Here is a 72,089-nt window from a genome sequence, read left to right as displayed (position 1 = left end):
TAATAAAATAACTTATTCAACTGAAATACCAACATCATAGGACACTTGTAGTCCAGAAGAAGGAAAAATAATACAGCAATTATTAAATAAACAAAAACACAACATAGTTCATAGCCATTGTCTAAATTTGCATAGTGCTAAATCACTGCCTTCTTTCTTACTTTTAATTAAGACACTTCCTGCCACTCAGCTTCCTCTGCTCTCTCTCTCTGATTAACACCAAACATTAGGCACATCATCCATGACAAAAGTAAAGAAATATGAGGTAAAATGTGTAATTATTGGTCTATCCAGTCTGGTCCATTCAGAAGCATTTTCTGAACATAACATCTTGTCCAATCATAAACATTCTCTTCTTGCTTATGGACAGGCCCTGCCACTTTCTCTGTGTAATAACAAGTGCCCTTCAGGCTATAGTAAGAGCAAGTTAGAAGGGAAGCCATTTTGCTGCTATGATTATCTTCAATGTCCGGAAGGGAAGGTTGCCAACCAGGAAGGTAAGAGTTGTTAAATACAATGCTAATATATTGACTGATACTTAGAGATAGTCCTTCACTTAGAAAAGAAATTATCACATTTGTTTATGGTGGTTATTCATACAATTGAACAGCAGGTATCACCATTGCTATTATTTAACTTTAGAGAAAATGTTGTTTCAGATGAATCTTGAATTCCCTTTTCTGCCTGTCTTGAACTGCATCTGTTTGCATACAGATATTGCCTTCCCAACTGTTTTTAAGAAATAAATATAACTTCTGAAAATAGAATTATTGGGATTATACGATCGATTTGAGTTTTCTGAACTCATAAATGGAATAATGACTCCAATGATGTAACTCTTAAATTTGGAGTTAAGAGTTGTCACTCAGTTCCAGACTTGTTCCAGATAAGTCTTGGAGTCTCCTTATTCTCCGGTTGACTTCCATATGGTAGCATTATAAATAAAAGTTGGCATGCAAATGGCCTGAAGGTGCAATGAAGAACTTGGAAAAGTTGAAAGTTGTCATAAAAATGGAATACTTTCTAGAAATTAAAATAAATAATCCTCTGAAATATTTCACTTATTTTTTATAATAATTCTGTGCTCTTTCTCCAGCAGCATCAGCCACCAGAATCACAATGAAATGAAATTAGGAATATCAATGAATAATAGTAACAGAACACAAATTCATTAACACACCCATGCCCATATCACCCAGGATGATTAAAACCAATGTTTATCTGCAATCTCTTCTAGTTTTCATGTATTAAATCACAAGTCATTCTTTTTCTTTTTGTTTTAATGAATGAACTTAAAGCCTCACTCATATATCCTCCAAAAATTCCTGAATGACAAAACTCCTCTTAGTCATTTCTGACCACAGAATCTCCAGAATAGAACTTTAGGGAAATGACAGAAGTTTGTCTTTCAGACTTTAAGTTAGCTGCCCTAATTTCAGGCATTTTGTTGTCTTTTGTTCATTTTAATGCAACTTCAAGACTATCATATTTCTAATCTGATTTTTTTTTTATATAGACATGAATGATTGCTTTCAATGTCAACAAGATCAGTATCCAAACCAGAATCAGGATTTATGTCTCTCCAAAGTTGTAACGTTCTTGACATATGAAGAAACTTTGGGAACTGTTCTGACCAGTTTTGCTCTTTTCTTTTCTTTGGTCACAGTTGGAGTCCTTTGGATCTTTATTAAGCATCAGGACACTCCTATAGTCAAAGCCAACAACCAAAATCTCACCTATGTTCTCCTTGTTGCTCTCATGTTGTCTTTCCTTTGTTCTTTGCTATTCATTGGACAACCTTCCAAAGTGATGTGTGTCTTTCGTCAAACTGCTTTTGCCATTATTTTCTCCGTGGCTGTTTCTTGTGTTTTGGCCAAAACCATCATTGTGGTTCTAGCTTTCATGACCACCAAGCCAGGCTCCAAGATGACCAAATGGGTGGGGAAAAGACTAAGTATGTTCATAGTATCTTGCTGCCCCTTTATTGAAAGTATTATATGTGCTACATGGCTGTCAATCTCTCCCCCATTCCTAGATGCTGACATGAGTTCAATGGCAGAAGAAATAGTTCTGGAATGTAATGAAGGATCAGTCTTCATGTTTTACTGTGTCTTGGGCTATATGGGCTTCCTTGCCATTGTCAGCTTCAAATTGGCTTTCCTAGCAAGGAAATTGCCTGATGCTTTCAATGAAGCCAAGTTTATCACCTTCAGCATGTTGGTCTTTTGTAGTGTGTGGTTGTCCTTTATTCCAACATACTTGAGCACAAAGGGAAAATATATGGTTGCTGTAGAGGTCTTCTCCATTATAGCTTCCAGTGCTGGGTTACTGATTTGTATCTTTTTCCCTAAGTGCTACATCCTTGTGTTGAGGCCTGATCTGAACAAGAAAGAGCAACTAAGAATAAAAAAATAATGCAAGAATATAAAACTGGATAGTCTTTTATTTTTTAAAAAAAAACATTACAGTCCTAAATCCATGTATTGTTGTAAGCCCCGTTGGACTTTTTGGAGCATATTCCTCAGTATACATGAATAAGAATGTATTCCAAATCATATACATTCAAATTTTTCATTGACATTGCTTGCTATTAAATTAGAGTGGGATCTGTGTCAAACTCAACTCCTTTTTTTGTATCAATGGGGAATTATCCATACCAATATTAACTTATCTGGCGACATGAGCTTAAAATATTCATTTTGCTTAAGAATTTCCTCTGCTGTTAATGGAACAATGAACTATTAATTAAGCAGAAGATCAGATGACAGCACAGAAATTATTAATATGTTGCCATATAGAGAATATAGGCAGCTCAAGGTTGCATTGCTGGGTATCTAAAAAATCAAAATCCACACCAGAAATTCAAGCCTAAAGATACCTATTTAAAGCAGATTGGAAAGAAACCTAGGAACTGGGGGGGGGGGGGGGTCTTATAACTATTTAGTGAATAGTTTATAAACAAAGTGCCAAAAATGAGGCTAATAGAATGCCTTAAAGATTTCAACAGCACTGCAGCTTCAAACATTCCTTGGAACTGGCAATGGTGGTATGAGGAAAATACATCTTTGGGTGAAGGAAGGAAGTTTTAGAGGCCTCAGATGAATGGGGTTGCCTGAATAAAATTGAAATATAAAGGAATGTGAAGCATCCTTGAAGCTGGCTGGTTGTAAAGAATTTATCCTACTGGTTTGAACTGGGCTGGTTATAAAAAGCCTCATCTCAAAGGCTTATCACAAACATCCCAACGTACAAGACATCTGTCTTGCAGTTCTTCCTGGCATTTGGCACCTTGAACTAACTTGTTTCTTCCTCTTAGTAAGGCTATTATTTTCCTTGAAGATAGTAGACAAGAAGAGGGGTAAATACACAATGCTTCTGTCTTGAAGGAGGATGAGAGAAGAACGGGGGCAGAAAAATAACTTGAGATTTATTGCTTATTGATGTATGCCTGCATCATCACCTGTATATGTATGCATGCATTTTTTCCCATTCCCCTTTTCTGAAATTTATAAATATCAGTGTATCTCTTTTGTCTGCAGGGGAGTGTCTCCCATGAACCTTTGGTGGGGTCCCCTCCAGTGCACACTGTCTAATAAACATTGTAGCGAAGCCTTGATTATTTTGCATTTGAGTCCTGCATTTTGATTCCACAGAAACTGGTGTTAGAAGTAGGATTCACAATCTTCAAGCTGTGACCAGAGATGACAGCAGGACACCCTTCAGTGTGGTGGTGAGCTTGATCCCATGTCCCTTCCTGCTGCCATATAAAAACACATGTAGGTGTGTGTGTAAGGCAACAGTCTGTCTAAAAGTCTATTTTGGCTAGGGAGGTCTGTTGAATGCATGGCCATGACAAACTCTCAGCCACACCTGGCCTTCCTGTGAGCTTAACAGTGAAGGGAGTCCATAACACAAGGGGGAGTTTGGTCTTGGCAGCGTGACTGTGTTCCTTCTGTGCTGAGCAGAGGCTGACCCCAAGAGTCTGCTCAAATTGCCTTTTCCTGTTGTTTTTCCTGAACGAAGTTGCCTTAAGCTGCTAATAGGCAGGGAGGGAAGTATTAACGGTGGTTGGGCAGACTGTGAATGGGGCCTCTTTGTTTTCCCTTTAAAATATCCTGCCATGTACCCACCCTGGTCATCAGTCTTAGGACCACACTCGTGCCCCCATACACTGTGAAAGAAAAAGAGGGAGTGAAAGTATGAGGGATCATGGGAAAGCTGATCATCCCTGGTCAAGAGCAACCCATTATGTGAATCTAAAGGACCAAAATAATCTATGTAGGAAGAGAGAAACAGTTAAGAGACAAACCTCCAAATTTCTCAGACGTGAGCAGTGATTGAATCAGTTAAGTAAATCTGAAAGTGTTATGTTAGAATCTCTGGGAGGAAAGAGAAGAGAAAAAGAGAAAAATGGGTAATTTGCAAACAAAGCATGCTTTGAAGGAGCCGCCTGTTATATTTATGCAGCAAAAGTTTGGCTCAGAAGTGATTAAATATATGGAACAATGCCATAATGGTACGAAGGGCTACTGCAATACTCAGTGGCCACTTTGGGGAAGTTGGGAGAAAACCAGACTAGAAAGAGTTAACAAATTTATTTTGAGTCTCCCGCCCAAAGAGAGAGCGATCTGGACCACAGAAAGCAGTAAAAGAGAGCCAGTTCAGTCTAGCGGTTAGGTAAAGCCAGCAGCTGGAACCATGATTGTCAGAAGCTGCAGTCAGAAGTACAGGCGGACAGACAGGAAAGAGTTAGCAGTAAAAGCGGAGAGACTATTGGCAAAAAGTTAACAACAGAAACGAAAAAGCCTCACTTTATCCCCAATTGTCAGCTAACAAATTAACTGAGGAGAGAGCATTAAGTTTAACACGATGGGAAGACCCTCTCCTGGAACATATGCTGACCACCCCTCTTCGTAATCAACAAAGGGAAGTCTTGCAAGAGGCCACTTGCTCAGCCAGCTGTTGAGGCAAGTGTGGGGGAAGGAGCTGTCCCCGCCTCACAGTCCCCAACTGGACCAGCAGATGCTATTAGTAGCAGTCCTGTGGCTAGTCATACTAGATCTCAGACTCAATTATATCCTATGAGGCAAGTTCTGAATGGCATGGGAGAAATCATAGAAGTAGACATTCCCTGGAATCCCTTAGAATGAGAAGCTTTCCGAAGATGATTTCCACTCATCCATGAGAACCCAGCCAAATTCAGGGAAGAATTGGTGCTGTGCATTGACACGTATCGTCCAACACATGCTGATTTTAAAATGTTAATTTCTCATATTCTGCCAACTACTGCAGCAGCCAGAATTTACAGACAGTCTGACTGGCCAGCAGAGGCTCCACAGGTTGAAAGCGGAGCAGACAATCTTGAGCAATCACTTACAAATGGACATTATTTTGCTGATGCTATTACAATTATTTATCCAGCTATAATGGACTGGGCTAGAAATACTGAAGTAAAATAAAAACTGGATGAAAATCCTGGTGATTTTTATGAGAGGCTGATTAACACCTTTAAGAAACACGGGGGAGCTCAGGACCTCGAAACCAATATGCCGAATGCTGTTCGCAGGACTTAGTAAACCAGCTGTAGCCATGCCTGGGAAATAGAGTAAGAACCCATCTTCAGGGATGGGAGAGTAAGTCTCTCAATGAACTCAGGGAGGAAGCCAGTCATCATTGGTGTCAGAAAATGCATCACGAGAAAAAAGAAAAGCATAAAGTCAGAATAGCTGCATTGCAATTGAGTATGGGTCAAGGGCCCACCAGAGATCCTCAAGACAAATATGTATATGACAGAAGGAGAAGGTATAGATGGAGATGAAGCATGAGGCAAGGAAGCTGAGGTTTTCAGAATCAAGGATGGCACTGGGATGTTTTCTTTTTGGAAAGCAAGGCCACTGGCGAAAGGACTGCCTTCAGAATCAGGCCCCTGTGAGACTCACTGCCACTGTTCCCACTGAAAATTTATTCAATTAGGGGTGCCCTGGGAGGGCAAATGTGACTCCTCTGAGGGTCACAACCAGTCCAGGAAAGGGTGCAATTGGCACACCAGACAAATGTGTGCAAAGGCCCCTCTAGCCACAGCTGCCACCTGATCCTCAAGCAAGAGCTGTGACTCTAGGAGGAACTCAAATTGCACATGAACTCAGTCCAGAGGAGTGCCACCCATCCAGAATCAGAGATGAAATATCATCTATTTACAATATATGTTATAGCTCCACCTTCACACACTACATTTGCTTCAGTTCCAGCAGGACCATTTCTTTCCTAAATGGGAGTCATTTTCCCCCAGTCTTCCTGAGGATCTTTAGATAAATGAGTCTTCAGCAAACACTTGCCTGATCCTATTGGTGTATCCTTAGGAGAAGAAGCCCCCACAATTGTTGCACAGCCAAGCATTTCACTGACCCTGGTGAATGGGAAAATTTTAACTGATCAACTTAGCAGGTCAACAATATGATTGAGACAGATGGCTCCTGAGGTCCAGTCAAGCATGCCACCAACTTCATTTCAACTGATATTTAAAACCTCCAATCTAGAATTTGACCTATTAATAGATGAGGAAATGGAGACTTGGAGGTTGAGACACCTGACCCTGTCTGTTTTCATTGTAAGAAACTCTGACATTGTAAATCTCAGTGCCAGAAAGTAGATACAATATTCACACACACACTTCTACACTTAAACTCCCAGGCATCCACATCAACAGATTTTCAAACTTGTACAACCACCATTTGAACGTGACTTTCTAGTGTAAATCTTTAATCCTGCTCTTTACTATTAGGACACTTGGGACCCCCATTCCACTAGCAAAGAGTGCATTTTTATAAAGGTTGATCAATATGGTTCTTTTTCCTGTTTATCTGTCACTAGCCAGAAAACTTCTTTCTTAAAAAATACTTGAAGCAACAGATTCTCTTCTAGAAAATTCTTCCTTTTCTGACCTTCCTACCTCAGGGAAATCTATACATGTGCTTGGGATAGAGAGAAACTCTGCTTCTTATTTCCTCACTGAACCTGCTAAAATACAGTTTGGTCCTATGACCATGGAACATGCTTTTGTATTCAACGAACACACTAGTGAATTTATGTCTGTACCTGTCAGCCCCACTAGATAAACCAGACCATAAAATCAAGTCAGCAGGAAGGCCAAAACTACTTTTATTAAGATTGGCTATAATGACAAAAATCTTGCTAATCTGATTGTGTTGTACATCTTCCTCCTTATAGTTCAGTGTATTATGGAGGCAACTGCCTGAGCTGCTTCTGAATGTTACCTCATTGTGTCTTTTAAAAATGTTTTATTCCCTTTTGCCTAGGCAATGGAACCTGGATATCTCCATCAAGGTCATCATCCCTACTCTCTACAGAACCTGAGAATTTCCAGTGTGTGGCTGCTTCAGAAACAATTCATTGACCTTGTTTTTTTAAACCAAAAGCTCTTCTGTATAGAGAACAGATTACCCCAGAATCCACATTCCCCTAGACAAATATTAATGTGATATCAATTAAATTAACCAGCAAAGTTAAAATGATTATTTGTATAGCTCAAGACTGTAACTAATTAAATGAAGAACAATTTTGGGTGCCCCATAATATCTGGGGGGTTTGCCAACATGGTACAGGTCCCAGGAGGCAAATTGCTCCATAGGACAAGCACTCACAATAGACAAGGCAAATATAATTGTATTTTGATCTCAGGCTTAAATGGACACTTGGAAAAATTCTCTGACAGATACATATTCAGGATTTGAGGCAAACAGACATGTCTTTAAAACTTTCTTTTCATTACCTGATGCTTATTGTTCAGTTCAGGTCTCATCATAATGATGAAACATTTGGGAAAAAAGATACACACCAATAAGCCAGCGCTGGAGGAGATCATGGAGAAGATCTCCACAGCCAGCATGTATTTTCCTCTGGTGCTTAGATAGGTTGGAACAAAACACAGCCAAACACTGCAGAAGACCAACATGCTGAAGGTGATGAATTTGGCTTCATTGAAGCTGTCTGGTAACTTCCTAGCTAGAAAAGCAGCAGAGAAGCTGACCACGGCCAGGAAACCCATAAAGCCCAAGACACAGTAGAACATGGTGACTGACCCCTCACTGCACTCCATGATGACTTCTTCAGACATTGAGTGCACATCAAAATCTGGGTATGGTGGGGACATTATCAGCCATGCAGCACAAAAGCTGGCTTGAACAAGGGAGCAGGAAAGAAGAATGAAACTGACCATTCTTCCACCCACCCATTTCCTCAATCTGGAACCAGGTTTGGTGGCCATGAATGCTAGAACCACAACAAACGTTTTGGCCAATACACAAGAAACTGCCACAGAGAAGATGATGCCAAAAACTGGTTGTCGAAGCAGGCATACAATCGTATTAGGTCTCCCAACAAATAGAAATACACAAAGGAAAGAGAGGAGGAGGGAAAGGAGGAGAGTATAGGTGAGATTCCGGTTGTTGGCTTTGACGATGGGAGTGTCTTTGTGTTTAATGAAGATTATGAGCACCAATGTTGTCATAAAAGAAAAACCAAGTGAAAGAGCAGTGAGACTGATTCCCACAGGCTCTTCATAGGACAAAAAGGTGATCTGCTTTGGTATGCACATATATCTGTCGGGGTCTGGATAATGATCTTCTGGACACATAGAGCAGTCATCCATGTCTGAAAAACAACATGACAACTCTGGATGTAGTGAATTATACACAGTGTTCTACCTATATGAAATGGCTTAGTCCCATTATATTTGAAATATTCCTACCCTTCTCCTTTGATATTTTCCCCTCTGGACACAGAAGACAATCATAGCAGCAAAACGGCTCCCCTTCTTTCTTGGCCTTGCTGTATCCTGCCTCACAAGGATCATTACACAAAGAAAAAGGTGTTGTCTATCCATCAATAAAAATGAATATTTTAAGATACAGTGGAAAAGGAAATGTTTGGAGAGATACTGTTACTGGGGAATCAACAGATTAAAAACCAAATGATAAAGAGAATTAAAATAGTATGATGTCATTTTGGAGAAACAATAAGTGGTCTGCAATGAACTCATTATACATCTACTATTATTGGAATCTACGACCCTCTATAAACATCATTCCCACTCTCAATAGGTGCTCTATGTGCTTGGTAGGGAATTATAGTGTTCTAACCTTCTTAATTTGCATGTCACTGGATTGAAGAAATTTAGGAGTTAAGACTAGAAGACAATGGTTTTGATTGTCCATACCTAAATTAGAGGACCTACAAAGGGAAAGAAAAGGGTGCAATATTCTATACCAAATATTTGAAATGTAAACATTCTTTTATCTATTCTTTTCTTTCCCCGAGGCATTTGTACATAGTCTAGCCTTAACCTCCATCAATAGAGAAATTTTATGCTATATAAAGGAAGGCAGACAGACATCTAACCTGATTGAAGCCTACTGGCCATGTGATGGAATCTACAGAGATATTGAAGAACTTGTCTGGTGGAGCTGTGGGATCTATTGCTCCAATTTTAACTCTCAGAAAGGACTGGTTTGGGAATGTCATCCAGTTGATGATATCAAATCCACCAATGAATTCTCCATTTGTGTCAAAGGAGACCTTTTCACCAACACTGTTGTTGAATGAGACACTTCTCAGAAAGGAATGAAGCTACAATACAGAGACACAGAGAGAGAGAAAGAGAGGGAAGGAAGGAAGGAAGGAAGGAAGGAAGGAAGGAAGGAAGGAAGGAAGGAAGGAAGGAAGGAAGGAAGGAAGGAAGGAAGGAAAAGATTCATACTTGATGTTGTTTTGATTGCTTTTATTTTGTTGTATATCAGCATCAAACAAATAACATAACATTCAATCCAAAATAGAAGCAGGAGTAGGATATAATACTAATAAAATTAAATTAAAATTGATTAATAATAAATTTATATTGCAAATAACTATATTATACTATATTTTTATGTTATATTATTATACATTAGAAAATATAAAATATAAAACCAGTGAAAAATCTGTCAAATTACAATCGGTTTCTAAATGCTATAAGTAACCAAGGTAGATGACCTTAGGTAACCACATAAGAAATACTAGGATGAATAGGGCTATAACAATTTAAAATTATCCTTGCTTGTAATGAGCCTTATACTTTCTGTAACCCTACTAGAGTTTGATTTGAATTATTGCAGTTATAACTGAACAAACTAGAAGCAAGATAAATGAAATCATAGGGTAACTGAACACATACCCCATTTCAGTTACCCTATGATTTCAGTATATATTATAAAGATATATACTATAAAAAGAGAGGGAGAAGAGTTTATGAGTCACACTGAGTTATGGTAACCTAGATGGTGCTCACAATCGCCTGACTTGGAGGAGTCATTTGCGTTCAATCATAACCTGGTTATGTAAGTGGGCTACAATGTCTGAAATGGTTGCCTCCTGGCCAGCTAGCAAGAGATTAAGGTAATCCACCTCTCTCCTGCCTGGCTATTGTGTTACAAATGGGGAAATAAACCTATCTTGTGTCAGGTTCGGTCAGCACGGGGCTTTGGGGAAGCTCGCAGCCAGACCACGCGAACTCCACCGGCGGCAGCTAGCGAGGAAAAGAGGAACTGAAAGCGCTGCTAATTAATGGGCCACCTGCGCCCAGCCAAACAGGAAAACGGCAGCGGAAGCTTTAACTATACACTGATAACGGCGCGAGCCAACAATGAACGGGGCCACAGGCAGCGAAACAAGATCGCCACGCAGCACAGAACCCTCGGGCTTGCACGTAATGGGGGGGGGGCAACCCAAGCCGGAGGGGACTGCCAATGAAGGACAATGGACCCTGACCGAACCTGCCATCATGGACAATCAAGAGGGATTATTGGGGGGCCGATAATCCACAGCGGTAACGCGATCGCGCGGCGGAAAAAAGCGCGGGAAGGGGGGAATATAACGAGTGATGCAATTGTACCAAGCCAGTCCTGGCTTTGCTTGTGACTGCTACGTTACGCATGAGTAAACCTCTTTTGTGAGCCACACGTGTCACGAGAGTTTCTCTGTCGAACGGGGCAAACCTTACATAAAGCCAGGACTCATCATTAGCGCTACCCGGTACCACCGAGGAGCGTTTCCCTTTCTAATACAGGCATGACCAGCGACGAGGAATCCGTGGGTCAGCTGGAGCACGAGGAACCCGGACTCGAGGAGGGACGGTCAGAGCTACCTGGGAGCGACGGGACAGCGGCCAGGGCCGGGGACCATCCAACGGAGCGGTGGTCAATGTGCGTGAACCAAGGACCAGACAGCTCAGGCGTCACGACAACCCGGGGTTCGGGGGCCCGGAACCGCGAGCGGGACGAGAAGCTCACCCGACTAGAGGAGAGGATCGAGCGGCGCCTAGACGCCATGGAGGTGATGCTCCAGACCTTGCTACAGAGAGCGGGACCATTGGCGGTGAGCGATGGCACGAGCAACAGGGGTGGCAGCCCGGCACCCCAGCCGGCACTGCCCACGATGCCCCAGTTGGTGGACCGACGGGCGGCGGACGCCCTGAGACTTCGAGGCATCACCGGGAAGTTCTCAGGGGACCCTGAACAGCTGCCGCTGTTTGACTTTTTGACACACGTCAGGGGTTTTATGCAGAGGGGTGGTCACCTATTCGCTAGGGACGAGGATAGAGTATCCTACGTGGCCGAGCTGTTAGACGGCCAAGCAGCTAGCTGGGTGATCGGACTGTACGACGCCAACGCAGCGGAACTGCGGAGTTTCCCAGACTTCATGCAGGTGCTCCGGGACAGATTTGAGGACACATTGAGCACCAAGCGGGCTGAGGATGACATCCTGCAGTTCAGACAGCGGGACAAGTCGGTATTGGAGTACGCCCTGGAGTTCCGGAGGTTGGTAGAGAAGCTCACGGACTGGCCGGAGTCCCTAAGGGTGAAGTATTTTAAGAGGGGGCTCAATCCAGAGATACTGGAGCGGGCACTGGGACGGGATGACCCGTCCACAGTGAAAGATTGGATCTGGCTGGCCGGAATGGTGGAATCGGCGTGGCGGCAGATTCAACAAAGCGCGAGGCGACGGGACCAGACAAGGGAACGGCCGAGGGAGAGACCCTCAGAGGAAAGGCGGAGCAGTTGGCGGCAGTCCACCAGGGGGCGGGAGGCAACCAGAACCCCGAACCTGTGCTTCTGTTGCAGAGGTAGAGGCCACCGAGCGGCGCAGTGCCTGATGGAGCGGGAAGGAGCCTCACCACGGCCCGAAGTCAAGCCCCCGCATCCTACCGGGAAAAGGGCTGGTGACCGACCGCGAAAGAGTGCAGTGGCGGCGGTGACTGAAAGAGGACGGATGGGGTGGTCGACCCCGGAGATGGCGTCCTCCAGAGAGGACTCGGAGACGGCGGGAAACGAGGCGCGCTCGCACTGAACGGCGTCCCAGTGCGAGCAGGGGAACCGAGGCACGCGGACCCAATCGGGGATGAGGACTGCCCTCCGTTCCGGGTGAGGATACACATCCGGGGGGTGAGATCCGGAGGGGAAGCACAGCTGCGGGCGCTGCTGGATTCAGGCTGCACCCACTGCTTGATGCACCCAGCTGTGGTCTCGGGACTCGGACTACAGCTGAGGCCCCTCCGGGAGCCCATTGCATTCAGCCAGCTAGACGGCTCACTGGCGGGGGGGGCCAGCTCAGTATTACACCGAGCCGGTCCAGATGACGATCGGAAGCCACCGGGAAGAACTAAGATTTGTGGTGGTCCCGGTGGCCGAGTACGCAGTGGTGCTCAGCTTGGCGTGGCTGCGGCGATGGAACCCACGGGTTGACTGGACGGCGGAGGCAGTGCGATTCGGGGTCGACAGGCCAGCAGAGTGCGAGAGCAGAGGGGACCGGACCGTGGCGACGGGCGCGACCGCAATCACAGACGGGCAAGTGGAAGATCCGAGGCACAGGGAGGCGAGACGAGAGCAGACGGAGCCCGAGACGGCAACAGCAGCAACAGCAGCGCCGGAACCCCGGAGACTCGCAACGATCCCGAGGTGTGGGGAGGCAGCGGCGACTGGCGGAACAACTGCAAAACGAGAAACAGAGTCCGGGGAACCCACGACGAGCAGCGGAATCCCGAGGCAATATCGAGACCTGGCGGCGGCATTCGGGGAGAAGGAGTCCGACCAGCTCCCTCCACACCGACCCAGTGATTGCGCCATCGAGTTAGAGCCAGGGGCAATGCTGCCCAAACTGAAAATGTACTCCCCGTCAATGAGGGAGATGGGGGCTCTGTGGGAGTTCATAGACAAGAACCTAGCGCAGGGATTCATCCAACCCGCGAAGTCACCATTAGTGGCCCCGGTACTATTCCGGGAGAAGAAGGATGGCTCACTCCGGATGTGCGTGGACTACCGGGGGCTGAACGTAATCAGCACCGAGTGCAAATACCCCCTCCCCCTGATGAAGGACTTAATGTCGCACCTATCTAAGGGGAGGGTGTTCACAAAACTGGACTTGCTCGAAGCTTACTTTAGGGTCAGGATCCGTGCAAAAGATGAGTGGAAAACGGTGTTCAACACGCTGCTTGGAAGCTACCAGTTTTCTGTGATGCCGTTCGGATTAAAAGGGGCCCCGGGGGTGTTTATGCAGCTAATAAATGAGGTGCTGCACGACCTACTCTACCGGGGCGTCCTGGTCTACCTGGACGACATCCTCATCTACACCGAAACCCTGGGGGAGCACGTGAGCCTGGTGCGCACGGTGCTCCAGAGACTGCTGAAGGCGCAGCTGTACGCGAAGCTCTCAAAATGTGAGTTTCATCAGGAGCAGCTGGACTCCCTCGGCTACCGGATATCCAGTCGGGGAATTGAGATGGACCCGGCGAAAGTAAAGGATGTTCTGGGCTGGGAAGCGCCGCGAACCCGGAGGCAATTTCAAAGCTTCTTGGGGTTTGCGAACTTCTACAGACAGTTTATCCCGAACTTCGCCCAAATCGCCCTTCCCCTAACAGACTTGCTAAAAACCAAGGGCACTGGAAAACCCCCCAAGCCCAGCATGACACTTGCGTGGACTGCAGAATGCCAAGGGGCATTTGAGGAGCTAAAACGGCGGTTCACAGCGGAGCCGATCCTGTGCCATCCCGACCCATATCGGCGGTTTATCATACAAGTAGATGCATCAGACGTGGCAACGGGGGCAGTCCTGCTCCAGCCCAGCGCGGAGGGGGCCATCCACCCATGCGCCTACGCCTCCCGCAAATTCACAGAAACAGAGAAAAGGTGGATGGTGTGGGAGAAAGAGGCGTACGCCGTCAAGTGGGCGCTAGCCACGTGGAGGCATCTATTGGAGGGGGCAGCTGAACCATTCGAGGTGTGGACAGACCACAAGAACCTCGAGGCCCTGAAGGCCCCATGTAAGCTATCCCCCAAACAGGCGCGGTGGTCCCAATACTTTGGGAGGTTCAGGTTCACCCTAAAACACATCCCTGGGAAGCGCAACTTCCTAGCAGATGGGTTGTCTCGCATGCCCCAGCACGCCAGCCTACGAGAGGAGATCGTGGACTCCATCATCCCTGCCAGCAGGCTGGCTGCAAAGGCGGTGATCCGGAGCCAGACCAAGGGGGAGCGACGGGACGCGGCGCCTAATGTAAAGCAAGGGTTTGCGGAGGCGGCGGAGCGGGACGCTTGGCTCAAGCAAAACCGAGAAGCGCTAACCAGCCAAGAGGGTTTGTGGTGGCACGAAGGGAAGTTGTACGTGCCTGAGGGGTGCCGACGGGAGGTCATGGAAAGAGCCCACGACAGCCGGAACGCGGGGCATTACGGCTTCATGAAGACGCTCCACTTAATTCGGCAGCAGTTCTGGTGGCCAACGCTCTGGAAGGACGTGGAGGCATACTCGGGGGGTTGCCCGGTGTGCGCGACGGCGAAAGGGGCCAAAGGCAAGCCTAGGGGGTTACTCCAGTTGGTAGCGGAGCCTGACGGCCCATGGCAAGAGATCGCCATGGATGTAATAGTAGAGCTCCCGGAGAGTAAGGGGAAGATTGCCATTTGGGTGGTTACGGACTTATTCTCCAAACAAGCGCACTTTGTAGCGTGCCGGCGAGTCCCCACGGCAGAGAGGTTGGTGAGGCTGTTCGTGCAACACATTTACCGGCTGCACGGCGCGCCCCGACGGGTCGTCAGCGATCGGGGTGGCAACTTCATCGCGCAGTTCTGGAGGGAGTTCCTGAAGCGGGTGGGAACGAAGCAAGCCCTTTCCTCCGCGGCGCATCCGCAGACGGACGGAGCCACGGAACGCCTGAACGGGGGGCTCGAACAGTACCTGCGCTGCTACGTGGGACACCAACAGGACGATTGGGCGGAGCTACTGCCATTCGCGGACGTAGCATACAATAACGCCGTCCACAAGAGTACCGGCTTCTCTCCATTCAAAGTAGCCACCGGGAGAGACTTCGTCCCCATGCCGGAGGTGCCTCAGCTGGAATCCCAAATCAACTCCCTGGACGCCTGGTTCGCCCAAATCGACGCCACCAGGCGAGCAGCGCACGCGGCATTTCAAACAGCCAAAGCCGATTACAAAAAACACGCGGACCGCAAGAGACTCCCCGAGGGGCAGTGGAAAGTGGGGGACCAGGTGTATTTGTCAACCAAAAACCTAAAGACGCACCAGACATCGAAAAAACTCAGCCTGAGATTTGTGGGGCCGTTCCCCATCGCAGAGGTCATCAATCCAGTAACCGTCAGGCTGACGCTCCCGAAAAGCCTCGGGAAGATCCACCCAGTGTTCCACTGCAGCCTGCTAAAGCTGCACCAGCCGGGGAATGCCTGGCACAAGGCAGAGGGGATGCCACCACCCATCATGGTCGGTGGGGAGCAGCATTTCAAGATCAACCAGATACTGGATGCCAGGAGGCACAAGGGGCAGGTCCAGCTCCTAGTGCAATGGAAACATTTTCCCAAGTCCCACAGCGAATGGGTAAGCAAAAACCACATAAGAGCGCCGGACCTAGTGCGGGACTTTTACAATAAATACCCCGGGAAACCGAAATAAAGTCGGGGGGGGAGTTGTCTTCAGGGGGGCGGTATGTCAGGTTCGGTCAGCACGGGGCTTCGGGAAAGCTCGCAGCCAGACCACGCGAACTCCACCGGCGGCAGCTAGCGAGGAAAAGAGGAACTGAAAGCGCCGCTAATTAATGGGCCACCTGCGCCCAGCCAAACAGGAAAACCGCAGCGGAAGCTTTAACTATACACTGATAACGGCGCGAGCCAACAATGAACGGGGCCGCAGGCAGCGAAACAAGATCGCCGCGCAGCACAGAACCCTCGGGCTTGCACGTAACGGGGTTGGGGGCAACCCAAGCCGGAGGGGACTGCCAATCAAGGACAATGGACCCTGACCGAACCTGCCATCATGGACAATCAAGAGGGATTATTGGGGGGCCGATAATCCGCAGCGGTAACGCGATCGCGCGGCGGAAAAAAGTGCGGGAAGGGGGGGAATATAACGAGTGATGCAATTGTACCAAGCCAGTCCTGGCTTTGCTTGTGACTGCTACATTACGCATGAGTAAACCTCTTTTGTGAGCCACATGTGTCACGAGAGTTTCTCTGTCGAACGGGGCAAACCTTACATCTTGGAGGTCTCTGTCAAATAGGCAGCTAAGGAACAAATGACCCAACATTTCAATCTCCCCTCACCACAAGGGCAGAATTGCTGCTCTTTGAGTATGTTGCAGAATATTCCCTACAAAACAGCAGAAAGGAGGCCATTGCAGCAGACAAGTGTAAAAACTCCTCTAGTGTTTTCAGAAGCAATATTATACACGTAACGTGCATAACGTCTGGCTGGTGCCATGAATTCTCTAAACCATATGCATACATCATAATCACAGAAGATCTTTTTTCCAGCATATCTCCTTCACTCCCATTTATTGGGACATTAACCAATGGGAAATAGGAGTGGCAGTTACTAAAATAAACTGTAATAATGACAGCAGAGAATGTAAAAGGAACACATCTAAAATAGTTTCATTCTAGAGTAAAAAATGTAGTATAATGGATTTGAGTTACATGAAGACAGAGTCAAATTTAATTTCCAAAAATAACTTCTAAGTGTAGAGGAAATTCACCAGTGAGAACCAATGAGGAGAACAGGAATGCCCTTTCTTTTACTGGATGTGTTCAAGTGGAGGCAGATCTGCCATTGATTGAGGCTGCAGGAAGTTGAAATCCTTCACTGAGGAGTGGACTTGTTTCCATGGCCTAAATATCCATTTTGTACTATATGATTCTTTCCTCTCATGAAAGTACGTACGTCTGGCAAGAGGAGGACTCAGAATAACATCCTGCCTTGGTCCTCTCTTTGCAAAGGAGATAAAAACACCTTCACTCCCTCCCCTGTTTCTTTCAGAACCTTCTTCATGGAAGCATACATTGCTTCTCCTTTCACGTGCTGTAAAACCTTGCTTGTGAATATCTGCCTGTAGAAGTGTAGTTGAGCCTCAATAGAAGCACCATGAAGAGGTGGTTGCCCTAGACCTAACAGAATGGGAACATTTCAGCATCTTAAAATTTTGGGGGAGAAAGGATGTCTCACTAATATTATCAGTCCTTTCTCCTCCACTCATGGTTTGCATAAGAATATTCTCATCAGGGAATGCCTTGAAAAGTGGCATGATGGTAGTTTGGGAAATCAAAGAGCTGTGTCTTGCTGTTGTTGTTGTTGTTGTTTCCCAGAGGCTGGAACCTTATGGAATCTAAGATTTCAAAGCCTCTGTTTCAACACATCATGTGGAGGGAGTGGACCACCTCTTTCCCTCTACTTCCAGAATGATCATTATGGCAGTTAGCTTCATAGATAGAAGCATATTCTAAAAGATGGGGCTATAATTGTGTAAAATGGCTTTTGTAATTTTAATATGAGCATATAAATATTTCAATTGAGTAAGTCATTAGTACATTTCACTTTTAAACATAATGTTAATGTTCTTAGAGAAATTTTGTTAAGGTTAATGGACAGAAGTTGCAACTACAGGCACAGTGAAGTTTCCTGCATTTCTCTGCTTAAGATCTTACCTGCCACAACACTTGATTCTGAAACTGTTGCCTTCCTTCTTTCACCGTTGTTCTTTGCCTGGACTTAGATAAATACAGAGATTGCAAAGCATGTGCCACAGCATAGACTGCATTGTAAATATTGTAGCTCTGGCCACTCATGCGTGTTTCAAACACAGATGTAGGAAGGGTCTCAAGGCGCTCCTGTCCAGTACATTTTTTCTCAGACTTCTCCATTTCAGAAGTGGGGAAGAAACAGCTGAATGCCTGTTCCCAGAAATCTTTCCTGAAATGATCATGCTGGTTGTTGCTTGGATTTATGTTTTCAATAAATTCCTGGAAGTCTCGAATTTCCTTTTTGTAAACTGCAAAGGATAAAGCACCATGCAGGAAATGGATATCCCAGGATCTATGAACAGAAACTGATGTGTAATCCATCTGAGCTGTCATAACCCAAATTTTTGTCTTCTTTGATATATTATCCACTTCTGAAAACTGGAGAAATGTTCTCAAAGTTGATATGGATTGCATTTCACCATACAAAACTATCACATTGGCTGTGCTGTTCATGACAACTCTGTACCTTTGGAGTCCTTCATCTATCACATCAATAAAGTCACTGTAAAAAGCCACATCTGGGAAATCTCCTATGAAATCAAAGCAGATGCCATGCTGGGAAAACATAGGGAGCACCTCCTGTACAAATGTTTCACCTTTGTCATCTTTCACAGCAAGAACTCCAATCCACATCCACCCAAAATACAGCAATAGCTGGAGGAGGCCATTATGTTGGTGGGATTCATCTGGAAACATTTCTTGGAAGAAAACAGCTTGAGTTGCTTTATCCATGACTGGAGCAGAGCCATATGTCAACTAGAAAAAACAAAAACCATTCCAATACATAATATAAATATTCCTGTAAATATTCCTTAATTAGTATCAATTACAAGGCTACAGTTTGAGAGAGCCAGTTTGATGTAGTGGTTTAAGACATTAGGCTAGAAACTAGGAGATTGTGAATTCTAGTCCCACCTTAGGCATGAAGCCAGCTGGGTGACCTTAGGCCAGTCCCTCTCTCTTAGCCCTAGGAAGGAGGAGGCAATGGCAAACCACTTCTGAAATCTTGCCAAGAAAACTTGCAGGGACTTGTCCAGGCAGTTGCCAGGTGTCAACACTGATTCAAAGGCACAAAAATAAATAAATAAATAAATAAATAAATAAATAAATAAATAAATAAAATCACCCACTCTCCAGATCATATTAGGTAACACTATAAGCTTATTCAAACAGTGTCATACATCTTCAACACACCTTACCTGAGGAACTTTGTAGATGCACAGGATGGATGCCATGTGGAGACAGATGTCAGGTCCCCCAATGACTACAGCCAGATTTTTGGGGAGACTGCACTGGTAGTTAGGGATAAAACTGTCCTCAGTGAAGAGAAGAACCATTGAAGCAAAATAAGTCCAACTTGGACTGAAATTGCTATTATAAATGTGGAAGCTCAGCGTGACATTGGGCAGGATCTGGGGATTTTCATTGATCTCCTTGAGTGCAAATACTAAGGCCAGGATATGCTGGTAATTCTGTAATGATACCCTGTAACCAAAATAACATACAAGATTTGAACGATCCATAACACGGCATTTGCAATATTTCAGTACAATATTTTGTGGATATATTTAGTGCAATAAGTTTACTATTCAGTTAGGATCCTGAGAAATGCAAAGCAAGATTGTAGTACATATATACCTCTCCAGACTCTGTTTTGTTTTTTTTAAATACAAAACAAACACTAGATTGATGTTGGGAGCATAATTTCTGAATTCATGAAAATGCCCAATATAAAAACCCAGCTTCTTAATGGGTTTTATGTAGAACAAAGTAGCTGTATTTTTGTATTAGTAAAATCAAATTAAAAAAAAAAAGTTAATCATGAGTAGTTCTCAGCCCACAGATTTCAGTGATAATTATATTAATGTAACTTAATCTGCATTCATATGTAAACTCTATAAGTCCTTTTGTTACAGACAAATAGATATGATTTGTTATAATGGAGGCCCTTGTCCTCAATGACAGGATATTTCCCCTTCATTTAGGACACTTAATTTCGCCTTGGAAATAGATCAAGACATCCTATATTTGAGAGGGGTATTTCAGGAGGTTTCATTATTATAGTTTGTAGGAAAATATTTTGAGCTACATGACACTGAACAGCTGGTAGAGAGTTTGAAAATGATGTGCTTACATAACTGCATCTTGAAGTTCCTGAGAAGGATGTTGACTAAAATCAATGGGATTAGAAAACACGAAGAACACAGAAAAAATGCCAGCAATGCTAACATCTCCGAGCTGATGATATGTGTGACGAATAGGAAGTGGCTCATCAAGGTCACACTGAACCCTAGGATCTTTGCACACCACTTGAGGTATTAATATCAACAGTGACACTATGAATGCTAACATCTTCACTGAAAGTCTGAAAGTATACAAATGCACCTCTTTGCAAAATGTTCAGTGAACGTCCCCAAGTAGGACAAACTGACATGACTTCTTCAGGTGGTTTTCAGACAGAAATAAACATTGACATACCATTAATTAAACTCACAGTACTTTGGGCCCTCCAGTCTGATGCTGAATGTTATGGGGAATATTAAAAGCATCTTCAGAGTAATTTCACACTTTTCCCTTTGTATCCCATAGGATATGGAAGAGATAATTACATAATGATAGTGGAGATAACCACCTATCTAGAACTTTGCAACTTTCATGACTCGAAAGAAAACATATGAGATCCACCTGAGGTAATAAGATCTAATCCACAAGAAAAGAATAAAACTCTATCTATGTATATAGACACTGCAGTACACATACACACACACACACACAAATATACATATACACATATAGATATACATACCCCCCCACACACACATACAGAGGCAAACAAACAAGAGAAGTAATACTATTGGTAGAATATAATTGAAGTATCTTTGGCATGAAAATTGGCTCCTTGTAATTTACATTAATGCTTCCAGATAGCAATCTGTTTTAAAAATTAATTTAAATTTATATTTATTGAGAATGTTACATAAAGTAAAAAGCAAATCTAAAGAAAAACATAGGGAAAAAAAAGAATGAAAGAAGTGGAAGAATGAAAGAAGTGCAAAAAAGAAGTGCACACGTGATGGCTGTTTTCCTACACTCTTGGGTTTTTATGTTTTTTTCTCTTTTCTTTTTCATTTATCTTTGAGTGTTTTATGGTTTTTATTATTATTATGTTTTGTACACCACCCAGAGACATGTTTTGTGGGAAGGGTGGCTAGATAAATCTGTTAAATAAAGAAAGAAAAGAAGAAAAGCAAGAAAGAAAAGTACAGTTATGAAATATGAGTTCCCACCTTCTTTTCAACAGATATTAACAAACCTATTGTCTCCGCTCCCTCTTAACTCTTCCAGAAATCCCTTCAACCCCTTACTTAATTCTCACCTGTTTCAATCATTACATCCATAAATCTTCATTCCATTTTTCCTTCTCTTAGGAAAAAGTCCATAAAAGCTTTTCAGTCTTTTAAAAAAGCATTTGTTGCTTTTTGCCTGAACGAAGAGGTCACTTTTACTATTTCTACCACTTCTGACATTTTTACAATCCATTCATCCATTGTTGGAATTTCAATACTCTTCTACCCTTTTGCATATAATAATCTTGCTGCCGTTGCTATATACAAAATTAATCTTCCATGAGTCTTTTCTAATTAATTATGCATATCCCAATTAACTTTTTTTTTTTTTTTGCAATATTAAACTTTAAAATTCTTTGGATTATTTTGTGTATTTGTGTACAAATTTTCTTGGCTTTTTCACAAGTCCAACATGCACAGTAAAATGTCCCTTCATGTTTTTCACATTTCCAGCACTGACCTGAGGTCCCTTTATACATTTTTGATAATTTCTGTGGTGCTTCCAGGTAGCAATCTTGTCAACATTTTGCAGGTAATTGGTTATCGTTGTTGGTACCTGGACTAGTATAAGACTATTGAAGGACACCTAAAGTTTGACCAACCCTGTTTAAGTGTCTCATCTTTGAGCAGATTTATTTATTTATTTATTTATTTATTTATTTATTTATTTATTTTTGTGATCATATTAACTAATCAGCTTAATGGGAGAAATGCTATAATTTTCCATTTGGAAACATGACTAATGAAAGAATGAACATGAAGACATTTTATTCTCTATCATCCCTCTTGGATCAAAGACAGAAATAGAATGGCTAAGCAAATACAAGAAAAACCCAGTGATCAAAAGCCTAAACCCTAATTCTTACACATGAGACTACTATGGAATATTGTTGCCTGAAAATAACATTCAGAGATCAGAAGGAAACAATTTGAATTGTCTTAATGTCAGGTGTAATCTAAATGAAAATTGTCAATGAGAATCCCTCACATTCTTCTTTTTCATTCTGCTAATTAATCCTTCTTGAGTAGAAACAATTACACTTGAAATTCAAAGCCACAGATCTGATCTTTCCTTAAGTGTGTAAAGCGTCAATAAATAATTATGAAGTAAATTATGTCTTGCTGGTGTGAGTGATACATGTGGCTGAGAAGGGAAGGAAGAACTACATGTTACTTACTCATGAATTAGCCAGAGCTTTGCCCAAAAAATATACATAAGCTCTGACTCAGCATGTCAGGGAGGGCATGACCGTATCAAGATTGGGAAGTGAAATTAAACAATTCTGTTCCATTTCTCTTTCTGAGTTAACTATTCTTGCTCATCCTCTTCTGTTCTAACCTATACTAATCTGATGAGAAAGCTTGTCTAGACAATGCGACACATCCCTAGCATGCATAATAAGGACACAGATGCCTCCTGGTTTATCCCACTGAGAAAAGAGTGTGAAAGACTAGATGTCTCTGGGCAGGATTGTTCTCAGATTGAGAAATGTACTGAACACAGCTTGGCAAATAACCTTATTTTGTTTTTGAAGTAATACTTCATCACAGAATACCTTATTAACCTAGATGCCTTAGCATCTTTGAGAGATAGGCACGCAGTTGACAACTTGGTGTCAGTTGATACCTTCCACTTCCAGGTGCTGCAGGTGATGACTTGGGGCCTTGGGCTAATAGGAAAAAAAGGGAGGGACTGTCATCCTTGTTTCTCCAGTGGTATATGTACATATGCAGCCATGAAATTAAAAAATGCTTGCTCCTTGGGAGGAAAGCTATGGCAAACCTAGATAGCATATCAAAAAGCAGAGACATCACCTTGCTGACAAAGATCTGCATAATCAAAGCTATGGTTTTTCCAGTAGTAATGTATGGCTGTGAGAGCTGGACCATAAAAAAGGCCGAGCGCCGAAGAATTGATGCCTTTGAACTGTGGTGCTGGAGAAGACTCTTAAGAGTCCCTTGGACTGATAGGAGGTCAAACCAGTCAATCCTAAAGGAAATCAACCCTGACTGCTTATTGGAAGGATTGATAATGAAGCTCAAGCTCAGATACTTTGGTCACTTAATGCGAAGAGATGACTCTTTGGAAAAGAACCTGATGCTGGGAAAGATTGAAGGCAAAAGGAGAAGGGACGGCAGAGGATGAGATGGTTAGATAGCATCACTGAAGCAATGAGCATGAAGCTGAGCAAACTCAGGGAGGCAGTGAAGGACAGGAAGGCCTGGCGCGATATGGTTCATAGGGTCACGAGGAGTCGGACATGACTTAACGACTGAACAACATATGTGTGTCCATCCCAGACTTTATTTATTGATACACTCACACACAGAGACACACACAGACACAATCTTTTATTGAAAAAAACTTTGCACAGAATTAAAAAATGACAGAAACATGAAGAAAAAAGTAGAGAAAAGAGGTATAAACAATAAAAGAAAAAGTGAGAAACAGAGTCAAAGAACAGGAAAAATATCTAAAGAAGTGACTTCCGATCTTCCTTGCAGCAGTTACAAGCATGATTATCACCATTTCCATTCTCCCAAATCACATATCAAGATTCCCTTCTTTTCATCAGTAAATCCCAAAACCATCATTTCATTTTTGTCCATTTTCATCAAAAAGTCCATAAAGGGTTTCCAGTCTTTTATAAAAGTAGTTGTTGTTCCTTCAGTAATCAGACAAGTCAGTTTAGCCATTACAGCAAGTTCTACCATCTTCACAGTCCACTCCTCCATTGTAGGCGTTTCTGATTTCTTCTGTCTTGGTGCATATAGTAGCCTTGCTACAGTTACCATATATAAAACCGATAGTCCATGAATCTTTTTTAGTTGACTGTGCATTAGTCCTAGTAAAAAAAAAGCTCTTGTTTCAACTGAATATTAAATTTTAAAGTTATCTGCATCATTGTATATATTTGTATCCAGTATTATTTCACTTTTCACAAGTTCACTGTGCGTGGTAAAATGTCCCTTCATGCTTTTCACATTTCCAACAGTAATTGAAAGTACCTTGATACATCTTTGACAATTTTTCTGTGATGTATACCAACCGTACATCATATTATATATAAAAAAATCTTTTAAATTATATGATAATATAAAGTTCAAACCTTTTAACCACATTCTCTCTCATTGATCCATTTGAATGTTGTAAACAAAATTCTTGTTTTTATTTTATTTTATATATATTTATGTATATATTATTTTTATTTTATTATTGTAAACAACCTTTTTTCATACATTCCTTATCTTGCTCCTTTTCCACTTCAAATCTCATCCTAAATTCTGAAGGATGGAAAAAAATGTTTGAATGTCTAGTTGTTCAACCGGAGAATTAGCAAGTGTACAAGCAGAGCATGGTGTTCTTTCAGATGATGAATTGGCAAGGAAGGTTCTATATCAACTTTTGCAATATATATATGGCCATTGGCCATAAAGGAGTTTCCATTTCTGATGGCATAATTTTTCATTTGAGAGTTTTGGAACGCTGGCATTTGGGCCTGGAGGAGAGGAATCCAAACCAGCTTAGAGCTCTAAACCTTATGGAGGTAGAAGCAAAGGTAGAACAAATGTTTGTTTGTTTGTTTAAAACATTTGTGGAATCAAAACGCAGGCCCAAAGTAAATAATCAAGGCTAACTGCAGTATTTATTAGACAGTGCTTATTGGAGGGGAACCAATAAGGTTAGTGGGAGACCCTCCCCTGCAGACAAAAGAAATGCACTGATACTTATACATTTCAGGAAAGGGGAGGGATGATGCAAACATACATATTCATATACATATGATGATGCAGGCATACAGAAGTAAGTAATAGATCTCAAGTTACGTTCTGCCCCTCTGCTTATCTCCTATCAATAGTCTTACAGAGTCTTACAGAGAAGAAGAAGCAAATAGTCTGACAGAGGAAGAAGAAACAAATCAACTTCAGGGCTCCAAATGTCAGGTAGAAAACAGAGTCATGGATATGTTCTGCTATGGAAATGTTCTGAAAAAGTCCACTTCAAGGTTGCTTCAGATTCCCTTATATTTCATCTGAATACCCTGAAAACCTATTTTCCTCACACATTTATATAGCCACCCATCGTATGTCGAACTCTAGGCAACTTAATTAAAACAGCATCAATAATAAAACAACACAAAACATATATCTATTAAAACCATAAACATTAAAAATCTGGCACCAAAGTTAAGCTTCCACATGCAGTCCATCATTAAATCCTCTCATCCACCTCACCCTATCCCAGCGCGTGGGGGAAAAGTCAAGTCTTCAGTGCTTTTTGGAAGGCTAGGAGGGTGGGGGCATGCCAACCTTCAAGGGGAAGGCTGTTTCATAGGGCAGGGGCTGCCATGAAAAAGGCATACTTCCTAGATCCTATAAGATGGCAATGTTTAAGGGAAGGGACTACCAGCATGCCCACCCTATTTGATCTGGTAGGACAGGTAGATGTCCTTAGGGAGAGGCAGTCCCACAGATATCCTGGGCCTGGGCCATATAGAGTCTTAAAGGTAATAACCACAGCTTGAATTCAATCTGGAAGGAAACCAGGATTCAGTGCAGTTCACATAACACAGATGTTACATGGCATGAGTAAACCTAGGAGCACCCATGACTGTGTGTGCCACCGCATTCTGGACCAGCTATAGCTCCTGGGTGGCCTTCAAGGGCAGCCTCATGTAGAGCGCATTGCAGTAATCGAAGTGGGAAGTGACCAAGGCATGAGTGACCATGAGCAAATCCTTCCAGTTCAAGAAGGGGCACAATTGGCACACCAGACAAATCTGTGCAAAGGCCTCCCTAGCCATGGCTGCCACCTACTCCTCGAGCAGGAGCTGTGATTCTAGGAGGAACACAAATTGCACACACTCAGTCTGGGGGAGTACCAACCTGTCCAGAATCAGAGATGAAATATCTATTTATGATATATGTTATAGCTCCACCTTCACACACTACATTGGCTTCAGCTCCAGCAGGACCATTTCTTTCCTAAATGGGAGTCATTTTTCCCCAATCTTTCTAAAGTCTCCAGCAAACACTTGCCTGATCCTATTGGCATATCCTTAGGAGAAGAAGCCCCCACAATTGTTGCACAGCCAAGCATGTCACTGACGCTGGTAAATGGGAAAATTTTAACTGATCAGCTTAGCAGGCCAACAATGCGATTGAGACAGATGGCTCCTGATGTCCAGTCAAGCATGCCACCAACTTCATTTCAACTGATATCTAAAACCTCCAATCTAGAATTTGGCCTATTAATAGATGAGGAAATGGAGCCCTGGAGGTTGAGACACCTGACCCTGTCTGTTTTCATTGTAAAAAACTCAGACGTTGTAAATCTCACTGCCCAGAAAGTAGATGCAATATTCACACACACACTTCTACATTTAAACTCCCAGGCATCCATATCAACACAATCTCAGACTTGTACTACTTCACAACCACCATTGGAACGTGACTTTCTAGTGTAAATCTTTAATCCTGCTCTTTACTATTAGGACACTTGGGACCCCCATTCCACTAGCAAAAAGCACAATTTTAAAACAGTTGATCAATATGGTTCTTTTTCCTATTTATCTGTCACTAGCCAGAAAACCTCTTTCTTAAACAATACTCAAAGGAACAGATTCTCTTCTAGAAAATTCTTCCTTTTCTGACCTTCCTACCTCAGGGAAATCTATACATGTGCTTGGGAGAGAGAGAAACCCTGCTTCTTAGTTCCTCACTGAACCTGCTAAAATACAATTTGGTCCTATGTCCATGGAACATGATTTTGTATTCAGTGAACACACTACAGTGAATTTATTATAAAGGGATCAATATGTAAAGTGGATACTAAAATGTATTAAACTTCAGATAGAGTAGATTTGGAGTTGCCAGAAATTTCTTAGCTGGAGATCTCATGCTCCTTGCTATGGAGGAAGCACAGCCAGGTAGCCAACAAGAAGATCTTTTCAATTTACTCTCCTCTTTGTGGGTGACTACCTCAGATGATGTGTACCTGTCAGCCCTGTCAGGGTAGACCAGACCAGGAAATCAAATCTACAGGAAGGCCGCAACTACTTTTGTTGAGATTGGCTATAATGACAAAATCTTGCTAATCTGATTGTGTTGTACATCTTCCTCCTTATAGTTCAGTGTATTATGGAGGCATCTGCCTGAGTTGCTTCTGAACGTTACTTCATTGTGGAATTTAAAAATGTTTTATTCCCTTTTGCCTAGCAATGGAACCTGGATATCTCCATCAAGGTCATCATACCTACTCTCTACAGAACCTGAGAATTTCCAGTGTGTGGTTGCTTCAGAAACAATTCATTGACCTTGTTTTTTTAAACCAAAAGCTCTTCTGTATAGAAAACAGATTACCCCAGAATCCACACTCCCTTTACACGTTCTAATGTGCATATGAATTAAGTCAATGGATGAATTAAATCAACCAGTAATGTTAAAATGATTATTTGTATAGCTCAATATTCTAACTAATTAAATGAAGAACAGGGTCCAGTTCGCTTGCTCCATAGGACACATATCCACAATAAACAAGGCAAATATAATTGTATTTTGATCTCAGGCTTAAATGGACAGTTGGAAAAATTCTCTGACAGATACATATTCAGGATTTGAGGCAAACAGACATGTCTTTAAAACTTTCTTTTCATTAGCTGATGCTTATTGTTCAGTTCAGGTCTCATCACAATGATGAAACATTTGGGAAAAAAGATACACACCAATAAGCCAGCGCTGGAGGAGATCATGGAGAAGATCTCCACAGCCAGCATGTATTTTCCTCTGGTGCTTAGATAGGTTGGAACAAAACACAGCCAAACACTGCAGAAGACCAACATGCTGAAGGTGATGAATTTGGCTTCATTGAAGCTGTCTGGTAACTTCCTAGCTAGAAAAGCAGCAGAGAAGCTGACCACGGCCAGGAAACCCATAAAGCCCAAGACACAGTAGAACATGGTGACTGACCCCTCACTGCACTCCATGATGACTTCTTCAGACATTGAGTGCACATCAAAATCTGGGTATGGTGGGGACATTATCAGCCATGCAGCACAAAAGCTGGCTTGAACAAGGGAGCAGGAAAGAAGAATGAAACTGACCATTCTTCCACCCACCCATTTCCTCAATCTGGAACCAGGTTTGGTGGCCATGAATGCTAGAACCACAACAAAGGTTTTGGCCAACACACAAGAAACCGCCACAGAGAAGATGAGCCCAAAAGCTGGTTGTCGAAGGAGACACACAATTTTATCAGGTCTCCCAACAAATAGAAATACACAAAGGAAAGAGAGGAGGAGGGAAAGGAGGAGAGTATAGGTGAGATTCCGGTTGTTGGCTTTGACAATGGGAGTGTTTTTGTGTTTAATGAAGATTGTAATTACCAAAGTTGTCATTAAAGAAAAACTAAGAGAAAGAGCAGTGAGACTGATCCCTATGGGTTCTTCATAGGACAAAAAGGCGATCTGCTTTGGTATGCATTTATTTCTATCAGGGTTTGGATAATGATCTTCTGGACACAGAGAGCAGTCATCCATGTCTAAAAAAAAAACACAGTGGAGTGGATATAATAGATTATACGTGGTGTTGTACAAAATGGCTTAGTCTCATTATATTTGGAAAGTTCCTACCCTTCTTCTTTGATATTTTCCCCTCTGGACACAGAAGACAATCATAGCAGCAAAACGGCTCCCCTTCTTTCTTGGCCTTGCTGTATCCTGCCTCACAAGGATCATTACACAAAGAAAAAGGTGGTGTCTATCGATAAATGAAGAATATTATAAAATGTAGCTGAAAAAGGAAGTCTTTGAAGACATACTGTTACTGAGCAATCAACAGATTAAGAAGTGATTGATAAATTTTGAATAGTAGGATGACATCATTTTGAAATGTAGTTGTTCTGCAACTGACACATTAAGCATCTACCATTATTGGAAACTATGGCCTTCTATAACCATCATCCCCATTCTCAATATAGAATCTTTAGGGTGGGTAGGGAATGATGGTGTTCTAATCTTCTTAATTTAGATGTCACCAGATTGAAGAAATCTAGTAGATAGGACTGTAGCTTTTACATCAAAACCATGGTTTCCATTGTCCATACCTTATGCAGAGTATACAGAAGGCCAACATTTTCTTTTGTGAATAATAAAGGCTGTAGTCTTTACATTCTATACCAAGTATTTGAATATACCAAACATTCTATACCAAATATTTGAAATGAGTACATTACTACATATCTGTATCTGTATCTGTATCTATACCTATACCTACACCTACACCTACACCTACACCTACACCTACACCTACACCTACACCTACACCTACACCTATCCATATCCATATCCATATCCATATCCATATCCATATCCATATCCATATCCATATCCATATCCATATCCATATGTATATCATCTATTTTTTTTCCTTTCCCAGGGCATTTCCATGGCTCAGAAATGATGCCATGGAAATTCTATCAATAGTTTTCTTTCTTATATTACGTAAATGAAAGTAGACAGCTTGAGATTCAAACATCTAACCTGATTAAAGCCTATAGGCCACGTGATGGAATCCACAGAAATATTGAAGAACTTGTCTGGCGGAGCTGTGGGATCTATCCCTCCAACTTTGACCCTAAGAAAGGACTGGTTTGGGAATGTGATCCAATTGATAATATCAAATCCACCAATGAATTCTCCATTTTTGTCAAAGGAGATCTTTTCACCAACACTGTTGTTGAATGAGACACTTCTCAAAAAGGAATGAAGCTACAATACAGAGACACACATAGAGATGGAAGGAAGGAAGGAAGGAAGGAAGGAAGGAAGGAAGGAAGGAAGGAAGGAAGGAAGGAAGGAAGGAAGGAAGGAAGGAAGGAAGGAAGGAAGGAAGGAAGGAAGGAAGGAAGGAAGAAGAGAAAGAATTCATCCTTGATATTTGTTTGTTTGCTTTAATTTGGTTATATATGAGCATCAAACAAGTAACATAAAAATCATTCTAAAACAGAAGTAGAAGAAATAAAATAGCATATTAATAAATTAAAATAAAAACTGCACAACATAGAACCTGTTGGGACTGCAGGAATTTGAAATCCTGCACTGAAGGAGCTGGTTTTTGATGGCCTAAATGTCATTTTGAACTGTATGATTCTCTCCTCCCATGAAAGTACATATGTCTGACTAGAGGAGGACTCAAAATAACATCCTGCCTTGGTCTTCTGTTCATAAAGGAGATAAAAACACCTTCACTCCCTCCCGTTTGTTTCAGAATCTTCTTCATGGAAGCATACAAAGCTGTTCTCTTTCTTTTCCTTTCATGTATTGTAAAACTTTGCTTCTCTTGCTGTGAATATCTGCCTGTAGAAATGCAGATGAGTCTGGAGAGTTCAAGGGGAGGTATGCAAACTGAAGACAGCTCTGCAAAAGCAGAGCTGATGACTGCAGCAAAGACCAAGGAAACAGTAAGTAGATCGGTTCCTTGGGAGCTCTATGGATAAGGAGAGGATGGGAGATCACCTACATATGCTCCAGATAGCTGCTCCTCATGAGGAGACCTCAGGGCACTGGTTTTCTGCAGGTATGAATTCTGGGAGACTGTTACAAGTAAATGGAAGGAATTTAAACCTGGTTTATTTGATCAAGGTTAAAACAATATATGTTGTTACCTCTGTCAACACTTTACAAACTTTCTGCTGACACCAGAACTGAAAAGTTGATGTTTTACAGATTTGTTTATACGTGAGAGATGGGATATGGGATGAAGAGATAAACGTTTCTAAACTTGGGGGGGGGGGTGTGAAGAGTCACTAAATTTGCTTATACTTGCTATTATGAAGGTTGGAAATCACTTCTTTATATATTTCTTTTCTTTTTCTTTATTATATTCCTATTTTTCTCTTCCTCTTTTTCTTTTTTTCCTGCACTTTTTACTCCTTTCTCTTCTCTCCCCTTCTCTTCTCTTTCTTTAAGTTTAGTTTGCATTAGATTTTACTATTATAACCACAATTCGTAATAAATTATACATAATAGAAATGCTGGTGAGTCTCAGCAGGAGATTCATGAAGAGGCAGGAGCTCTAGACCTGATGGAATTGGAGCATTCCAGCACCCTGAATCTCTTTTGAGGAAGGATGCCTCGCTATTATTATCAATCCTTTCTCCTCCATTCATGGTTTGCATGAGAACATGCTCATCAGGGAATGTCTTGAAAAGTGGGCATGTTGGTACTTTTACCAATGAAAGAGCTGTGTCTCAATGGTTCCCCCCGCTCCAGATCCTAGAACCTAAAATTTCTAAGAGGAAATTGAACCTATTTGATCAAACTCAATGCAAACATTCCAATCAAAGTATCTACAACAAAATGTGGCTAAGCCTCTGCTGTAGCACATCATGTGGAGGGAGTAGACCACCTCCTTCCCTCTACTTACAGTCTGATCATTTTGGCAGTTAATTTGATGGAGAGAAGCATATTCTAAAGGATGTGGCTACAATTTTGTAGAATGCCTTTTTAAAAATTTTAATATGAGCATATAAATATTTCAACTGAGTAAGTAATTAGTACATTTCACTTTTAAACATAATGTCAATGCCCTTAGAGAATATTGTTTGTTAGAGTTTATGGACAGATGTTGCAACTACAGATATGGTGAAGGTTTCTGCATTTCTCTGCTTAAGATCTTACCTGCCACAACACTTGATTCCGAAACTGTTGCCTTCCTTCTTTCACTGATGTTCCTTGTCTGGACTTGGATAAATACAGAAATTGCAAAGCATGAGCCACAGCATAGACTGCATTGTAAATATTGTAGCTCTGGCCACTCATGTGTGTTTCAAACACAGATGTAGGAAGGGTCTCAAGCCTCTCCTGTCCAGTACATTTTCTCTCAGACTTCTCTGTTTCAGAGTTGGGGAAGAAACAACTGAATGCCTGTTCCCAGAAACCTTTCCTAAAATAATCATGCTGTTTGCCGATGGGATGTATGCTTTCCAGAAACTTTGGAAAATCTTGGACCTCCTTTGTGTGAACTGCAAAGGATAAAGCACCTTGCAGGAAATCGATACCCCAAGATTTATGAGAAGAAGTTGAAGTATAATCTGTCTGAGCTGCTATAACCCAGATTTTTGTCTTCTTTGGTATATCCTCCACTTCTGAAAATTGGAGGTACGTTCTCGGAATTGATATGGACTGATTTTCACCATATATGACTATTACATTGGCTGTGCTGTTCATAAGAACTTGGTACATTTGCAATCCTTCATCTATTAAATGAGTAAAATCATTGTAAAAAGCTACATCTGAGAACTCTGCTATGAAATCAAAGCAGATGCCATGATGGGAAAACATCAGGAGCACAACCTGTACAAATTTCTCTCCTTTATCATCATTCACAGCAAGAAGGCCAATCCACACCCATCTAAAATACAGCAATAGCTAGAGGAGGCCCCTGTGTTGGTGGGATTCATCTGGAAACATTTGTTGGAAGAAAACTGCTCTAGTTGCTTTATCCATGACTGGAACAAAGCCATATGTCAACTAAAGGAAACAAAAAGATAGCAAATAGAAAAAGTCCACTGAAAATGTGTACATACATTGGAGTCTGGGTGTCCTTGAGCTTTTACACTGAAATAGTGTCCAAATATTTGTGTTTATTTCCAAACATCAACCCAGGATTAAGTCTTAGATATCAAGAAATATTATTCTTGTAAGTTGTAGTTTTCTTATAACTGTGCTTTTCTCCTAGAGGAATATACAGAGTTGCTGGACTAGAAGTGTAGGGAAGTTTTCCAAGGCTTAGAGGACAAAGGGACCTCACTGCAAGAAATGAAAGATCTCCAAGTGCTGGGTTCAGCCATCCTGAATTATTTCTATTATTTTGATATATGCATCCAGGCTTATTCTTCTTTCTATCTACTTTTAGATCAATTAATGGGACCTTTAGAAAAACTTGAATTACAAGAAATGGATTATTGTTTGGTAACTGGGTTCAATTCATTAACATGGATTATCAGCCATCTTCAAAGTTTCTTTGATCGGTATCTATCAAAAGCTTGTATACAATCTTAACCATGCTCTTTATCATAAAAAGGTAACACTCTAGGCTTTTCAGGTATTTCCATATACCTTCAACACACCTTACCTGAGGAACTTTGTAGATGCACAGAACAGTTGCCATGTGAAGAGAGATGTCAGGTCCCCCAATGACTGCAGCCAGAGTTTTTGGGACCCCACACTTGTAGTTAGAGATGAATCTTTCATGAGAATAAGGAAGCATCATTGAGGCTAAGTAAGTCCAACTTGGACTGAAGTTGCTGTTATAAATATGGAAGCCCAGTGTGACATTGGGCAGGATCTGGGGATTTTCATTAATCTCCTTTAGCACAAATACTAAGGACAGGATGTGCTGGTAATTTTGAAATGATATTCTGTAAGAAAAAATAAGTAATTCATTAAAAAGAGTCTTTTATTGCATTTGCAATCTTTCAGTAGAACATTTTGTTGAATGTGCTTTAGTATAATACATTTATACTTCAGGTAGGATCCCAAAAACTGCAAAGCAAAATAGTAGCACATATATAACATTCAAGAAACCTGGGGTTTCTTGAATAGAAGACAAACCTGGTCTTGTGGCTGGAAGCATTATTTCCTGATACATGAGATAGGACAAATATCAAGCCCTAGCATCTTAAGAATGGCTTATATCAAGCAAATAGCTACATTTTCATGCCAGTACTTTCTAAACTAAAAAAGCTAATCATGGCTAACATAGGTTAGATTTCAGTGCTGATTACATCTTCCTAAATTAATCCATATCCACATTCTATATTTAGAGAGAATCAGATTATGATTTCTTCTAATGCAGCTTTGGCCCTTTTCCCACTTTATGTGGAAACTGATATTTAGCTTTCAAATAGATCAAGGCTATTTGTTTATTAGAGAGGTGTTTCTGGAGCATTTGTTATTATAGCTTAGAGGAAAACATTTTGAGCATCATGTTATTGAACAGCAGAACAGAGATTGAAAATGAATCAATGATGTACTTACATAAGTCCATCTTGAAGTTCCTGAGAAGGATGTTGACTGAAATCAATGGGATTAGAAAATGTCAAGAACACAGAAAAAATGCCAGCAATGCTAACATCTCCAAGCTGATGATATGTGTGATGAATAGGAACAGGCTCATCAAGGTCACATTGAACACTAGGATATCTGCACAACACTTGAGGTATTAATATCAACAGTGACTCTATGAATGCTAACATCTTCCCTGAAAATCTTCTTTCTGTATAAAAACACTTCTTCAGGTGTTTTTCAGATAGAGATAGAGACTGCAACATACTATTGAATCAACTCACAGAGCTTTGGGACTTCCAGCCATGGGTTGCTATGTCATGGGAATATTCACAGCATTCTTGAGGGTCAACTCATCCTTTTGCCTTCGAGTCCCATAGGGTTTGGAAGAGACAAACTGGCTAATTTCATAATTATAGTGAGAGAGACACCGAGCTAAAGGTTTTCAACATTCACAACACCGAAGGAAATAAGTGAGGCCTCCTGAGGCAGGGATGAGCCGCCCAGAGTCGCCTGTTGGGGGAAGATGGGTGGCATACAAATGTAATAATAAATAAATAAAATAAAAATAAATGAGCCACAAGAAAAAGTGAAAATTATTATATCCATAAATCAAGTTACAGTCTGATATAGATACTGTATATAGTCATTAAGATAAATAGATATTGTAGATAAATGTTATTTCACTATTTCATTATTTTGTTATTTTATTTATCATGTATGTATGTATGTGTGACTTCAACTCAGTGTTGACTCTTGGCAACTGCCTAGACTAATCCCTGCAGTTTTCTTCACAAAATTTTGGGAAGGGGTTTGCCATTGCCTTTCTCCAAGGGCTGAGGGTGAGTGCCTGGACCAAGGTCATCCATTGCCTCCAGGTTTCAAGTCTGGTGCCTCAACCATTACACCAAACACTCAGATAGATAGATAGAGAGAATAAAGGTGGGATGAAGGTAGCATGAAACATGAAGATGCTAAGACACAATCAGTGGTGGATAGATACATACTTGCACGCAAACATTGAGGCAAACAGATAAGACAATGGGTTAATACTTTTGGTATAATCACATTAAATCCTTGCTGCAAACCTTACTCCTTGTGATTATATGTAGTATTCTTGGAAATAAATTTACAGTTGTTGAAATAGTACCTGGCTATTTTTTGACGACATAGAATTTGAGTAAACCTATTTCAGCACCTTATATTTCAACAGAAAATAAGCTTTGTGAAGAATTGTTTATTTATTTATTTATTTATTTAATTGAAATCAGAGATATCCAATGATAAATAATGATCCAATTAATGGGGGGGAAAAGACGTGCCAGAATTATCCATTTGGAAACATAGCTAATGTGAGTAGCCATGACAGAATGAACAGGAAGCCATTCTGTTCCAGATCACCACTGTTGGATGAAAGATGGGCATGGAATGGCTTGAGATCATGGAAATTAAGTCTATGGATCAAAGCTCAATGTCACCCTTATTATATGAAGGTATTATGGAATATATTTGAGTGAAAATAACATTCACAGATAGGAGGAAACCATTTCAGAAGGAAACCATTTCTCCCATGGACTCATCTCCAAAAATGGAGCAAAACTGTCATAGTTCCCAGATGTCATCTAAATGAAATCTGTTAGTGAAAGTCCAGCATACTGTACTGTTAAGCAGCACAATAAGAGACAGAAGACAGATTAGTGAGTTCAGCACTTCGTTCAACTCCTCCTCATGGTTTCTCTCCAGTAACCCAGTTAGGGTTACCAGATATGTGAGCAGAGAAAGGAGGACATAACATTTGGAAAGGAGAACTAATGGGTGGAAAGGTAGACACATTAAATGTTTAATTTTCTTGCAATCCATAACAAAAACTACAGCAAAAACTGCAGAATAAATATATTTAGGCCTACATGTATATGAAACTACTTTTTTTCATCATCAGAAAGACCAGCTTTTCAGTGACAATATTTTTTTCAGTAAACCTTTATTTTCCGGAACATATGCTAGTGATAATATAGAACCGACAACAAGTCGCTTTTCAATTTTCACCATAGAGACGTATGCTGAGTCATGTGATCTACAGGCTACATAGATTTGAAGAGGCTGGATTGAAGTTGGTTGCTAGAATCAGGAAATACAGTAGTCCTTGTTTAACTACCACAACTGGGGCTGGCAACTTGGTTGTTAAATGAAGCAGTTGCTAAGTGAAACTATGACTGGACTTATGATCTCACTTCAGTTTTCCTTTGCTTTACAAACCTGAAAATGTCATAAATATAAGGATTGGTTGTAAAATTACTCTTTCATCACTGTCATAACTGCAAACAGCTACTAAATGAGGCAGTCACTAAATGAGGACTACCTGTGAATTAAATAACATAAATCTAGGCTATCAAGCCTGTTGACAGACAAGGGAAATAAAGAAGCAGATAATTTATATGGTCACAATACATGGAAGTTTGAATGGCTACTGTTGTGAAAACAGTCCAAACTAACAAACAAACTCCAAGGCATTCAAAATGATAGACAATATTTGATTTTAAGGCTATGCCTGCCACTTGGAGGACATGAGGACAAAATGGATGACATGTTCTCCTTTTGCCAGATATCTGGTAGTCCTATTCACAGTCTAAATCACCTTTGGAATGTCAAGGCAGTAAACTGAGAAATTTCTCCTTCTCTATGTAACTAATACGATTCTCTTCACTTAGCAGAAGCTAGACCTGGACTCCCTTCCCCACTAAATGTTTCAGGTCTCTCTGGGCATTCAAATGGCTCCCCAAAGCCTAACTCATCACAACCTTTCTTAGCAGCACCCTTCCAAATGGAAATGTTGGCAAAATGATTCTTATTAGTGGCACAAAGTATAGCCTCTATCTATCTAGATCCCATTTCTATCAATGAAACACTCAATGTGCTGTATACAGCTCTACATCTTATCTCTGCCACTGCAGCCACAACCTAGAATAGTTCCCAGACCACTGCAAATGCCAACCAGCGCTCACTCAGAAAAACTGGAATAATTTCACCTGCTGCCACTTAGAATCTCCATGTACTCTCTAAACGAAGTGCTGCATCACCGAATATATGCCAAACAGACCTATGAACATAGCACACACTCTTCTACCCAGCGATCATACTCCAGTGAAATTACTAGAAAGGGGAAAGTAAGTGAATTTGATACTAACAAGTATGGGAAGTCCTCATTTAGCAACTGCCTCATTTAGTGACCATTTGCAGTTACAATGGTGATGAAAAAGTAACTTTACGACCAAGCCTCACATTTACAATCTTCGCAGGTCTGTAAAGCAAAGGAAAGCTGAAGTCAGATGATAAGCACAGTCACGGTTTCACTTAGTGACTGCTTCACTTAACAAACAAGTTGCTGGTCCCAATTGTGGAGGCAAAATAAGGACTGCCTGTATTTGATTTCCAATGGAATTTCTTTGTCAGAGATTACATTGGTCTTTACTATTGAGGAGAGCATAGAAGGCCAGCCAGGTGGCCAACTGTAAGATGCTTTTAATTTACTCCCCTCTTTGTAAGAGACCACCTCACATGTTGTGTACCAGAGAATTACCACTGCCTGTTTGCTTCAGAAACAATTCATAGTCCTCTATGTATAAACCAAAGGCTCCTTTATATATCACCTGTCTTACCCCCATACTGATATATGTCAACAAATCAATTTGTGCTATTAATTATTTATGTATAACATTTTTATGATCCCCTTCTTGAATACAAAAATTTGAGCACGTAGGCACCAATTTCCCTCCAACATCCCAAAGCAACAAAAACCAAAATGAACAAAGTTAAAATAATCCAATGCAAAGAAAAAAAAATCCAAGGTAACATATAAGAAATGTACCAGCTAACATTTAATATCCTAATGCTAACACCAGGGGGAAAAGCCAGGTCTTGAAGCCTTGCAGAATGTGAAAAGGGACAAAGTCATCCAAATATCAGGGGCCAGGCTGTTCTGTAAGGCAGGCACTGCAACATAGTAGGCCAATATAGTTGCATATAGTTCTCTCGTTTAAATGGACAATTGGAGAAATTCTCCAACATGTACATAAAAGAGGGGTGTGTGTGTGTGTGTGTGTGTGTGTGTGTGTGTTTGTGTATGCTACCAGGCTAAGGAGATAAACTAGAGAAGCAGAGGCCAAGAAGATAAATGCCCTCTTCTCCAAAGAACCATCCAAGGTGTATTCTCAATTGCAGTGCAACAACACAGTAACAACAGAGCCACCAACAGCAGAAATTGAACAGTACTGGAGGAATGTATGGGAGAAAAAGAAGACACAGAACACCAGTGCAAAGTGGCTGCAGGACCTGAGAGCAGACCACAGCAATCTCCCAGGACAGGAACCAGTCACAGTAGCAGACATCCAACAGTGCGTCAAGAACATGAAGAGCTGGACAGCACCTGATCCAGACATGATCCACACCTACTGGCTAAAGTATCTAACAGCAAAGTAGAATGCCTAGCAACACAGATGAACAAGCTGCTAGCAACAGGCTCCACCTAGACTGGCTAACCAAGGAAGGATAGTGCTGATCATGAAAGACCCCCCACAAGGGAACAACACCATCCAGTTACCACCAATAACCTGCCTCCCCACAGCATGAAAAGTACTATGAGCATCATAGCCACCAAGCTACAGGACCATATGGGCCAGTACATGAGCACAGCTCAGAAGGGCATTAGGAACACCACCAAAGGCTCAAAACACCAGTTGCTCATAGATAGAGCAGTCACCCGAGACTCAAGGTCTAGACAGACCAATCTGAGCACAACCTGAATTGATTACAGGAAAGCCTATGACTCAATGCCACACACATGGATCTGTGAATGCCTGGTGCTATACAAAGACAACAAGACACTAAGGGCCTTCTGCAAGAACTCAGTGGGACTGTGGAAGACAACACTGGAAGTCAACTCAAAACAGCTTGCACAAGTGGCCATCAAGTGCTGCATACACCAAAGTGATGCACTGTCCCTGCTACTGTTCTGCATAGGCTTGAACCCCCTTAACTAGATAATCACAAGGACTGGATACCAATACTAATGGAGTGGAACTACCATCGGCCACCTCCTCTACATGGATGACATCAAGCTGTATGCTTAGAGTGAACGAGGCATCGATTCACTGATCCACCTGACACAAATCTACAGTGAGGACACTGGTATGTCATTCTGACTGGTGAAGTGTGGCTGGATGGTAGTTAAGAGAGGGAAGGTAGTTAAGTCTGATGGGGTGGAACTACCAGTGGGCCATATAGCAGACATAGAGACCAGATACCTTGGTATTCCACAGTCACATGGGAACCACGATGAGGAGGCAAGGAAGACCACAACATCCAAATACCACCGAAGGATAAGACAGGCCTTGAAGAGGCAGCTCAGTGTGAAGAAGTTCCACACCATCAACATGTACGCCTTGCCAGACATCAGATACCCTGTCAGATTAGTGAGCTAGCACAAAGTCAATGGCCAATCTATTTTTTAAGGTAGCTGATCTTAATTGTCCCTTCTCTTCATTTAGGAGAGCTATAGCATTTGAAGACTTGTTTATGCTTTTTATAACTAAACAAGCCAATTTTCTGAGATCTAGGTAAGCATGGGTTGCTAGACCTGGTGTTCCAATTAGGGATATAGCAAGTCCATAAACATCTTTGGTATTTAACAGCCCTATGTGGTCCTTGCAGGTACTGTCAAGTGGGGGGCCCTCTATACGATATATGTGCACTGGCCTGGGCTTGTGATGAGTGTAATTTTGAACAAATGGTACTGCATGAAATGAAGTTAAATGCCCAACTGTGCAGGGGGCTCCTGAGGAATGTGCTGGGAAGTATGAAAAGGCATAGTTTCCACTCAATAGATACCAGCCCTTTGGTAAATAGTGGGGAACTTTTATAAAGTTAAGTTGCATTACCTCCGAGTATTTTTCAAGAGCTGGTAGGGAAAGGCATGTCTTTCTGTCTTCACAGCCAACTACTTGCACACAGTTGGTCCCTGGCAAATTGCCTTTGGTTTTTACCCTGTATAATGCTTGATTGGTCCACTGGTGTTTGGTGGGTGTGGATGAGATCTAAAATAGCACAAATTAACAGGCCACGTTTAATCTGTTCCACTGCTTGTCAGGAATCCCCTGTTCTTCCACAGTTGACCATAATCTTGAACTGTTCCTCAGGCATGTCTTGAATCAGTATAGATGTTAGCTGATTGTGTCCCTAGATAAGACAGGACTTGATGTACGGCTACTAGTTCTGCTACTTAGGCTGAAATGGGGGGCAGGGGTGTGAATGCTGTCAGCTTCTATAACAATGTTCTGAGGTGACTGCGTAGCCTGCCTTGCACTCTCCCCCCTCTGTGATGAAACTAGTACCATCACAGTAAATGTCTGTGTCTACATTAAGAGTGGGTTCATCTCTTAGATCTTCCCTTGGCTTTGTTGCTGCTATTGTGAAAGATAGACAGTCTTTGTGCTCCTATGTGGGAGGTAGGAAAATTCAGCTGGATTCATAAGAGGAGCTTTAGAAAATGTCACACTTGGATTCTGCAACAGTTGCATGTCATATCATGTGAGGTGGGATGCTGAAATAGGTAGCAGATGCCTGTGATTTAAAAGGGCCTGAACCTCGTGAGGCACATGCACAGTTATATTGTGTTGAATCAAAATGTCCTTTGCAAAGGTCAATAAATAACTTGTTGCTGAGACTGCCCATAGATGAGGTGGGTAAGCTTGGGCATCTGGATCCAACTTGTAAGACAAATAAGCTACTGGTCTTTTTGAGTCCCCACGTTGCTGAGTTAAAACACCATGAGAACTTTCTCAGCAACAAATATATGAAAGTCTTTAGTGTGGTCAGGGAGTCCCAGAGCTGGGGACTGTACAAGGTCTGCTTTTAATTGTTCAAATGCCTGTTGTTGGGCAGGACCCAAAGTAAAGGAGTCAGTGGTGGTGGCTTCATAAAGTGGTTGTAGCTTTGCAGCCACTTGTGGAATCCACTGCCTGCAGCAGCCCATGTTTCCAGAGAAAGTCCTCAGCTGTCTGACTGAGCTGGGGCGTGTCATTGTTCAGATGGCTTGAATCCATTCTGGATCAATAGCTTTCTGACCATGTGATATTATATGGCCTATGAATTTAACTTGAGTGTGAGCAAACTGTAATTTGTTATGATTTACTCTGTAGCCTTCTTCATAAAGGAAGCATAATAAGGCTAAAGTGACTTCTTTGCATGCATCTTCCTCTGCAGCTGCAATTAGCACATCATCAGCATATTGTAAAATTGTGATCTGCTCTGGCAAGGGGTTTGAAAAAGCTGGCAGACTTTTTGTAAGAGTCATTGAGAACCAAGTTGGGCTTAAAGCCAAGCCTTGAGCAGCATGCAAATAGGTATATTGAAGGCCCCAAAACGTGAAACTTAATAGGTACTGAGAAACTTCATGCAGTGGAAGTGAGAAAAAAGCATTTGCTAAATCCAACAATGTGAAGAATTTTGTTGTCCCCGGGAGGGCTGACAGAATGGTGTAAGGATTGGCTACCACTGGTGTTATTAACTGGTTAACCAGTTAACCAGATCATGCACCAAATGATACTTGTGGGGATCACTTCCTGGTTTCTTTACAGTAAATATTGGTGTATTACATGACCTGGAGGTCTCTTTAAATGCCTGTTGCCTGAGCAACAAATCAATCACAGGCGCAATGACCTGCTCTGCTTCTGGCTTTAGTGGATACTGTGGCAGGCATGGCCCAGATTTCCCTGGAAGGAGCTCCAATTTAAATGGATTATCCCTTTTTATGAAACCACAATTCCCTTCTTCAGTTGCCCACACCCTGCTTGGCACTTCTTGCTTCTTTCACCCAAGGAATGAGGTATATTTTCCTCATAACAAGAATAAGCACTAAGCACCAGATCCATAGAAGCAGGGTTTACCATACTAGATAGGACCCAAGGTGCAAATTGTGCAGAATGGCCTCAGAGACAGTCCAACACATAGTGGCAGGGTGCAAGATGCAGGCAGGAACAGCTTACACTGAATGGCAAAACCAAGTGGCTGGCATTGTGTACAGGAACTGCTGCACAGTGTATGGGCTAGACCCTCCCAGATGGGAGATTCCACAGAAGGTCATGGAGAATAATAGGGCTAAGATCCTGTGGTACTTCCAGATCCAGAAGGACAGGCAGATACTGGCCAATGAACCAGACATTGTGGTAGTAGACAAGGACCAGAAGACAGTGGTGGTGATAGATGTATTAGTGTCAAGTGACAACAACATCAGGAAGAAGCAGTATGAGAAGCTGGAGAAGTACCAGGGCCTGAAGGAGGAACTAAAGAGGATGTGGAAAGTAAAGGCCAATGTCATCCCAGTAGTATTAGGAGCACTTGAGGCTGTGATTCCTAAGCTGGGAGAATGGCTCCAATTGATCTCAGGAATAACATCAGAGCTCTCTGTCTGGAAGAGTGCAGTGCTTAGAACAGCTAACATACTTGCAGAACCCTCAAACTCCCAGGCCTCTGGTAGAGAACCTGAGATTGAGGAAGACACATACCACCCATAGGGCTGAGAAGGGGGGGGGGGAGAGAGAGAGAGAGAGGGAGAGACAGAGATATTTTAATTACAGTAATAAAAACTAATACAAACTAAACTCAGAGAAAGAAAGGAAAATAAAACGGGAATAAAAAGTGCAAAGAAGGAAAAAGGTAAAAAGAAAAGACAAACAAGAAAAAGGAAAGAGGGATAAAAATAAAGTCTATCTATCTATCATCTATCTATCTATCTATCTATCTATCTATCTATCTATCTATCTATCTATCTATCTATCTATCCATCCATCCATCCATCCATCCATCCATCCATCCATCCATCCATCTTGTAATCTTCATCACAAGAAGTATAAACAAGTTTGGTAGCTTTTCAACCCTGTAAGGTTACAAACAGATATCTCTTCTTCCCATAACCCATTCCTTATTCATCAGGAAATCCATAACACATCAATTTTTCAATCCTGGTGTCAGCAAAAAGTCTGTAAAGTATTGCCAGAACTTCATAAAAACATGTTTTATTTTCACTTTGATCAAATAAACCAAGTTTATATTCCTTTCTTTTAATTCTGAAAATCTTAATCTTTAATTCATTCAAATATAGTTGGAGGATTTGATCACTCTTCAATTTTTCTTTGTCCCATCACAAAGCCTTCTTTGAGGCTTTAACAAGCCTCTTTTGTAAATCCAGTAAAAAAAGACCTTACCCTGGTCATTCTCTTTCTTTATCATTTGCATTTTCCCTTTAATTTTTAAAACTTCAGCCAGCTACTTTTGTATATCCAGTAGAGTCCTTATCTAGGACATTCTTTTGGCCTCTCACTTGTATTTCCACTTTAAATGACTTTTCTGTTTTATAATCCATACTTTTTATAAAACCAATAGTTCTGATTCTACTATTTCTGCATCAAGCATGATTTCTTTCAGATTTATGATTCCTTCATTAATACCTTTTAAACATTGTCTATCCATAAAAGCAGACATTGTTACTGATATTATTAATATTGTGGCTACTAATTTCTGGCCTGATTCTTTGACTGTCAGGTTCGGTCAGCACGAGGTTTCAGGGAAGCACGGGGCTGCAGGGAAGCTCGCAACCAGACCACGCGGAATCCACCGGCGGTAGCTAGCGGGGAAAAGAGGAACCGAAAGCGCCGCTAATTAACGAGCCACCTGCGGCCAGCTAAACAGGAAAACCGCAGCGGAAGCTTTTAATTACGAACTGATAACGGCGCGAGCAAGCAAGGAACGGGGCCGCAGGGCAGCGAAACAAGATCGCAACGCAGCACAGAACCCGCGGTCTGCACGTAGCAGGGAGGGGCCAACCCAGCCGGAGGGGGACTGGCAATCAAGGACAATGGACTCTGACCGACCCTGCCATCATGAACGATCAGGGGGACATAGGGGGGCCTAATAGCCCACAGCCGCAACGCGATCACGAGGCGGGAAAAAGCGCGGGAAGGGGGGCATATAACAAGTGATGCAATTGTACCAAGCCAGTCCTGGCTTTGCTTGTGACTACTACGTTACGCATGAGTAAACCTTCTTTGTGAACCACACGTGTCACGAGAGTTTCTCTGTCGAACGGGGCAAATCTCACATAAAGCCAGGACTCACCGTCAGCGCTACCCGGTACCACCGAGGAGCGTTTTCTTTCTCAATACAGGCATGACCAGCGACGAGGAATCCGTGGGTCAGCTGGAGCGCGAGGGATCCAGGCTCGCGGAAGGGCGGTCGGAGCCGCCCGGGAGCGACGGGGCAGCGGCCAGGGCCGGGCGCACTCCATCCGAGCGGTGGTCGATGGGCGTGAATCAAGGACCAGACGATTCGGGCGTTACGATGACCCGGGGTTCGGGGTTCCGGGACCGTGAGTGGAGCGAGAAATTCGCCCGACTAGAGGAGAGAGTCGAGCGACGCCTAGACGCCGTGGAGGCGATGCTCCAGACCCTACTACAGAGAGTGGGGCCACCGGCGGTGAACGAGGAGGCGAGCGACAGGGGGGGCGGTCCGACACACCCGCCGGCACCACCCACGGCGCCCCGGTCGGAGGACCAACGGGCGGCAGACGCCCTGAGACTTCGAGGTATCACTGGGAAGTTCTCAGGGGACCCCGAACAGCTGCCGCACTTTCTGACGCACGTCAGGGGGTTCATGCAGAGGGGTGGTCACCTATTCGCTAGAGACGAGGACAGGGTATCCTACGTGGCCGAGCTGCTAGATGGCCAAGCCGCCAGCTGGGTGATCGGGCTGTACGATGCCAACGCGGCGGAACTACGGAGTTTCCCGGACTTCATGCAGGCGCTCCGGGACAGATTCGAGGACACATTGAGCGCCAAGCGGGCGGAGGACGACATCCTACAATTCAGGCAGCGGGGCAAATCGGTATCGGAATATGCCCTGGAGTTCCGGAGGTTGGCCGAGAAGCTCGCGGACTGGCCGGAGTCCCTGAAGGTGAAGTATTTTAAGAGGGGACTCAACCCAGAGATCCTGGAACGGGCACTGGGGCGGGACGACCCGGCCACAGTGAAGGATTGGATCTGGCTGGCCGGAACGGCGGAATCGGCGTGGCGGCAGATCCAACAGAGCACAAGACGACGGGACCAGACGAGGGACCGGCCGAGGGAGAGGACCCACGAGGAGAGACGGAGCGGTCGACGGCAGTCCACCGGGAGGCGAGAGGCGACCAGAGCCCCGAATCTGTGTTTCCGATGCGGAGGCAGAGGCCACCGAGCGGCGCAGTGCCCGACGGAGTGGGAAGGCGCCCCACCACGGCCCGAAGTCAAAACCCCGCGTGCGAACGGGAAAAGGACCGGTGACCGACCGCGGAAGGGGGCAGTGGCGGCGGTGACCGAGAAAGGACGCGGGGGTGGTCGACCCCGGAGACAGCATCCTCCGGAGAGGACTCGGAGCCGGCGGGAAACGAGGCGCGCTCGCACTGAACGGCGTCCCAGTGCGAGCATGGGAGTCGAGGCGCGCGGACCCAATAGGAGACGAGGACTGCCCACCGTTCCGGGTGAGGATACACGTCCGGGGGTGTGATTCGGATGGGAGGCGCAGCTACGGGCGCTACTGGACTCGGGCTGCACCCACTGCTTGATGCACCCAGCGGTGGTCTCGGGGCTCGGGCTACAGCTGAGGCGCCTCCGGGAGCCCATTTCATTCAGCCAGTTAGATGGCACGCTGGCAGGGGGGGGGCCAGCTCAGTATTACACCGAGCCGGTCCAGATGACGATCGGGAGTCACCGGGAAGAACTGAGGTTTGTGGTGGTCCCGGTGGCCGACTACGCGGTGGTACTCGGCTTGGCGTGGCTGCGGCGGCGGAACCCACGAGTCGACTGGACGGCGGAGGCAGTGCGGTTCGGGGTCGACAGACCGGCGAGGGGCGAGAGCAGAGGGGACCGAGCCGTGAAGACGGAGGCAGCCGCAACCACCGGCGGACAAGCGGAGGGTCCGGGACACCGGGAGACGGGGCGAGAGCAGATGGGGCCCGAGACCCGGGCGGCAACAGCAACAGCAGCAGCAGCAGCGCCGGGACCCCGGAGACCCGCCACGATCCCGAGGCGAGGGGAGGCAGCGGCGACTGGCGAGGCAACCGCAAAGCGAGGGGCCGAACCCGGGGAACCCCCGACGGGCGGCGGAATCCCGAGGCAGTATCGAGACCTGGCGGCAGCGTTCGGGGAGAAGGAGTCTGACCAGCTCCCACCACACCGGCCCAGTGATTGCGCCATCGAGCTAGAGCCAGGAGCGACCCTGCCTAAGCCAAAAATGTACTCCCTGTCGAGGAGGGAGATGGGAGCCCTGCGCGAGTTCATAGACAAGAACCTAGCACGGGGATTCATCCAACCCGCGAAGTCACCATTAGCGGCCCCGGTGTTATTCCGGGAGAAGAAGGACGGCTCGCTCCGTATGTGCGTAGACTACCGGGGGCTGAACGCAATCAGCACGGAGTACAAATACCCCCTCCCCCTGATGAAGGACTTGATGTCGCATCTGTCGAAGGGGAGGGTGTTCACAAAACTGGACTTGCGCGAAGCCTACTTCAGAGTTAGGATCCGCGCAAAAGATGAGTGGAAGACGGCGTTCAACACCCCGCTCGGAAGCTACCAGTTTTCCGTGATGCCGTTCGGATTAAAAGGGGCCCCGGGGGTATTTATGCAGCTAATTAATGAGGTGCTGCACGACCTACTCTACCGGGGCGTCCTGGTCTACCTGGACGACATCCTCATCTACACCGAGACCCTGGCGGAGCACGTGAGCCTGGTGCGCACGGTGCTCCAGAGACTGCTGAAGGCACAGCTGTACGCAAAGCTCTCGAAATGCGAGTTCCATCGGGAGCAACTAGACTACCTCGGCTACCGAATATCCAGCCGGGGAATTGAGATGGACCCGGCGAAAGTAAGGGATGTCCTGGGCTGGGAAGCGCCGCGAACCCGGAGGCAACTCCAAAGCTTCCTAGGGTTTGCGAACTTCTATCGTCAGTTCATCCCGAACTTCGCCCAAATCGCCCTTCCCCTAACCGACCTGCTAAAAACCAAGGGCACTGGGAAACCCCCAAGCCCAGCATGGCACTCGCGTGGACTGCAGAATGCCAGGGGGCGTTTGAGGAACTAAAACAGCGGTTCACCGCGGAGCCGATCCTGCGCCATCCCGACCCAGACCGGCGGTTTATAATCCAAGTGGATGCATCAGACGTGGCAACGGGAGCAGTCCTGCTCCAACCCAGCCCGGAGGGGCCATCCACCCGTGCGCCTACGCCTCCCGCAAATTCACCGAGACGGAGAGGAGGTGGATGGTGTGGGAGAAAGAGGCGTACGCGGTCAAGTGGGCGCTGGCCACGTGGAGGCATCTACTGGAGGGGGCAACTGAACCGTTCGAGGTGTGGACGGACCATAAGAACCTCGAGGCCCTGAAGACCCCGCGTAAGCTATCCCCCAAACAGGCACGGTGGTCCCAATACTTCGGGAGGTTCAGGTTCACACTGAAACACATCCCCGGGAAGCGCAACTTCTTAGCGGATGGACTGTCTCGCATGCCCCAACACGCCAGCCTACGGGAGGAGATCGTGGACTCCGTCATCCCCGCCAGCAGGCTGGCTGCAAAGGCGGTGACCCGAAGCCAGACCAAGGGGGAGCGACGGGACGCGGCGTCTGAAGTAAGGCAAGGGTTCGCGGAGGCAGCGGAGCGGGACGGTTGGCTCAAGCAGAACCGAGAGGCGCTAACCGGCCAAGAGGGGTTGTGGTGGCACGAAGGAAAGCTGTACGTGCCCGAGGGTTGCCGACGGGAGGTCATGGAGAGAGCCCACGACAGCCGGAGCGCGGGGCATTACGGCTTCGTAAAGACACTCCACTTAATCCGGCGGCAGTTTTGGTGGCCCACGCTCCGGAAGGACGTGGAGGCGTACTCGGGGGTTGCCCGGTGTGCGCAACGGCGAAAGGAGCCAAAGGCAAACCTAGAGGCCTACTCCAGCCGGTAGCGGAACCCGACGGCCCTTGGCAAGAGGTCGCCATGGACTTCATAGTGGAGCTCCCGGAGAGTAAGGGGAAGACCGCCATTTGGGTGGTCACGGACTTATTCTCCAAACAAGCGCACTTTGTAGCGTGCCGGCGAGTCCCCACGGCCGTGGGGCTGGCGAAACTGTTCGTGCAACATGTCTACCGACTCCACGGCGCACCTCGACGTATCGTCAGCGATCGGGGCGGCAACTTCATCGCGCGGTTCTGGCGGGAGTTCCTGAAGCGGGTGGGGACGAAACAAGCCCTATCCTCCGCGGCGCACCCGCAGACGGACGGAGCCACGGAACGCCTGAACGGGGGGCTCGAACAGTACCTGCGCTGCTACGTGGGGCACCAACAGGACGATTGGGCGGAGCTACTACCATTCGCGGAGGTGGCATACAACAACGCCGTCCACAAGAGCACCGGGTTCTCTCCGTTCAAAGTAGCCACCGGGAGAGAATTCGTCCCCATGCCGGAGCTGCCTCAGCCGGAATCCCAGATCAACTCCCTGGACGCCTGGTTCGCCCAAATCGACGAGACCCGGCGAGCGGCGCACGCGGCATTGCAAAGAGCCAAAGCCGACTACAAGAAGCACGCGGACCGCAAGAGGCTCCCCGAGGAAAAGTGGAAAGTGGGGGACCAGGTGTACCTGTCAACCAAAAACCTAAAGACGCACCAGGCATCGAAAAAACTCAGCCCGAGGTTTGTGGGGCCGTTCCCCATTTCGGAGATCATCAATCCGGTGACCGTCAGGCTGACGCTCCCGAAAAGCCTCGGGAAGATCCACCCGGTGTTCCATTGCAGCCTGCTAAAGTTGCACCAGCCGGGGAACGCCTGGCACAAGGCGGAGGGAGTACCACCACCCATCATGGTCGGGGGGGAGCAGCATTTCGAAATCAACCGGATACTGGACGCCCGGAGGCACAAGGGGCAGACCCAGCTCCTAGTGCAATGGAAACATTTCCCCAAGTCCCACAGCGAATGGGTGAGTAAAACCCACATAAGGGCGCCGGACCTAGTGCGGGACTTTTACAGTAAATACCCCGGGAAGCCGAAATAGGACCGAGGGGGAGTTGTCGTCAGGGGGGCGGCATGTCAGGTTCGGTCAGCACGAGGTTTCAGGGAAGCACGGGGCTGCAGGGAAGCTCGCAACCAGACCACGCGGAATCCACCGGCGGTAGCTAGCGGGGAAAAGAGGAACCGAAAGCGCCGCTAATTAACGAGCCACCTGCGGCCAGCTAAACAGGAAAACCGCAGCGGAAGCTTTTAATTACGAACTGATAACGGCGCGAGCAAGCAAGGAACGGGGCCGCAGGGCAGCGAAACAAGATCGCAACGCAGCACAGAACCCGCGGTCTGCACGTAGCAGGGAGGGGCCAACCCAGCCGGAGGGGGACTGGCAATCAAGGACAATGGACTCTGACCGACCCTGCCATCATGAACGATCAGGGGGGACATTGGGGGGCCTAATAGCCCACAGCCGCAACGCGATCACGAGGCGGGAAAAAGCGCGGGAAGGGGGGAATATAACAAGTGATGCAATTGTACCAAGCCAGTCCTGGCTTTGCTTGTGACTACTACGTTACGCATGAGTAAACCTTCTTTGTGAACCACACGTGTCACGAGAGTTTCTCTGTCGAACGGGGCAAATCTCACATTGACAATCTCCCTTAATGTTTCAAATGTTACAATGTTTTGAATTATTTTGTATATCCCAATACAGATCAAAATCAAAAGCGGTTGACACTGTTCCCCCCCCCCCTTTCTTTTTGCCTGGAATCTTTAGTCCCCTCTAGTGTCCAATTTAAATAATAAAGTCTCTAACCTCTGTTATGACTTACAGTAGACAAAATAACTTTAGTTCTCATGAAAAGCTGTTTATTTTATATAGTTACTTCCAAAATCTTATAGTAAAAGTTCCAATGTTCCAAACTTGTCTGGACCCTTAATCTGTTTATAACTTTCTTAGTTCAAAATCTTATTTAGCTTTATGGCATTTATTTCAATTCTTTAAGTTCTTAAACTTATAGGTAATTTTTCTTTTGTTCAGAAATGAAGACAAACTCAGTAGGTGGCTTTTCAAACTTCTTGTTCTGAAGATCTCTAAAAGATTTAAGATGGTTATATAAGCAATTTCTGAAAGTGATTAGAACGTGAGCTTAGCATACTTAGTGTCCTTTAAAAGGTTCTACCACAGTTGTGAGCTTGATGACTGATCACTTTGTCTCCTGGTGCTCTAACTTAAATAGACAGATTTTTAAAGCTTTCTTTTCATTAGCTGATGCTTATTGTTCAGTTCAGGTCTTACCACAATGATAAAACACTTGGGGGAAAAAATACACACCAATAAGCCAGCGCTGGAGGAGATCATGGAGAAGATCTCCACAGCCAGCATATATTTTCCTCTGGTGCTTAGATAGGTTGGAACAAAGCACAACCAAACACTGCAGAAGACCAACATGCTGAAGGTGATGAATTTGGCTTCATTGAAACTGTCAGGTAACTTCCTAGCTAGAAAGGCAGCAGAGAAGCTGACCACAGCCAGGAAGCCCATAAAGCCCAAAACACAGTAGAACATGGTGACTGAGCCCTCACTGCACTCCATGATGACTTCTTCAGACATTGAGTGCACATCAAAATCTGGGTATGGTGGGGACATTATCAGCCATGCAGCACAAAAACTAGCTTGAACAATGGAGCAGGAAAGAAGAATGAAACCGACCATTCTTCCACCCACCCATTTCCTCAATCTGGAACCAGGTTTGGTGGCCATGAATGCTAGAACCACAACAAAGGTTTTGGCCAACACACAAGAAACTGCCACAGAGAAGATGATTCCAAAAGCTGGTTGTTGAAGGAGACACACAATTTTATTGGGTCTCCCGATAAATAGAAACACACAAAGGAAAGAGAGGAGGAGGGAAACAAGGAGAGTGTAGGTGAGATTCCGGTTGTTGGCTTTGACGATGGGAGTCTCTTTGTATTTAACAAAGATTGTGAGCACCAGAGTTGTCACTGAAGAAAAACAAAGAGAAAGAACTGTCAGACCTATTCCCATGGGTTCTTCATAGGACAAAAAGGTGATCTGCTTTGGAATGCATATATCTCTGTTGGGGTTTGGATAATGATCTTCTGGACACAGAGAGCAGTCATCCATGTCTGAAAAAGAACACAACAAAGGTGGGTATAGTGGATTATACACAGTGTTATATGAAATGGGTTAGTCACGTTAAATTTGGGATCTTCCTACCCTTCTCCTTTGATATTTTCCCCTCTGGACACAGGAGACAATCATAGCAGCAAAATGGCTCCCCTTCTTTCTTGGCCTTCCTATATCCTGTCTCACAAGGATCATTACACAAAGAGAAAGGTGGTGCCTATTGAGAAATAAAAAGGAACATTTTAAGATATGGGGAAAAAAGTAAGTGCTTGGAGAAATACTGTTGCTTTTTTAAAGAATATTTTTATTAGAGTTTTACATAGTTAAAAGCTAATACAGAGTTAGAAAGGATATATAAACAAAGAAGAAGAAAGAAAACAAGAGAAAGAAGAAGAAGACATATAAAAAGTGAGTCCCCCTCCCTCCAAAGAAGTATAAGCATGTACAGTTACTTAACACCTCCTTTAATATTACAGAAAAACAAAACTCTTCTTCCCATTTCTCATCACTAAACAATAACCAAATTCTCGAAAGATTCCTTGATCAGTCTTACTCAGCAAAAGCATTAAGAGTACTAGTAATAATAACAAATATTTTTTAAGCTTAGACAAATAGATCTATTTTGCATTTTGATTTATAACTTTTTTTTAATAAATAAGACATAGAAGATTTATCCCCATAAGTATAAAGAATATTAATAATGGTAACATATACTGTATAGTTTATACTAGATCCAATAGGTCCTTTTACATTCTAACCCATAACTTTCTCTGACAAGTAGGAGGTAGAAGACATATCCCCATATGAAGAAAATCTTTACATCGCCTTTCAATCCTTGCTTAAAAAAAAAAATCCAATAATAACAACCCAAAATCATAATTTATACAATTTAACCCTAATCAAATAAGTCCAGTTTGAACTCATTTTTCTTCTGTTTAAGAGGCTTAATCTTCAGTAGCATCTTCAAATAAAGTCCCACATAGTGATTTTTTATGATGTTTTCTATCTCTTTTCAGTAGTAACTTCAGAAATTTAGTGCTTCCCTTCTGTGGATCCAAAATAAAATAACTCTTCAAGTCACTCTTCTGATTTATAATCAGGATATCCACTTTAATTGTTAAAACATCAGCCAGCATAGTTTTTATATCCATTACAACTTCTTTCTCCATGTCAGTCTTGTAGTCAAATATTTTTAAGTCCATTTCCAAATCCACAACATATTTTTTCATATCTTCCATATCTCTTTTATAGTCTGGAAATTCTTTACAGTCCATTTTAAAATCCCTATTCAAATCATCCTCAGCTTCTTTTTTATCCAGTACAATCTTCATCTATAGCCTCTGTTAGATCCAATTTTAAACATAAGTCCTGAACACATTGTTCCCAAACAGATTTAAATTCTTCTATAGTAAAACAATGTTCCTCCATTATGTTAGGAAGTATCTTTTCCTTTAATTGCTCTCTGGTTCCCTCTAGTTAACCTCCAAAGCCAAGTCTTATATTTTGTTTATTTTCAGAGCCAAAACTTTCCCACAATAAATTTTCTTATAGTTAATTCCAAAATAATCTGCTGTATTTTTATTAAATTTAAAACAGTCCATAAAAATACCGTTCTTTCAAATCCATCTGGGCCCTTAACTGTCCACAGCCAACCTTCCTAACGCTCTTTCGCTGTTTTCCAAAAGTTAAAAATTTTCTTTTTAATCTTTAAAATTACTTAAATCTTCTTTCTCCCAGGATAGAAGAAAATTCTCCTAGTGTACAGCAACTTGCTTTTTAGAAGATGTTTAATTTCTAAGTTAATTGCTAAAAAGTAATTTCTGATGTTAATTAAAAGAGGACATGAAAGCAAATTTAGTGTCTCTTTAGAACTCTGAACCTCAGCTTGGGCTTGTTGTTTCCCAAGACTCCCAGAGCTCTCAACCTGCTGGAGATTGCTAAATTGGAATATCTTCACAGGGAGCTTCTGTAAGGAGTACTAGTGGGTGATCCAGTCATCTCCTTTGTACAGAGGTGGTTCCAAAGAGCCAGATTTTCACTGGCTTCTCTTAACTGCAATGCTCATTGGCTCCACAAAAATGGACCCATCTTCAATCCACCATTACTCTCCCAGAAGTCCAAGAAATACAGTTACTGAGGAATCAACAGATTAAGAAGTGATTGATGAGCAAGGGTGAAGTAATATGAACACATCAGTTTGAGTTGTAATTGGTTTGCAAGAGACTCATTAAATATCTACCATTATTAGAATTGATGACCTTCTATAACCATCATCGCCACTCTCAAAAGATAATCTCGATGCTGGATAGGAAATGATGGAGTTCTAATATCCTTAATTTAGAAGTCACAAGATTGATGAAATCCAGTACACTATAGCTTTTATATCAAAACCATGGTTTTCATTCTTCATACCTAATATAGAGCACATAGTAGACCAAAATAAAGGATACAATAATTTATTTATTTATTTATTCAATTTATATGTCTGCCCATCTCAACAATTGACTCTAGGCAGCAAACAGAATTAAAATAAAATAAATTCAAGCATTATAAAAATTAAAATAGAAAGCAGCCGAGAAGCATCAAACCCAAATCACTAATACAAGCAAGAGGTGAGTCCCTGCACACAGTCATCACCCTAGGCCTGGGCACAGAACCAGGTTTTTAGTGCCTTACAAAAGGCCAGTACAATCAGGGCCATCCTAATCTCTGGAGGGAGAATATTCCATAAAGTGGGCACTACAGCAGAAAAGGGACATCTTCTAGGGCCTGCCAAGAAGCATTCTTTGGCTGACAGAATTTGAAGCATGCCCATCAAGCCTGACTGGATTAGATGGGTAGAAACAACTGGGGAGAGACAGTCCCTCAAGTAACCTGGTCTTAAGCCATGAAAGGCTTTAAAGGTGACAACCAGAACACTGAATTGCACCCAGCAGCAAACTGGCAACCGATGAAGCTCACAGAGTAATGGTGTTACATATGCTGAATAACCGGCACCATTTACTACCTATGCTGCCACATTCTGCACCAGTTGAAGCTTCTGAATTCTCTTCAAGGGCAGCTCCATGTAGGACACATTGGAATAATCCAGATGAGAGGTCACAAGGGAATGAATAACAGTGACAAAAATTTATATACCAAATATTTGGTATATTTCTATACCAAATATTTGAAAGATAAACCATTCATACAGATTTTTTTCCCCCTTTCCCAGGGGATTTGTACATAGCTCAGAGATAATTCTATGAAACTTCCATCAACAGAGATTGCTTTAAGCTACATAAATGAAGGCAGACCAATCTAGATTCATACATCTAACCTGATCAAATCCTACTGGCCATGTGATGGAATCCACAGAGATATTAAAGAACTTGTCTGGCAGAGCTGTGGGATCTATCGCTCCAACTTTGACTCGAAGAAAGGAGTGGTTTGGGAATGTCATCCAGTTGATAATATCAAATCCACCAATGAATTGTCCATTTTTATCAAAGGAGATCATTTCACCAACAGTGTTGTTGAATGAGACACTTCTCAGAAAGGAATGAAGCTAAATATGGAGGCAGAGAGAGAGAAGGGAGGGGGGGAGGGAAAAATTCATACTGGATATCCCTTTGTTTGTTTGTTTGTTTTTGGTTGCAGACTAGCACCAAACAAAGAATATAACAATCATTTGAAAACATAGGTAGAACTAAAATATCATTCATAAAATAAAAGTAAAATGTATAAACATAGATTTACAAAATAAAAAATAAAACCAGCGAAAAATGTATATAATAACAATTTATAGTCCAAATACTATAAATATTTAAGCTAAATGACCCAAGATAAACACATAAGAAATACTAGGATGTATAAGGCTATAAGAGTTTAACATTATCCTAACTTGTAATGAGCCTTATACTTGCTGTAACCCTATTAGGGTTTGATTAGAATTATTGCAATTATAATCCAACAAACGAGAAGCAAGATAATATCAAGATAAAACATATGGTAACTGAAATTATATGTGTATACTTTAAAAACAGAGGGAGAAGTGATTATGAGTTATAATGAGTTACAGTAACCTAGATGGGTGCTCACAATCACCTGACTTGGAGGAATCATTTGCATTCAATCATAACCTGGGTACACAACTGTGTTACAAGGTCTGAAATGGTTGCCTTCTAGCCACCTAGCAAAAGACTACGGTAATCCGCCTCTCTTGCCTGGCTATTGTGTTTTGAATGGGGAATATATGTATCTTGGAAGTCTGTCAAATACGCAGCTAAGCAACAAATGACCCAAAATTTCAATCTCCCACTCACCACAAGGGCAGAATTGCTGCTCTTTCAATATGCTGCAAATATTCCCTACAAAAGGGCAGAAAGGAGGACTTTATGGTAGACAAGTGTGAAAAGCTCCTGTAGGGCTTTTAGGGGCAATATTGTATAGGTAATGTGGATAACGTGTGGATGGTTCCATTCTCTTAACAATGACAATAATTGTCCATCTCAATCTTCATAAATCTGACAATTTCACCAGGGCCTTTTGGGGTGGCAACTGGGGCAACTCAATAAGGTATGATTTATTATTTGAAATGATCAGGTGAATTAACACTTTCCATGAATTCCCTAAACCATATCCATAAATTATAATCTCAGAATGTGTTTTTCTCCAACATATTGCACTTCCTCCTTCACTCCCCTTTACTGGGACATTAACCAATGGAAAGGGAAAGTAGCAGATAGTCAAATATATTATAATAATGACAGCAGAGAATGTAAAAGGAGCACATCCAGTATATTTTCTGTTTCATTCTAGAGTAAACAACATAGCATAATGGATTTTAGTTACATGAAAAGAGAGTCTGATTTTATTTTCATAAATAACTTTCCAAGTGTAGAATACGTCCAGCAGTGAGCAGAATGGAAATGCAGGTGAGCCTTAATAGAAGGTCCATGAAGAGGTCCATGAAGAACATCCTTATCAGGAAATGCCTTGAAAAGTTGGCATGATGGTACTTTGAACAATCAAAGAAAAAAAGGTTGCCAAGCCTCTGCTTCAGCACATAGTGGGGATGGAGTGGACCACCCCCTTCCATTTACTTATAAAGTAGATAAAAATCTACTCATTACGGCAGTTAATTTGATGGATTGAAGCATATTCTAAAGGATATGGCTATAATTTTGTAGAATGCCTATTGTAATTTTAATATGAGCATATAAATATTTCAGTTGGGCAAGTCATTAGTACATTCGACTTTTAGACATTCTGCCAATGTCCTTAAAATATTGTTTATTAAAGTTTATAGACAGATGTTGCAAATGCAGTTATGGTGAAGGTTTCTCCATTTCTCTGCTTAAATTCTTACCTCCCACAACACTTGATTATGAAACTCTTGCCTTCCTTTTTTCACTATTGTTCTTTGCCTGGACTTAGATAAATACAGAGATTGCAAAGCATGTGCCACAGCATAGACTGCATTGTAAATATTGTAGCTCTGGCCACTCATGTGTGTTTCAAACACAAATGTAGGAAGGGTCTCAAGCCTTTCCTGTCCAGTACATTTTCTCTCAGACTTCTCCGTTTCAGAGTTGGGAAAGAAACAGTTGAACGCCTGTTCCCAAAAATCTTTCCTAAAATGATCATTCTGATTGCTGGTTGGATTTAGGTTTTCAAGAAATTCCTGGAAGTCTTGGACCTCCTTTGTGTGAACTGCAAAGGATAAAGAACCTTGCAGGAAATGGGTATCCCAAGATTTATGAAAGGAAATTGAAGTGTAATCTGTCTGAGCTGCTATAACCCAGATTTTTGTCTTCTTTGGTATATCCTCCACTTCTGAAAATTGGAGGTACATTCTCAGAAAAGTTATGGACCTAGTTTCACCATATAAGATTATGACACTGGCTGTGCTGTTCATGAGAACTTGGTATATTTTGACTCCATCCATGTAATCAATGTAAAAAGCTATATTAGGGAACTCTTCTATGAAATCAAAGCAGATGCTATGCTTGGAAAACATGGGGAGCACAACCTCTACAAATTTCTCTCCTTTATCATCATTCACAGCCAGAACACCAATCCATGTCCACCTAAAATACAGCAATAGCTGGAGGAGGCCCTTATGTTGGTGGGATTCATCTGGAAACATTTGTTGGAAGAAAACAGTTTGAGTCTCTTTATCCATGACTGGAGCAGAGCCATATGTCAACTAAAGGAAGCAAAAAGATATGCCTTAGAGAAGATTCATGTGAACCTCTGCAAATGTGTAGAAGCAATTGAATCTTTGGGTGTCCTTGAGCTTATATACTAAAACATTTTCCACACATTTGCATTTATTTTCAAATGTCTATCCAGGTTCCAGAAGTGAAAATAAATTTTTTGTGGAAGAACTCTCATTGTCTTGGCTTTTTAAAGAAATATAAAAGGGACAGTTCTAGAAAAGGAAAAATTAAGGTTGAATCTTATTTCACTGTCTGGAATTGGAGAATATTCAGACGTGCCAAACATACCCACAGTCTGGCCAGAGAAATCATTAGTCATGGTCCTGTGCTAATCCAATCAAGCAGAAATGAATGTCTAAGAATCCCAAAGCTCTTTTCTCTCTAGCCCCTCCAATCTTTCAAATGGATTCTGGAGACCCTGTTGGCCTATGGAAGGAAACATCCATAGAAGCCTAAGACACATAACACACCCTAGCTATTTTCTTCTCCAAAAAGCCAAAATTCTCTTCTTTTCTACTGGAGAAGTATACAGACTTGCTGGATTAGAAGTGAAGGGAAGTTTCCCAAGGGTTAGAGCACAAAGGAACCTTCTAGCAGGAGGAGAAAGATCCCTAACTACTGGATTCATCCAGGTTGATTTTTTTCTATTATTTTGAAATATACATCCAGTCCAATTCTTCTCTCTATCTACTATCTAGATAAATCTTTAAAGCTTCCTTAATGAGTATCTTTCAAAAGGTTGTATAGCATCTGAACCATGCTCTTTATCATAAAAGTTAACATTCTAGGCTTGTTCATAAATCTTCATCACACCTTACCTGAGGAACTTTGTAGATGCATAGAACAGTTGCCACATGGAGACAGATGTCAGGTCCTCCAATGACAGCAGCCAGGTTTTTGCAGACCCCACACTTATAACTATAAGGGATTAATCTGCCCTGGGTGAAGGGAAGCCCCATGGAAGCAAGGTAAGTCCAACTTGGACTGAAATTGCTATTATAAATGTGGAAGCCCAGTGTGACATTTGACAGGATCTGGGGATTTTCATTGATCTCCTTGAGAGCAAACACTAAAGCCAGGATGTGCTGGTAATTCTGAAAAAATATTCTGTAACAAAAGGTACATAACTGACTGCTTCAGAAAATGGCATCTTCAATCTTTCAGGCTTATATCCAGAAGAAAGTAGCTGAATTTTGCTACCAGTAATATCAACTAAAAATGTTAATCATAGGTAACATAGGTCCCTCAGATTTTAGTGGTATGTACATCTTCTGAACTTACCCATACTTACATTCTATATCTAGAATGAATTGGATATGATTTGTTATAATGGACTTTCGGCTTTTTTCCCACTTCATGTGGCAACTAAAATGTACATTGAAAATAGCTCATGGTATCTTATGTTTGAGAAGGGTGTTTCTTGAGATTTTGTTATGAGCTTTTGTTATTATAGCTTACAGGAAAACCTTTTGAACATCATGTGATTGAACAGCAGGGTTCAGAGCCTGAAAATAAATCAATGATTAACTTACATAAGTCCATCTTGCAGTTCCTCAGAAGGATGTCGATTGAAATCAGTGGGATCAGAAAATGGCAAGAACACAGAAATGATGCTAGCAATGTTAACTTCTCCAAGTTGATGATATCTGTGATGAATAGGAACAGGCTCATCAAGGTCACATTGAACAGTAGAATCCTGGCATGCCACTTGAGGCATTACTATCAACAATGACACCATGAACGCTACCATCTTCCATAAAAGTCTTCTTTCTATACACAAATGCCCCTGTCTGCAACATGATCCTTGAATGTGCCCAAGTACAATAGTCTGACATGACTTCATCAGCTATTTTTCAGGTAGAAATACAGTAAGACATACCACTGATTATATTCAAAGAGCTCTGCGGGCTTCCAAGTTTGAATGTTATAGTAACATTAATAGCACCCTTCAGGGTCAGGTCATCCTTTTGCCTAGGAGTCCCATAGGATTTGGAAGAGGCAAACTGGCTAATTTCATAATGATAGAAAAACAAGCATTTATCTAGAGATTTTCAACATTCACAACTCAAAAAAAAAAAAATTAAAAAAAATGTGTGGGCCATCTGAGCTAGGAAGAGAAGAATGAAATTACTACATCTCTATAGCAATATAGAGCTATGGAAATTAAAATAGATACAGATAGATAAAGTTAACATAGCTTTAAGGTTAGAATGAGGAATTACAGGCAGGATCTGGATTGCTATTTTTAATTACTGACTAAAAATATTCTTTAACCCAATAGGCCTGACATCCCTCATTAACAGAAATAACTTCCAATTTACCCGGAAGATATCCATTACAGAAAAACAGGAAGCTATGGTTTTAAAAATCTGCCTGTTTGCCTGATATCCTTTATATGTTCATGTTGGAGAACTTCCCCCATTGCACATTTAAGCTAGAGAGCAAAGTGCAATTAGATTGGCTTCCAAAGCTGCAGTGCCTGCCTTATAAAAGAATGTGTCTCCTGAGATTCAGATGTCTCTGATCGTTTTTGCTTCTGGTAGGCAAATATAAATGAGGGCCATACAAAAGTGATGGTAGGTGATGATGATGATGATGATGATGATGATGATGATGATGATGATGATGATGATGTTGATAGAGAGATAGATAAATTTATATATTGATCTGTTTAAGTATGGGGGTATATAGAGATACCTAAAGAGTGGAGGAGTTATTAGCCCTTTTGTAGACCAATACAAATTGTTCTTCCTTATTTGATTGGTTACAATTTTGCTTTACATAACAGTCTTCCACTAAATACAATATATATAATATTTAAGGTGAATTATAAATTTGTCTTTACTGGTCATCTTAACTCATATGCCCATTAGAATGTGTAAAAAGGAGTTGAGATGATATAGAAAGGGGCCTTTCATTGAAACAAAGAGGCTTTTGAACTGTTTCTGAAGCAATCAGGCACTGGGAATTCTCAGATGCCTATCTTGTGAATAGCACAATAAGAGACAGAAGAGTTGCTAGTTAATTCATCTCTTCTTTCAGAGCCTCATCACATTTTCCTTGCTAGCTTCTAACATCTTTCATTTGGATATTGTCTTGATGTGTAGGGAGCTTGAATGGCCTTCAGCAAATCTTAAATCCACACAGAGGGATAAAATTACTTTTTAACTCTGCTATTGTAATCCCTGAGTACAAAAATCAGGCTTGAAATGTAGGTTTATAGGCTTGTTTTTTTTCTTACATGATTCATGAATGGGAGAGGAGAGGAGAGGAGAGGAGAAGAGAGGAGAGGAGAGGAGAGGAGAGGAGAGGAGAGGAGAGGAGAGGAGAGGAGAGGAGAGGAGAGGAGAGGAGAGGAGAGGAGGAGAGAAGAGGAGAGGAGAGGCGAGGAGAGGAGAGGAGAGGAGAGGAGAGGAGAGGAGAGGAGAGGAGAGAAGAGAAGAGAAGAGAAGAGAAGAGAAGAGAAGAGAAGAGAAGAGAACTTATTGATGGGTGAGCAAGAGACAGACATAAGGCCTGACTGAGTGGGGTGGTAGGATGATGGATAATTAAGATTATTAACTAAAATTAAATAATTCTGTTCCATTTCCCTTTCTCAGTTAACTATTCTTGCTCATCCTCTATTGTTCTAAGCTACACTTGATGACAAGGCACACAATAGAACACATTTCTGGTGAGAAAAATCTTTTGCACCAACAGTTAGAAATTTTGCTTGAAGAAAGATTGTTAGATTATGCAAAAAAGCCTCTTCCCCATTACGTCAACCCATCCCACCCGATCACACAGAGAGGGCATGCTTCGGACCCCCTTGGTAAAAGAACTCTGATCAGCAAGGTCCAGAAGGTGGGCCTTCTCTGCTGTAGCCTCTGCACTCTGGAATATTATGCCCCCGGAGGTGAGATTGGCCTCCTCACTCCTGGCCTTCCAGAGGGCTTTGAAGACCTGGCTCTGCCACTTGTCCTGGGTGGGGAGGGAAGACATCAAACATGGGGTCGGCTAGCCCTTTAGAGGCCTGTTGTCTTCAGCCCTGGAATCCATCATTTTCTTGGACTTTCTCTTTTTGGTAATGTTTTGTATACATTTTTATGTTTTATGTATATCTATTTTTATTGTTTTAATGGTTTGTGTGAGCTGCCCAAAGTGGGGGGAGATGGGCAGAGTTAAATTTAATAATGAATTAATAAATAAATAAAAATAATAAACTTCCTAGCTAGAAAAGCAGCAGATGATGCTGCTCCCCTCTCCTCTCCTCTCCTCCCCTCTCCTCTCCTCTCCTCTCCTCTCCTCTCCTCTCCTCTCCTCTCCTCTCCTCTCCTCTCCTCCCCTCCCCTTCCCTCCCCTCCCCTCCCCTCTTTTTGCAAGTTGGTGCTGCAGCAGCAGCATTCTTTGTCACTTGCTTCCCTATTTTCTTTCAACTCCTAAGTCTCTTTTCGCTGCTTAAAATCCCTGATTATCCACCTGCCCTCCTAATTTGATTAGACGGGCAGAGGGAAAAAGAAGAAGCATGCTCCGTTGAACTCACATCAACCAAGTCTTGCAGAGTTTCTAAACAATGGAAGATTGACAATCTAATTCCACCTTGGAACTACAAGTGGACATATTTATGTTTCTCTACATAACCAGTATGATCCTCTTCACTGAGCAGAAGCCAGACTTGGCCTCCCTTACCCCCTAAAAGTTTCATGTTCATCAAATGGGTCTGGAAAGCCTGACTCATTCATAGCCTTCTCTAGCAGCACGCTCACAAAAGGAAATGTTGACAAAACAATTCTGGGAAGTGGCAGAAACTGTAGCCTTTATCTATTTAAATCTCATTGATATAAAAAAAACCCAATGTGCTATATAGAACTCTACATCTTACATTTGCCGCTGCAGCCACAACAAAGCTTTGTTCCCTAGGAATTGCTGATGCCAACCCATGCTCACCCAGAGAAACCAAAATGATTTCATCGCTGGTAATGAGAACCACCATGTGCCCCCTAACTCAAGTGCTGCAGCACCACATATGCTTCAAACAGACCTATGACCACGGAACATGCTGTTCTATACATTGATCATGCGTGAGTGAATTTACTAGAAAGGGACCATTATGTAAATTGGATACTGACATGTATTGGACTTCTGACGGAATTTATCTGGATTTTCCAGAATATTTTTTGCCAGAAATGTCATTGGTCTTTGCTACTGAGGAGAAGACAGCAGGTCAGCCACGTGACCAGCTGGAAGATCGTTTGATTTTACTCTCCTTTTTGTAGGTGACCATCTCACATGATGTGCACCAGAGAATTCCCAGTCTCTCATTGCTTCAGAAACAATTCAGAGGCCCTCTCTGTTAAAATGAAAGGCTTATTTCTATATAATCTCTACTCCTTTTTACCCATTCTAGTGAGTATATGAATTAAGATGACCAGTAAAGACAAATTTATAATTCACATAAATATCTATATTTAATGGAAAACTGTGATGTATAGCAAAATTGTAACCAATCAAATAAAGAAGAACCATTTCCATTGGTCTATAAAGGGGACTAATAACTCATCTACCCTTTATATGTCTCTATATACTCCCACACTGAAATTGTCAATAAATCAGTTTGTGTTTTTATTTGTTTATCTATCTATTTTACATGGCCCCATTTATATTTGCCTCTCAGGAAGAAAAAAAGACCAGAGCCATCCAAATCTCAGTGGACAGGGCAGGCACTGCAATATACAAGGCCAATCTAACTGCACATTGCTCCTCTGACTTTAATCTGAAAGTAGGGAAGTTCTCTAACATCTAAATATAAAGGATATCAGGAAACAGGGAGATTTTCTAAAGCTTTCTTTTCATTAGCTGATGCTTATGGTTCAGTTCAGGTCTCATTACAATGATAAAACATTTCGGAAAGAAGATACACATCAGTAAGCCAGCACTGGAGGAGATCATGGAGAAGACCTCCACAGCCAACATATATTTTCCTCTTGTGCTTAGATACGTTGGAACAAAGCACAGCCAAACACTGCAGAAGACCAACATGCTGAAGGTGATGAATTTGGCTTCGTTGAAACTGTCAGGTAACTTCCTAGCTAAAAAAGCAGCAGAGAAGCTGACCACGGCCAGGAAACCCATAAAGCCCAAGACACAGTAGAACATGGTGACAGATCCTTCACTGCACTCCATGATGATTTCTTCAGACATTGAGTGAACATCAAAATCTGGGTATGGTGGGGACATTATCAGCCATGCAGCACAAATGCTGGCTTGAATAAGGGAGCAGGAAAGAAGAATGAAACTGATCATTCTTCCACCCACCCATTTCCTCAATCTGGAACCAGGTTTGGTGGCCATGAATGCTAGAACCACAACAAAGGTTTTGGCCAACACACAAGAAACCGCCACAGAGAAGATGAGCCCAAAAGCTGGTTGTCGAAGGAGACACACAATTTTATTAGGTCTGCCAATAAATAGAAACACGCAAAAGAAAGAGAGGAGGAGGGAAACAAGGAGAGTGTAGGTGAGATTCCGGTTGTTGGCTTTGACGATGGGAGTCTCTTTGTTTTTAATGAAGATTGTGAGCACCAGGGTGGCCATTAAAGAAAAACAAAGAGAAAGAACAGTGAGACTGATCCCCACAGGCTCTTCATAGGACAAAAAGGTGATCTGCTTTGGAATGCATTTATTTCTGTTGTGGTTTGGATAATGATCTTCTAGACACAAAGAGCAGTCATCCATGTCTGAAAAATAAGAGAACAAGATTGTGTACAGTGGATTATACACAATGTTATATGAAGTGGCTTCGTCCCATTATATATGAAATATTCCTACCCTTCTCCTTTGATATTTTCCTCTCTGGACACAGAAGACAATCATAGCAGCAAAATGGCTCCCCTTCTTTCTTGGCCTTGCTGTGTCCTGCCTCACAAGGATCATTACACAAAGAAAAAGGTGGTACCTATCCATAAATAAGAGGAATAGTTTAAGATATAGAGGGGAAAGGAAGTGCTTGGGGAGATACTGTTACTGGGGAATCAACAGATTAAAAAGGGATAGATAAACAAGTCTGAAATAGTAGGAAGGTATTCTGAGAGGAAATTGGTCTGAAACTGTTTCATTAAACATCTACAGTTGTAGGCATCTGTGGACTTCTAGTCATGTATAGCTGTAATCATCACCCCCATCCTCAATAGATCATGTCAGTGCTGGGAAGGGATGATCGGACTCTAGTCTACATCTAGAGGTGACTAGATTGAAGAAATCTGGTACAGAGGACTGCAAATTTCAAAATCTTGGGCCAAGAATTTGAGAGAGGGAGAGGGAGAGAGAAAGAGAGAGAGTGAAAAATTCTATATTAAATACTTAAGATATAGGTATCCCTAACAGGTATTTTCTTCCTTTCCCCATGCATTTGTGCCTAGGTTATCTCAGAGATGATGCTATGGAACTACCATCAGTTAAAAAAGAAAAGAATGCTTGTTAAACAAAGACAGAAAGATGTTGCATCTAACCTGATGAAACCCTATTGGCCATGTGATGGAATCTACAGAGATATTGAAGAACTTGTCTGGTGGAGCTGTGGGATCTACTACTCCAACTTTGACCCGAAGAAAGGACTGGTTTGGGAATGTGATCCAGTTGATAATATCAAATCCACCAATGAATTCTCCATTTCTGTCAAATGAAATCTTTTCACCAACACTGTTGTTGAATGAGATGCTTCTCAGAAATGAATGAATCTAAAGTAGAGGGAGGGAGAGAGGGAGGGAGGGAGGGAGAGAGGGAGGGAAAATATATATAAGGGATGCTTATTTCTACACTTTTGACAATCACTGTCAGTATAATTTTTTTGATGACACGTTCCATCCCATTTGCTCAGCATTCTGTCAATTAGTTCAAGACCTTTAGGGTGGTAATAAGGTAAACATCCCTCCCATTGCGCATGAAGAAACCACCCTAAGCACACTTGATGATTTGAAATGATCAGATGAATCAACCCTTTCCATGGATTCAGTAGATCATATCCATTAATTACAATCTCAAGGTGTGGTTTTGTTTTATTTATTTGTTTGTTTGTTTATTTAGTAGCATTCACTCCCATTTACTGGGCCATTTTCCAATGGAAAACAAGACTAGCAACTAGTAGAACAATCAGAGAATGTAAAAGGAACACATTCAATATATTTTACCTTTCATTCCACAGTAAAAATTACAGTATAATGGATCTGAGTTACAGAAAGATAATCTTATTTAATTTTAGGGGGAAAAATATAGAAATTTAGAAGATAATTTTCTAAAACAATTTTCTAAGTTCGTACTTGCCACAACTCTTGATTCTGAAACTGTTGCCTTCCTTCTTTTAATATTGTTTTCCTGGATTTGGACAAATACATAGATTGCAAAGCATGTGCCACAGCATAGACTGCATTGTAAGTATTGTAGCTGTGGCCACTCATGTGTGATTCAAACACATTAGTAGGAAGGGCTATAAGTTTTTCCTCTCCTGTACACTTTCTCTCAGATGGCATCTCTGTTTTAGAGCTGGGAAAGAAACAGTTGAATGCCTGTTCCCAGAAATCGTTCCTAAAATGGTCATGCTGGTTATTGATTGGATTTATGCTTTCAAGAAATTCCTGGAAGTCTTGGACCTTCTTTGTGTGAACTGCAAAGGATAAAGCACCTTTCAGGAAATGGATGTCCCATGATCTGTGAAGGGAAACTGAAGTGTAATCCGTCTGAGCTGTTGTAACCCAGATTTTTGCCTTCTGTGGTGCATCTTCCACTTCAGAAAATTGGAGGAACGTTCTCAAAACTGATATGGACTGAATTTCACTGTACAAGACAATCACATTGGCTGTGCTGTTCATGACAACTCGGTATACTTGGAGTACTTCATCCATCACATCAATAAAGTCACTGTAAAAAGCTACATTTGGGAACTTTGATATGAAGTCAAAGCAGATGTCATACTGGGAAAACATGGGGAGCACATCATGTACAAATTTCTCTCCGTTGTCATCATTCACAGCCAGAACACCAATCCACGTCCACCTAAAATGCAGCAATAGCTGGAGGAGGCCCTTATGTTGGTGGGATTCATCTGGAAACATTTGTTGGATGAAAGCAGCTTGAGTTGCTTTATCCATGACTGGAGCAGAGCCATATGTCAGCTAAAGAAAGCAAAAATTTAGGCAATAGAGAAGGTCCATGAGAGTCTATCAAAATGTACATATCTGTTTGCATTTTGTGTATCCTTCAGCTTCAGGTGTGAAATATTTTCCAAATCTTACTTGCTTATTTCTAAGCTTCACCTGAAATTCAGCCCAGCTTTTCTTTTAGGGATATGCTTTGAGGGAAAATCTCAGTCTCATCATTCACAAGAAATGTTAAAATGACCTTTTTGGAAAAGGAAAGGCTAAACCTGAACCTTAATTTATTCTGTGGCATTGGAGAATATTTACATTCATCAAGCATATCCACTATCAGAGTATCAAAGTTATCCATAATCATGATTCTGTGCTAATCCACTCCAGCATTAATGAATGTCCAGGGATCCCCAACCTCTCTCCTTTCTACCTCATCCAAATTTTCCAAAGCATCCCAGAGACACTGTTGGCTGAGAGAAAGAAGCACCAAGGCACTCTTACCATGGAAACCTATCCAAGACAAATGTCCTGTTTTTTTCCCCCAGCTTATATCCCACTTTAAGAGGCCAAAACTCTATGTGTCTCTCCTGGAGGAATAAACAGTGCTGCTGTAATAGTAGGAAAGGGAAATTTCCAAGGTCTAGAATTCAAAGTTACTTTTACCAGGAAGGGCGGGATATGGAATCCCAGAGCTCTGACTTGCTGGCTTTATACATTGTATGGATGTATGGATGTATTTATTTATTATATTTTGCAGTATCCAACCAGGTTACTATTGCACTCCTTCTGCTATTTAATTTAATGGGATCTTTAGGAACCCTGATCATTTCAAAATACAGCTTGATCTTCAGCAAATGTTTCTGTCTCCAGTTTGAAGCCTCCTCACATCCTCATTCAGTCAATGTTTGTACGTACCTTTTTTCTATTTTTGATTACCTATTACTTTGTATCTGGAATCTAAAACTATATTGACAGTTTGCCCCTGTTACAGCATTAGAAGTTGACGTACTTTTGCTATTTGCCAAATAAATTAATTCACTACTTTGATTCTATATTTTTAATCTATGGTCATAAATATTCATTGAATTGCAAGAAAAGGCTGATTGTGGGGTAACTGGGTTCAATTCATCAACATGGACCATTTGCCATCATTAAGGTTTCCTTAATGAGTACCTATCAGATGGCTGAATAGAATATGAACAATCCTGAATAGAATATGAACTATCCTTAAGTAAAATTATGGGCTTGTCCAGGTAGTGGCATAGATTTTCAGCACACCTTACCAGAGGCACTTTGTAGATGCACAGTAGAGTTGCCATGTGGACGCAGATGTCAGGTCCCCCAATGACTGCAGCCAGATTTTTTGGGACCCCACACTTGTAGTTAGGGATGAATCTGATCTGGGTGAAGAGAAGCTCCATTGAGGCAAGGTAAGTCCAACTTGGACTGAAATTGCTATTATAAATGTGGAAGCCAAGCGTGACATTGGGTAGGATCTGGGTATTTTCATTGATCTCCTTGAGAGCAAACACAATGGCCAGAATGTGCTGGTAACTCTGAAACAATGTTCTGAAACAAAAATTACATTGAGAAGCATCTGCTTCAGATTATGGCATTTGTAATATTTCTGAACTATAATTTGTTGAAGTATTCTAGTGCAATATATTTAGTATTCAGCCATGATCCTAGAATTGGCATAGTAAAATGGAATTATGTATATACCACTCCCGAATCTCTCTCTTTCTCTCTTTCTCTCTCTCTCTAATGCAAGACAAACACAGGCTTGAGGTTGGAAACATCATTTCTTAATACATGAGAAATGCCCACTATTAAATCATAACTTTTTAAGAATGGCATATATGTAGAAGAAAGTAGCTTTATTTTGAAAGCAATAAAATCAGCTGAAAAAAGTTAGTCATAACAATCACAAATGTTAATAGTTATTGCATCTACATAAATTCATCTGAATTTACATTATAACTTTAGAGACAATTGGATGTAATTTCTGGAGTTTTGGCCTTTGCACTGAATTACTTATAAGATGTCACTAGTGACAGAATCATTCCACTTCCCTTAGGAAGTGAAAATGGATCGAGGCAACCTGTTTTTGAGAAGGGTGTTTCTGTAGCTTTCATTATTTCAGTTTCTGGGGAAACAGTTTAAGCATCATGAGTTCGAACAGCAGGGTAAAGAACTTGAAAACAAATGAATGATGTACTTACATAACTCCATCTTGAAGTTCCTTGGAAGGATGTTGACTGAAATCAGCTGGATTAGAAAAAGTCAAGATCACAGAAAAAATACCAGCAATGCTAACATCTCCAAGCTGATGATGTGTGTGATGAATAGGAAGAGGCTGATCAAGTTCACATTGAATACTAGGATCTTTGCATACCACTTGAAGTATTAATATTAACAATAACTCTATGAATGCTAACATCTTCCATGAAGGTCATCTTTCTGCGTACAAATGCCCCTGTCTGCAGCATGATCCTTGAATGCCTCCAAGTAGATCAGACTGACATGACTTCTTCAGATGTTTTTCAGACAGAAATAGACAGTGCAACATACTATCGAATCAACCCACAGAGCTTTGGGGCTTCCAGCCATGGGTTGGAATGTCATGGGGAATATTAATAGCATCCTTCCGGGTCATTTGCCTTGGAATCCCATGGGTGTGGAAGAGAAAATACATAACCAATGTTTAATCATAGTTGAGATAATAACCTGCCCAGAGTTTTGAGCATTTCAGCTGAGAAAAATATATCACAACTCAAAAGAAAACACACCAGGTTCCCCTGAAACAACAAGCAGTGATCCATATCAAGAAAATTTGATTAAAATTAGAAAAATCTGCCTAGATGGATGCACACACTGTAAGGTTTGCCCCGTTTGACAGAGAAACTCTCGTGACACGTGTGGTTCACAAAGAAGGTTTACTCATGCGTAACGTAGTAGTCACAAGCAAAGCCAGGACTGGCTTGGTACAATTGCATCACTTGTTATATTCCCCCCTTCCCGCGCTTTTTTCCCGCCCCGCGATCACGTTGCAGCTGCGGATTATTGGCCCCCAATAATCCCCCTTGATTGTTCATGATGGCAGGATCGGTCAGGGTCCATTGTCCTTGATTGCCAGTCCCCCTCCGGCTGGGTTGGTTCCTCCCCGTTACGTGCAAGCCCGCGGGTTCTGTGCTGCGTTGCGATCTTGTTTCGCTGCCTGCGGCCCCGTTCATTGCTGGCTCGCGCCGTTATCAGTTTATAGTTAAAAGCTTCCGCTGCGGTTTTCCGGTTTGGCTGGGCGCAGGTGGCCCGTTAATTAGCGGCACTTTCAGTTCCTCTTTTCCCCGCTAGCTACCGCCGGTGGATTCCGCGTGGTCTGGCTGCGAGCTTCCCTGAAGCCCCGTGCTGACCGAACCTGACACACACAAGAGAGAGAGAGAGAGAGAGAGAGAGAGATATGCAGAAGAAGGAACAGTGTATATGAAGTATAGTTGAAATGTCTTTAAAGTTAAGCTTTACTTCTTATGAATACATGGGCACAACTGGGTAATTTTATTTGCAACAATTTTTACGTGGGCTTTCATTGTCTCCTTCTGGTATTGTTTGACTGCTCAGTCTAAGCCACCTTCCTGGAATTTCTGGTTGTCTTCTGTCCAAATACTGACCAAACCCAACTGAACTGAGCTTGTACTGATCTTGAAGATGTAATCTTAGTTATTTTGGTTATTTTAAATGTTACAAGACAAACATAAAGGCAAATTTGCCTTCAAGTTGGCATGGGCTGAAATGTGATCTCTTCTTCACACATGTCCTAAAACTAGAGAAAGAGAACCCAATTAAACAAATGAGCCAAAAACATTATACTTGTTCATCGATTTATTGAGAAAAATGATCCAAAACTACATATTTGTGTATGGCAAAAGTATAAGAACCTTTGCTTTCAGTAACTGCTGTGCCCTGCTTGGGCAGCAATAAGTGCAACTAAATGTTTCCAATAACTGTTGATCAGTCCCACACATCGGCTTGGAGGAATTTTAGCCCATTCCTCCTTACAGAACAGCTTCAGTAAAAAGATGTTGGAGGGCTCCCATGCATGAACTGTCTGCTTCAGGTCCTTCCACAACATTTCTGTAGGATTAAGGTCAGAACTTGGACTTGGCCATTACAAAACGTTAACTCTCTTCTGCTTTAACCATTCTTTGATTGTACAGCTTGTGTGTTTTGGGTTACTGTCTTGCTGCATGACCCACTTTCCCTTGAGCTTCAGTTCATGGACAGATACCCTGGCATTTTCCTGTAGAATTTGCTGGTACAGTTCAGGATTCATAGTACCATCAATGATGGCAAGCCATCCTGGTCCAGAGGCAGCAAAGCAGTCCCAAACCATGATACTGTCACCACCACGGATGGAATAAGATTCTTATGCTAGTGTTTGCCTTTCACCAAACTTATGCTTTTCATTCAGGTTAAAAGTTCCATTTTGGTCTCATCCATCCACATTTTTCCAATAGCCTTCTGGTTTATCCAGGTGGTATTTTACAAACTGTAGATGGGCAGCAATGTTATTTTTGGCTTCCTCCTTGCAACCTTGCCACATGCACCATTGTTGTTCGGTGTTCTTGAGATGGTGGTCTCATGAGCACTGACATGGAAGGGAGGCCTTTAGTTCCTCAGATATTACCTTGGTATTCTTTGAGACCTCCCAGAGTATTACACACCTTGCTCTTGGTGTGATCTTCATTGGTCGACCACTCCTGGGAAGGGTAACAATGGTGTTGAATTGCCTCCATTGATCTGCCTGACAGTGGACTGGTGGAGTCCAAATTCTTTGGAAATTGTTTTGTAATCTTTTCCAACCTGGTGAGTATCAACAACTGTTTTTTAGAGGTTCTCAGAAATCTCCTTTGTTCAAGCCATGACACACTTCCACATACTTGTTTTGTGAAGATCAGACTTTGCTAGTGAATACCAAGAATTTTTTTCTTTAAATAAGGCAGGACCTTCCACACTCACACCTGAT

At 42.5% G+C, this 72,089-nt stretch overlaps 4 protein-coding genes across 4 annotated transcripts; all 4 read right to left on the bottom strand.

The window, feature by feature from the left end:
* Positions 1 to 7,768: 7,768 nt before the first annotated feature.
* LOC148215296 (vomeronasal type-2 receptor 26-like) lies at positions 7,769 to 8,668 on the bottom strand. The gene has a single exon (XM_088144046.1). The coding sequence runs from the start codon at positions 8,666 to 8,668 to the stop codon at positions 7,769 to 7,771; it is 900 nt and encodes a 299-aa protein (XP_088000172.1).
* Positions 8,669 to 28,110: 19,442 nt separating this feature from the next.
* LOC148215295 (vomeronasal type-2 receptor 26-like) lies at positions 28,111 to 29,010 on the bottom strand. The gene has a single exon (XM_088144043.1). The coding sequence runs from the start codon at positions 29,008 to 29,010 to the stop codon at positions 28,111 to 28,113; it is 900 nt and encodes a 299-aa protein (XP_088000169.1).
* Positions 29,011 to 50,841: 21,831 nt separating this feature from the next.
* On the bottom strand, positions 50,842 to 58,906 carry LOC148215294 (vomeronasal type-2 receptor 26-like). Its single transcript, XM_088144042.1, has 3 exons — positions 58,766 to 58,906; positions 51,835 to 51,961; positions 50,842 to 51,743 (listed from the first exon to the last, which is right to left on the bottom strand). Exons 1-3 carry the CDS (start codon positions 58,904 to 58,906, stop codon positions 50,842 to 50,844), a joined length of 1,170 nt encoding a protein of 389 aa, XP_088000168.1.
* A 4,855-nt stretch (positions 58,907 to 63,761) lies between these two features.
* On the bottom strand, positions 63,762 to 64,818 carry LOC148215293 (vomeronasal type-2 receptor 26-like). The gene is made up of 2 exons (XM_088144041.1): positions 64,755 to 64,818; positions 63,762 to 64,663 (listed from the first exon to the last, which is right to left on the bottom strand). Exon 2 carries the CDS (start codon positions 64,659 to 64,661, stop codon positions 63,762 to 63,764), a length of 900 nt encoding a protein of 299 aa, XP_088000167.1. The 5' UTR covers positions 64,662 to 64,663; positions 64,755 to 64,818.
* Between the last annotated feature and the right edge of the window lie 7,271 nt (positions 64,819 to 72,089).

The sequence above is a fragment of the Python bivittatus genome, unplaced genomic scaffold, assembly GCF_059951505.1.
Source record: "Python bivittatus isolate LINGU-HERP-01145 unplaced genomic scaffold, Pbiv_v1 ctg000430_np1212, whole genome shotgun sequence".
Taxonomy (NCBI): domain Eukaryota; kingdom Metazoa; phylum Chordata; class Lepidosauria; order Squamata; family Pythonidae; genus Python; species Python bivittatus.
This window is presented reverse-complemented; position numbering and strand designations above follow the sequence as displayed.

Excerpts from the sequence above, each read along its gene's own strand:
- LOC148215296 (XM_088144046.1), bottom strand. The coding sequence starts at position 8,668 with ATGGATGACTGCTCTATGTGTCCAGAAGATCATTATCCAGACCCCGAC.
- LOC148215295 (XM_088144043.1), bottom strand. The coding sequence starts at position 29,010 with ATGGATGACTGCTCTCTGTGTCCAGAAGATCATTATCCAAACCCTGAT.
- LOC148215294 (XM_088144042.1), bottom strand. The coding sequence starts at position 58,906 with ATGGGGCTTCCCTTCACCCAGGGCAGATTAATCCCTTATAGTTATAAG. Across the intron at positions 51,962-58,765 it reads GCATCTACAAAGTTCCTCAG|GCACCACCTTTCTCTTTGTG; the intron begins GTAAGGTGTGAT and ends ATTTCTCAATAG. Across the intron at positions 51,744-51,834 it reads GAAAATATCAAAGGAGAAGG|ACATGGATGACTGCTCTCTG; the intron begins GTAGGAAGATCC and ends GTTCTTTTTCAG.
- LOC148215293 (XM_088144041.1), bottom strand. The coding sequence starts at position 64,661 with ATGGATGACTGCTCTTTGTGTCTAGAAGATCATTATCCAAACCACAAC.